A 72,089-nucleotide genomic window follows, 5' to 3' on the forward strand; every position below is an offset into this window, starting at 1 on the left:
GATCATTTGTGGAACACAGACTGTTTATCCCAAGTAGAACTTTAACAGTAGGTAGAAGTTGAGTCCCGAAAAGTCTGTCATTCAAGTTTGACCCTTTGCAGCAGTTCCACTGCCGGACTTCCTTACAAGTGCTTCTTTGAACAAAATGTCATAAGTGCTTATTTCACTAAGTCTGTGTTTCTCAAGCCTGTTCTTGAAGTTGCTCTGTTTGCATGCTTCTTCCTGTCCTAGTACACCAATTTGTTCATTAGCTGGTGAGTTAAGGCAGCTTTCAAAGAAACAGGAATAGCCCCAAAATGTAATGAAATGCAAGTCTAGTCCAGGAAAAGAACAGCAAGTGCTTTAAAGCAGCAGAACACTTAATATATATGGAAACATAAGAGAACAGTTGTATACAAAAAAATACATTTCTTTATTCGCACAGCTGCATTCTGATACGATTGTGCTATTTCAATCCTGAAACAATCACACTTTCCTTAATCATTTGATGCGTCTGTCACTTATAGACCTCTGAATTGTCTCAGTCATTATATATTCAAAGAAGGAGGACTAATTAATTAAGTAAACTGACTGAGCAACCCTTATTCAGTTATATTCAGCTGCAACACTACCTTACACACTTAATGACATTTAGAGATAGACAAATATGCTGAACAGCTGAAATCCTACAATGCAATGCATTACATCACATTTTACATATAAAATCAGTTCACACTACAATCCCCAGTGAATAACTGGAACCTTAGGAAGAAATCCTAAGAGATTTCAAAAATATTCAGCTTCATTATCAACTAATTTTCCATCATATTTTAAAGCCATTACTCAGACTGCACTCATAAAATAAGTTCAAAGTCTGTGGGACTTCTGAAGAAGTGAGCAGGAAGAGCAAGCATGAGTTTCTATGTGTGTGTGTGTATGTGTTTCAGTACAACCTAATGCGCAGTACTGCCACCCACAGGTGGGCAGATTAGCCTCAAGGGTGGTCCGAAGGGGGGGCGGCAGTAACTTGAAATCTGGGTAGATGCAGTCCAAATTTACTCTCGATGCCAGCGAACGTGGCCACGGCCAACCTGTAGCCACCAATGTGGTCGGGGTTGGGCGCCGGCAGGCTGATTCGAGACTTAGGAGGTGGCTCCGATCCAGATGGCTTGCTGTGGTATGGAGAGAAGGAGGAGAGGAGGCAAGGCAGAGAGGAGGAGGGGTGAGGGAGGAAGGAAGAGAGGTAGAGGAGAGATTTCATGTTCTACTGTGTCCCATCATGAAAAAAAAAGCTTAATCGAATATTAAAATCATGAAAGAGCAATATTTTCCCCTCAGCCAGTGGAACCCAAGACAGAATAGACTGCAATGGTTTCATGCTCGCCTCTCTGAAAAGTTTCCAATGCAAACACACACAGAGGCTATTTTAGCACATCACTGTTCTATTTTAGCTAAAGCTAGAGCGTGGAACCCAGAATACAGAGGCAAAGCATGAAGTCATGATCTGTAAGTCAAGCGCTGTTTGATGTAAGCACAATGCTACAGTCTAAAAATGTGTAAATTAACAACACACCTCACACATCATGGAAAATAGAATTTCTCTCATTTTTTAAATAAAAGAGCTGTTCATTGTTTTTGTGATGCCACAAAAAACAGCACATTTACATATATCTGATTATTCTACAGTAGTTTAGCTCTGCCTGTTCATGCTGAGGTTATAAGTAGTGTTTTAAGTACTGAGCTGCTTTTAGAATGAGGCACAATACAAGGCAGCCAATCACAACACAGGTCATTTACGTGCAGTATATTAGTCTTAATGAACTGAGAGTAGATACGTGAAACCAAGTGACTCATTAACATAAATTTAATTAAGTGCTTAACAAATAATGTATTTATACCATGTGAATCAGTAATATGAAAATAATCCATAAACACTGTAAAGAATATAAATATATATTTATATATAATATATATATAAAAAAAAATTATTGGGACACCTACACATTACACCTGCAGGACCTTTTATGACATATCCCAGTCTATATCCATAAGCATTAATATGGAGTTGGTCCCCCCATTTGCAGCCATAAGAGCTTCCAGTTCTAGTTCATTCTAGTTCATCCTAAAGGTGTTTGATGGGGTTGAGGTCAGGGGTCTGTGTGGGCCAGTCAAGTTCTTCCACACAAAACTCATCCCAACCATGCCTTTATGGGCCTTGTTTGTGCACTGGGGCTCAGTCATTTGGAATAGAAAAGGGCCTTCCCTAACCTAATCCACCACACTTCTCCATCTGGTAGTCTAGTGGACGAGTCTGGATTTGGCGAATGCCAGGAGAACATTACCTGCCTGACTGCACTGTGCCAACTGTAAAGTTTGGTGGAGGAGGGATAATGCTATGGGGCAGTTTTTCAGGGATTGGCGTAGGCCCCTTAGTTCCAGTGAAGGGAAATCTTAATGCTTCAGCAGACCAAGACATTTTGGAAAATTGTATGCTTCCAACTTTGTGGGAACAGTTTGGGGAAGGCCCTTTTCTGCTCCAGCATGATCGTGCCACAGCAAGGTCCATAAAGGCATGATTGGGTAAGTTTGGTGTGGAAGAACTTTACTGGCCCGCACAGAGCCCTGACCTCAACCCCATCAAACACCTTTGAGATGAACTAGAATGGAGATTGTGAGCCAGGCCTTCTCGTCTAACATCAGTGTCTGACCTCACAAATGCTCTTCAGGATTAATGGGCAAAAATTCCCACAGACACACTCCAAAATCTTGTAGAAGGCTTCCCAAAAGACTGGAAGCTGTTGTAGCTGCAAAGGGGGGGCCAACACCATGTTAATGCCTGTGGATTTAAAAAATATATACACATATGTGTGTGTATATATAGATATTTTATATATATATATATATATATATATATATATATATATATATATATATATATACATACACACACACACACACACACACACATACACATACACATACATATATATATATATATATATATATATATATATATATATGTATGTACAAAAGTATTGGGACACCTACACGTGCATATATACATACACACACAGACTTTTATCTCTGTCTTGAAGCCCATGGAAAGCATGGAGGCATATGCCTGCATAAGACCGGTAGAAAATGTCACCTACAGCCCTTCAATGACGCTGCTGACCACTGCTAAAATCGTACAGTCAAAGTCCTTTACAGTCCAGAGAAAAAATGGCCACCACAGAGAGCTTTCAGTCAAAGCTTGTGCTTTAAAAAAGGAAACACGCTCTTCTAGGAACGAGCCTCTTCCAGCATTATAAGCCATAATGAAGCGCCTGTGAAAATGAAAGTCTTTTATGTGAGGCTGGCCTTTTCTAAAGAGCTATCAATCAGCCTGAGCCTTCCTGACATTTCATTTCTCTATGCGGCCATACGACGTGTCCTATTACTTTTGGCCTATTTGCTCTTTTTTCTGTCTCAGATTAAAAGCCTGTGGTGTCTGGAACCAGCCTATTAAGAGGCTATCATAAAGCCATGTGTTCAGGTGAGAGAGAACAGGGGGGTGAAGGAGGGAGAAAGAAAAGGAGAGAGAGACTCTTACTGTCCACCGAAGTCGATGTAGAACCACCTCTGCAGCAGCTCGTAGGTCACCAGTGTAACACCAAACTGAGGCGAAGAGCGGAACACTCGCGCTGAGAAGAGAAAAATCAATTACCTTTAATTAAAGGGTCACTCCACGGCACACCTCAATCAGCCAGGCCACTTTTAGCCTGGCCTTATTCAGAGCACCCTCAAAAAGTCAGAAAAGGTCCTTATAAAGGGGTCAAGGAAGCCTCACCACTGATAAAGCTCCATCACATGCAATCAGGTCATTTATAAAGGCACTATGAATCGTAAGGCATTATTTTCATGGTTGGCATCATTAGGTGCAGGTGTCCATCAGCAGGTACCTCCAGCTCCTTTCCAGAAAGCACGAGGACCCTCCTCCCGCAGGATCTTCCAGAAACAGTCAATGAGTCCATTGTACGTAGTCTGGCCTGCACGGGCTGCCACTTGTAACCTGGTCTTGATAACATCAGCAGGGGTCACCAGGGATGCTGCAGGCATGCCTAAACAAAGAAGCAGAATGCACCCCTTTTAGACATTTTATTAAATATGGTTATGAAGATCAGGTTGGAAATATATCAGATGTTAATGAGAAGGGACAAATACAGTTAAACTTGCAGTATTAGTCAAAAGTTTAGATACACTTGACTGAATCTATGGCCTTTGTAGGTCTACAAAGCATTTTGATCACAAGTCTTATGCTTAAATGCTTGACATTTGTTTCTATTCTGTCTATATTGTGCCCAGCATATGTGGAGCTTTTTCAAGCCTGTTGGAAAAGCATCCCAGGTGGCTCTTCATGCAGCTGCCAGAGAGAAAATGGAGTGTGCTAAGCTGCATCAAGGCAGATGGGAGGCTGAAATATAAGATAGCTTTGCTACATTCACTTTGGTCACTGCATAATTCCATACACATTATATGTCCAAAGGTATTCAGACACTTCTTATAATTAGTAAATTCAGCCACTTTAAGCTGCATTCATTGCTAACACAGGTGTTCAACTGCACATGCACAATATGTATAATCTCCTTAGAAAAACATGGCCAATAGCATGGGATGGTCTGGAGCAGCCACATAAGAGCTAAGATCACCATGCCTGATGCCAAACATCAGCTACAAGGGTAAAAAGCTCACCAGCATTGAGCTGTGGGGCTTTGAGTTCTCTGCAGTGGTGAAGCTCTATCCAATTTATCTGGGATGAGTTAGAGTGATGTTTGTAATCCAACATCAGTATCTGACCTCACTAATGCTCTTGTAATCAAATGCAATAAATGCAATCAAATCCTCACAGCAATGTTCTGACATCTAGCGTAAAGCCTCTCCGGAAGAGTAGAGGTCGTTACTGCAGCTAAAGCGGGACAAACTCTCTATTAATACCTTTGATTTCAGAAAAAAACTGAATGTGCATGTGTCTATAAACTTGTGAAAACATAGGGCCATCACATACTTACATCTTGCCCCATGAGTTTAAACAGTGTTATTCTGATGGTGTATGTGATCCCATAGTTTTGACGTCTTCCCTATTATTCTAAAATGTGAAAACATTACAAATAAGGAAAACTCTTCTATGAGTAGATGTGTCCAAACATTGGCAATGGCCAACAACCAATATAAAAATTTCATCCATGATCCAGTACCTTTGATCAAATCTCTGCTTCAATACTTTGCCATTGTATCAGCAATACTAATAACAATCTCTAAGCCTGACAAGAAATATTGCAGAGAAAACATTACAGAAAGATTTCCCTTTTATATTCAGACCCTGACTGGGCACTAAAGCATGAGCCACTGATTGACCCTCATACTGTCCTGCTAGAGGGGGCACACAATACACAGTAATGAGAGTGACACAAAGCTGCCCCTGGCCGCCCCCTACAGAGGCCCCCGTGCCTGCGGACCACTGCTTCCACTTCAGCTCTGAATGGTCTCAATCATCAATGGCTGTTTGAACAAGCAGCGTCATTACCGGCACCGAGCTCGCTCACATTCACTAGGATTTTCTTTTAATACTCAAGTAAGCCATTCTGCTCTGATTGACCAAACTGTCTCTCTTTTCAAGGGCTGACCCAGAGAGCCCACCTGCACAGCGGCATTACAGTAACCTTGTAGGGAAGAGCAGAGAAACCTCCATGCAGAATAAGTATGGGGGCCAGGGGGTATATAAGGGTCTACTTCACTGGGGTCAGATCTTATCAGTAATTTACACAACGTAGAGAACAGGCTGAAAGTGAGTCTGTCTGGGCTTAATTAGGGTCCAATGAATATTTTTTATTACTATTATTTTAAGGAGCAAAAATGTCTGCTAACCAGTAACACAAGCCAATTATTTGTGGTCAAAAATTTAAATTTCCAATTGTGTTACTAAAACAGCATCACGTCCCTGTGGTTTTCTTACAGAACATTTACATTTATCATAGATTTTTTTCTTCACTTTTTAAATAAAAGTGCATAAAATTTCAAAATGTTCATATATGGAAACTAAGCAGCAAAAACAGCCCATTTTGAATTTATTGTGTCTGTGATGTCACAAAAAACAAAATTAACAAAGCAGTTTAGCTCCGGCTATTCACACTTTGGTCATAAAGAGTGTTGTGTTTCAACCCAGATGTCTTTCTGAGGAACCCACAACGCAGGGCAGCCAATCAGGACAACTGTCATATACATATATCAGTCTTAAAGGTGCAGCAATAAAACAGTCAACAACCTAAGAGCTAAATAGAGCTTGGAAATGGTCAAGTAAAATGCATTATGACTGTTTTTGCTACATAAAAGCACACAAATATTATAAGCAAAAAAAAGCAACAAAAATGTAGGTTATGGGCCCTTTAAAGAGACATTATTGGTACTTTATCAGTGATATTTACAGTAATGTCAATAAATTTGTGACATATATCAGCAGATTTTATCAGCAAAACAACATATTGGTCAGACTCTAGCCTGAATGCGCCCCAATTCAGCTCTGCCTATAGAAGCCGGAACGTTTAGCTGTATGCTTATGAGGATCCAGAAGTCTGCCGCACAAATAATGGCCAGCAAACTGAGCGTGTAATTCAATTTCCTGAGCCGACTGTAAATCACTAATTGCCTGCGAGCTCTAGCTGCTGATAAATGGTGAAATGAGTGATACACCCTGAAAGGGCATACCTAATCATAAAGCGTGCTTTACCCAGCCAACAGCACTGACAGAAATAAAATGCTGGTTGAAGGCAGGAATGCTGTGCTCGCTTTGACCATACATGGCTTTTCCATTTCGCACCACGCTCGGGACCAACTTGTACAGCAGTAAATCGGACATATCCATCAGGCAAAAGGGATTAGAAATAAATATTAATTCTCCTTTACTGCTGCTCCAAACCATGCTGGCTTGGCGGTCTCTGTCGCCTTTTAAACTGTGTTTTCTTTAAGATGAACCACAAAAATAAAATATTTAAAAAAAAAAACCCACCAGATCTAGATCATATTTTATATACGATGAGGAAAGAGAGGGATCTTGGATGTTTTGGCCTGATGCTGCCAACATCGTAAGATCCGTTTATTGCCCTTGCAGCACTGCTACTTGGGGATCTGGAGATTTTTTTTTTCATTTAACACTCACAGACTAAGAAGCCCAGGCTGCCAGTTCCTATATATTAACAGTGGAAAATATCCCGACCCTTGGCAGGCATGCCGCACTTCAAAACGCAGCCTAAATCACTGAGCACTCTAATTAGGGCCAACCACAGCGGAGCCAGTGGTGGCAGGCGGCTAGCGGAGAGCACGCGGCGGCTTACCCGCCACCGCCCCGGCCAGCAGCAGCCTGCCAGGCCCCACCCGGCCCTCCTCGTCAGCCAGGCCCGCTTTGACGTGCGCGTAGCACGGGAAGTAGATGGCTGAGAAGGGGATGTCTCTCAGGAAGCAGGCCTTTGCGCCCTGGGGGAGAGAGAGAGGGGAGGAGACAGAGAGACACTTGTAAACTTTAACTGGCAGAATTACAACCGGTTTTTACTGTTTTCCATGTCGTTTAATACTAGATGTACAGCTACTTGCTCTCAGCAACCAACGTAATGTAACATTTTTTGATGAATGGCCTTTTTTCCTCCAGTAACCACAGGGGCATTGTAGTTTTGTGAGGTATTCTGGGATTTTGGTTTATGGTGTGTTAAAGTCAGACCTTGGGAATGATGGTGTGTGTGTGTGTGTGTGTGTGTGTAACCGTCCATCTTTCTTTAAAACCCAGTGTATTGCCTTTTTTCAAATTTTAGATTTTTTTTTTAAAGGGCAGTGAGAAACATATGATATAATCTGACATTTTTTCTCGTTCATTTTAAAGGAGTAATTCTGTGGACAGTAAACTTTCAGTTAATAACATATTTGTGTAGATGATCTGTATTTGATGAACTTATTGTTGAGTTCAGTCTTGTTTTGTGGACAGAAAAATAATCATTTATTTTGCCACATGTCGTCACTTTTGACACCAGACCTAATGAACTAATAAAAGTCAGAATCGCAGACTCAAACCCGTAAAATGTAATCTAATAGGGTGGACAATATGATGATATGACAGTAAATATCATGAAATCTCTGAAATTACTTCACATTTTGTTCTACTATCCACGATATGCTCCGAAAAGTGTATCATCAGTTTTTAAAGAATTAAAGAGAAAGAAAAAATTCAATATAGCGGCGCATATCTTGTATCATGATGCCGTATCACCCACCCTTACCACATAAGGAATTATGTAATTACATAACAACATATGCACAGTATTGCAAAACAATAATAATTGTAGACTTCTAAGGGTCATCCAGTACCTTTTTTGGATGCATGTGAGAGTCAAACTAAGTTTGACTCTCTAAGTTTCGGGTTCCTCATCTCTACTGGCTTGGCAGACGTCCAAGAGAGGAGGCCAAGGAGCTGGACAGTCACAGCACTCGGCCCAGGGGTTTTACTCTGGCCCTGAGTGCTCTTTAGACAGGCTCCATTTAACTCCAGCTTAATCTGCCCCTCCTACACAGGTAGCACAGATAGCTGAGTTATCTCTTTCTGCAAGTCAGTCTCTCTCTCTCTCTTTGCTCAGGGCAGCGTGCCTGCTGAAAAGCAGGAGTAAAAAAGAAAAAAAAGTAATTGGTGCTGTTTCTGAGGGCTGGGCCTGGCTCATCTGCTCTGGCAGGCTTCAGCAAACTTGTAGAGGAGTGCAGCGCTAACACAGCCCAGCCTTCACCAGAGACTGAACAACATCTGGATCCACTGGCCCTCTGTATGTGCGATAACTTGACAACACCACATGCAAGCCTCACAGCTGGGGAGATGGTGAATGTGAAGGTGTGCAGATCTGCACGATAAGGACATATCTCCAGTATACTGCTGCATATAGCGATGGAGATTTAACTTGCAAAATGTGTCTTGATTCATTGAAACACCCACAGAAACCCATCTGAAACATCTGCTATTCCACAGCACACAATTACTCTTTTGGGGGGAATTATTAAAAGGCTTATTTGCTATGTGCCATTTATGAACATAGCAGACAATTGTTTACAGTGATGGTGGCAGGAACCAGACATAATGCCTCTTAAGCCACCTCACAGAAAAATATTACTTAAAATGGTTATGAATACATGTCTGAAAAATTGTTTTAGGATGGCTCTGAGAGACATTTTGGCCTAAAACATAATTTTAAATTCTCTTCATGGCAGAGAGATACATGCAAGGTGTTGTAAGGTAAAATAGTCCCTAAAGAAACATTTACCACTATTTTACCACTATCAATGCTGCACATAAAAACTCAGAAGACGGTTGTGGTTTTGGATAGTAAATAAAATGGCTATTTTTGTGTTGTAGACATCGTGACCCCTGGTTCCTGTCACCACCACTGTAAAGAAATCCAAATAAGTTTCTCTATAATGCACCACTTCACATCAAACCACTCTGTGTTTACATTTCAAACAAGAATTATGAAGACATTTTGAAAAATCACAGGAATTCCCCATTAAGCTTGGTAGAGTGGGTAGGATTCTCTTTCTTTAATGCCTTCAAACCAGGGATAGGGTAGAGGTCAAAAGTGTCATAATAGCATTTATGATTATACTGTTTTGTGTTGTTACAAAAGGCATTATTTAAAAATCACCAAATAAGTGAAGTCAGGGCATGATTTTCAAGGCATCATTTGATAAATGTCAAGCTATCAATCTAACAGTTGATATATGTTAAACAGTGCTGAAAACTAGGAGAGAGGAACATTAGCTTAGCTAGCATGATAACAGCTCTGCTCACCACAGAATCTGTTAGATTCTGGGTAACTAAAGCACTGATACAAGTTTAAATGATAATTAATAATATATAAGGGAGTGAAGTGGAGAAACGGGTGTTGATAAGACAAAGATTAAATTAAACCTGTTCCTTGGTGTTTGGATTTGTAGCTTGATAGGCTGACTTAACATTAGCTTAGCATATAGGCAATAAACCCAAACAGTGCCACATACCACAGTATATGTCTGATTCTGACCAAGTGGTGCACTGCTGGCAAGTGTAGATAATAAAAGCTATTGTCTAAAGGAGCAAAAGTAGAATGACTGGTGCTGGAGTGAAAAAGCCAAAATCAAACCTGTTGTGTGGTGTTTGTGACTGTAGCGTTTTGGCTATGCTAACAAGAGCTTAGTTTGCAGGCCAAATGTGTCACACTGCACAAGCTTGGCTAAGTTTACATGAGCTTACTTAGCACTAGCAGGCCGAACAAGTCACACAGCACAGGCTTGGTTCCAGCTAACTAACGCTAAAATGACACCCACTTGGTTGAACTCTGAAAGCGCAAAGTCGAGTGACTTGTGTTACAGAGAAAGCTGAAGTTGAACCTGCTCTGTGGGGTGTGTAGCTCTTAGCCATCGCTCACATATCAGTGAGCACACAACACTACCTATCAGTGAACCTCTAAAATATAAATGGGTGGAATCTGTTCATTCAGCTGTTCAGACATTAAACAGAAATTTGATATGTCAAAAATTTAAAATTCCGTCATCATTTTTAAATATTGCATTTTTTTTTTTACATGTCACAACTGTTACACCACCGAACCCTATTTTTTCCAAGGCTATTTTACGCCATTGTGCTTCACAATATTGTCGTAGAACTAACATAGGGGACATTTTCCACAACTTATAGCAGTGACATATTTCTGTAGTGTGGAACTATTTCAAGATGGAAAACAAAACAGGCCAACAGCCACTTGCTGCACAGCTATAACAAATCTATCGGTAACAGTGCGTTCAAAGTGAGTAAGCAGTAGCCTACTTCATGCATGTTAGAGCAACTTGAAATCCGTGGATTCAAGACACCATAAAATGATTGTTACAACAAAGCATTTCAAATGTCTAAACGTATCAGTTTGGAGCGTGCCACCTTATGCACTTACTACACACACAAATTAAGTGATTTTATTGCAGCATGAAGTAATTGGCAGCCTAGCTAACCTAAACTGTACTGGTTTTACTAACTGTCTAACCTATCTCTAAAAAAAAATAATAATAATGGTTTGGAGTTGGGATCAGCCAATACTCGATATCAAAAAACTCGGACCAGGGTCATACCTACTAAAGAGCATGCGCAGCTATTCATGTGGAGAGGTAGGGAGTGATGGTGTTGGAGGTTCCAGCAGCAGCAGCAGGGGAGAGGCGGGGTAATTAGACTGACAAAGGCGGCTCTGTGCCTGGGCCGGGCCCTGAGGAGCCAGGCCGTCTGGGACAAGCAGGCTGCAGCGCGTCTCTGTACTCAATGCACATTGTCCACAGAGCTGGAGAGAGGCGGACAGAGCGCAGGGGCCGGATCCAACATTCTTACACACACAGACACACACACAGGCTGTTATACACTCCATTCTCTCCCCGTACTCTGAAATAAAAGCTCCTTTCCCACGACAGGCTGACAGGTGAGCCCTGGAGACAGCTACCTGACCAGTGGGACACATCTCCATCTGTATCACACATACACCACACACACTACCTGCACTGAGATCTCCCTGAGACAGGCTCTTTGATGCACTGATATCTTCTGTACTGTCCTTATTAATCTAGGACACTACATACATCCAATGCAAATGAGAAAATCTTCTTTGATTTGAAATAAAATAATACAAAAAATTAATACTCACTCTTGCACAGAGTCAGCGGTACAAAGTACCCCACTTTAGAATTGTTAGAGTGTCTAACTCTTTTATTCCGGGCGCTACTGCTGCTATCAAAAATAAATTGAAAAAAGGCAGTGCAAAATTTGTGAATGCTCAAAAAATATATTATGTATAGTATTGTGTAAAAGCCATTTATTTTACTTCTAGTCAAAACAGCCATTAAGTGCAAGTAATTAATTGTCAGTAGAAATTTTGATAAGATTAAATATAATACAATCCACTTATATTTAAGGAACATTTAAGAAAGAAGAAAGACAAAGGAAGTAAGTGAAAAAACAGAAACTTCCAAAACTGAAGTTCAAAAAATTATTTAAAAAATATAGAGAAACTGAGGCTCCTAACCATCATGTAAACCTGGTAGACCACCAAAACTGTCATCATACATCTTTCAATTTTGAGAGGAAATTAAGCTCCACTTAATTTCACTTCAGATCTGACAAAATCCACAGGTGTTTCTGTCTGTCCTTCCACTGTGAGAAGTCAATACAACGCTATAGGTCTGAAAGGATTTGTAGCTGTCAAGAAGCTGTTACTGAGAAAAAGAGCCAAAAAGCAACAACAAAAAAGTTGTCCAGACCTCAACATCACTGAATGTGTTTGAGATTACTTGGATTGTGTCAAGCAGAAAATGAAATCAACTTCTAGGACTGAGAAACATGAAAAAATATCCTTGCAGATTTCTTTGAAAAACTAAAAGCAAGCCTCCTGAAAAAACTGAAGCTGTAATTAAAGCAAAAGGTGGAAACATTAAATAGTGAAAAATGTACATTATGTTCAGTTGTTGAGGCTTGTGTGTAATTTTCTGTTAAATATGTTTTCTCAAAAAGGAATATCTTGTACTTTTTTATTGGAAATTTTATATGAAGGATGGTCTCTGACATTTGCAAAGCACCTTGTTTTTATGTTATGTATAATATGTATTATGTCATGTCCATTTCAATCATCCTGTAACCAAATTGCCCTAGGAAGGGACAATAAAGATTTAGTACTACTACTACTACTTTGCCTGTATGTGGGGCATGAACGAGTCAAGAAAATGTTTTAGTGTTGACAGAATTCACGCTGGGTTGATTTGAAATTATTATGATAAAATCATATAATATCTATTTAATAGATTAAAACAACTGGACTTGTGTACATCGAAAAGCCATTATCAATGCCATTCTATAATTTTTGTAGCATCACCAGCAGAGCGATACCGCTGACACTGACTTGCCACTTGGTCACAGTCTAGTAGGCTATAAAATGTCATAAAATAAGTCTGGTGGATGAGATATGACCGAAAGCCATCACGGCAGTTAAACCACGTTGTTTACACCAAAACACACGCTCTCCACAGCCGCTTTCTCTCCAAGCCTCAGGAATGCAACGGGTCTGTGCCGGCTCGGCTCAACCCAGAACCACTCTTGCAGCACTGCTGTACTCATACATATACGTTCCATACAACAACAGCACTCAGGCAGAAAAGGAATATTAGAATCCTCATTCATGGGCTGAGTGGCTGGAACTGCCTGGGCTAACTTACGCAGCAGTCCGCAGGGAGTCGATTGAGCCCTGATGGTGTGTGGGTGTGTGTGTGTGTGTGTGTGTGTGTGTCTGTGTAGATCCCTGCTGGTGCTCAGAGAGAGCCTCAAGAGGAACCATCGAGTTAGTGTGGGAGAGAAAGTAGAGACTGCAAGCAGCAGGTGGGAGGCGCTAGAGAGCTGAAGATGTTCTCTTGGGGCCTCCAATGTTGAAGATCAAAAAAACTATCAGAGCAGAGCTGCTTTTATGTAAATTTTCCATTCCAAATTTTTACACTGGATTGTTTGTGCTTTAAGTTCTGGGTATGTCAGCACAAGTTCTAGAAGGAAAACAGAGACAGGGCGTGTGGAAGCTTACCTTATAAAGGCCAAAGAAGCCCAGGTCACGGATGACTGAGAGAGCGCTGACGCGTGGCCCTGTGGTGATCTCTCCTGCCACCTGCAGCCGGATCTTCACGATCTCCAGCGGGTTGGTAAAGATCACCTGCGAGCCACCAGCCTAGGGAACATGTACATATATACACTGCTATAGATAAACTCAGCCTTATTGATTTGATCAAGAAAATATAAATTTGCATTAAGTTGAACAGAAAAGTGTAACACTGCCAGATCAGAAAATCTGACCCTGCAGAAAACTTGGATGCTTAAATTAGAAACAAACCAAAGGTCTGATTTCGATTCACTTCCAAAAATATTGGGCATGTGGGATTGGATGAGCTGTGTTTAAGCTATGTCATATTTTAAAAACACTTACTTTACTTGTAGTAGTCATGTCGACAAGTCGTGTCTATCCACTGCTGTGTTTTTTGCCAGACCTTGCCTTTTCCAATTTACCACAACTATAAGCAGTGTTCCAACCTTAACACACAGGATTAGGCCCACTGTGAGCATGTAAGACAAGTCAGAAATTCAGATTTTTTTCTAATGTGCAGCTGCGGAATTAATAACAGGATTAATTGTGATTTCACTTTGCTTGCAAATTTTCCTTGGTACAATTTTTAGCACCATTAGAGATTTTTTTTTAGTTCTGATTGGACAATAGAGTAAACAATAAAGTTTTCAAAACTTTTATTTTGTCACTATTATACTTTCAAAATAACTTTGCAGGGTTACTTAGGCATGGATATTGACAAGTTTCAAACAATTTGCCTGTACTTTTAACAAGTAGGGGAATACGGGATTTTGCAATGATGTGGCTGTATGACCTTGAAAAATAGATCTAAAAATAGACTTTTAAATGACATGACCGACGACTTTACACTTGAATCTAAACACCTAAAAAGTTGCACTTTTTCTGACAAAAGTTGGGTTGAGTTCAGTTAGGTTTTCCTATAAACAACTAATTAATAAGAAAGAAAAAACTTAGCCTTAGCCTTAATCTATAAACCCAATCTAGAGTTTCACACACAACAAAGCTTGTTTTAAGCCTCCTCAACAACAGAGGTTTGTGTGAGAGATGGGAAAAGAAAAAATCAGACCAAAAACAAAAACAGAACATGCACTGGACAGCTGGACAAGCTAGTTGAGGTCTGAGGTCTAACCATGTGTTAAGAAATTCCCTGCCTATGTTCCTGTCAAAGAGAGAACATGAGACAATGCCTTCAACAGCTCTTGCTAAGATCATACATTAGATTGTGCTCTTACACAGGACCATATTGTCCATGCAACAGACAGACAGACAGACCATGCCTGAGACATCAGACAGAATGCAGGCCCTGAGGGGCCTCCAGGAGACAACCTCGACCTTGCGGCTCCAACCTTGCATTTGTGCGGCAGATAAAACAGCCAGCACAAGCTGGAACAGGTTCCTTCCAGCTCTTTGAAAACACTTCTGCTTCTGACACACACATATCTGGGCTGGCTACGGCCGCATTTCAACACGTCTCGCCTGAGAGGCTGGCAGCCTGCCGCCTCTGTGCCCTATCTTCCCCGTTGCTCCTAGTTACTGAGGTTGCACGGAGGAAAGCATAGCCGCAATTAGATGGAAATCTGTTTCCATGGATTTCTTCTCCTTCCTTCAGCCTCCCTTTTCAAAAATAAGGCCCTCACTGTTTGTTTGTTGTTAGTCTTCTCTCCTCCCTGTTCCTTGGAGATATGAATGTGGAATTGTGCGCACGGCTCTGTCTTACGGGAATGTAGCAAATGAGTCTCAATCTTGCGAGTGAGCACTTTTAAAAAAGCCATTTAGTAAGCATTACCATATTCGGAGGGAAAGATCATAATCATCTCATTGAAGGTGCACTTTAAATAGAATTGAGCAGAATGACCCACACTTCCCTTCCAGAGGACATTAGAGCGCAGACTGGCAGAGCAGGCTCGCCTGCCTCTCCCAGCTCCCAGCAAAAAACCTAATAGCTATTTATGTGGAAAACGATCTTTTATAGTTAATTAGAGCATCAGCCCCGAGAGCGATCTCTTTAAAGTTGTTTTGGCAAGAAATGGCACGCTAAAATTGAAGAGGGGAGTGCGGGCCAGGTCGTTCACTCATATCAATTGGGTACTAATTGGAAATTTAAAGAGTTACAAAAAAGAAAACAAACAATAAACAACCAAGGCACTGGTTAGTGGGAGACAATAGCTCAATCAGCTGTGAAAGAGAGGCATTTAGAGCCGTCCACGGAGCCATATGTCAGTGTGAGAAATGGGATTTGGGTGCAGAGTGACAGAGGCGGTGGCAGTCCAATAATTCAGTCATAATTACAAGGCAAGGTGAGGCCCACAGGCGGGCAGGGCTGCTGGGTGTGGTGGAGGTGTACCTGAGACACACTCTACTGGCAACAGCAAAAATCTTGGGACACACACACACACACACACACACACAAACAAGCACTGCTACTTACACACGGTTACACTTCACTCCTCTTAGACAAACAATAGCTTAGCGCCAGACACAAACATTAGCTTCCCTCCATTAAAATTCACTCAGACGTTCATGGGTGTCAAATTATCACTTCAGCGAGTATCGCACGAGCGTGTTTGCACACAGAAGTGGGGAGAAAGGTGATAAAAGAAAACACCTATTTGGTGATATCACAAGATGATAACACTTTCACAACAGACTAACAAAGCATTACAATAGCAAAATAACATTAAGCAGGCTAAATTACATCGTTTTACAATCCACACTGCAAACGAACAAAGCGTCACTGTATGCCTGCCATGTTTCCCCCCTCTCTCTACTGCTCTTAACATTGGCTGTGCAAGTATTTTGAGTAACCCGGCCCTCAAATGAGGGCTAGCAAGCACGAGATAAGCATCCAGCCAACTTCTCGGTCAGCGAAGCATGCTGTTCTTACCAAATAATTATTAAGTCTTGGCAACTGTCAAGAGTCTAATTCAGAGGCTGCAATGTGAGAGGAGAGGAGAGAAGTGGAGAGAAGAGGAGAGCACTTAACAGTTTAAAAGCCTCACAAAAATGCATTAACCAAGCTTTTCCATAAGGCTGGTCATCTGTCTCTCTTTCTCTCTCTCTTATTGTAACTCTACTATGACAGGAGTGCTCACCATGCTCAAATCAGCAGTTTAGTCTCCCCCCTAAAACCAAATAAATCCATCTGATTTGCCATGACTGCAGTGTCAATAAACAGGGCTGAGAGCGTGCGGCACGCGGAGAGGCGTGAGAAAAGCGGCACGGCCTGCCAGCCCCAACGCCGAGGGCTCGGCCTGGATGAAAGAAGCTGTCAAGAAAATCACACGAGGGAAAACATGTCCACTCAGCCCGGCACAAGCCATTGCTCTATATGCCTTTCAGAGGAACATTTCTCTTCATGATGTGCAGTCTAAATATCAACGTGAACAATTCTGTGGGTCAGCTGCACTCCTGAAGGTTTAATCAAGACATGCAATTATGTAAGTGTTTGTGACATTTAAAGGGCCCCTTTTGTGGAAAAACTAATTTTCCTTGTGTTTGAAGTAAACTAGTCTGAAGTACATAAACATTCTTACAGTTTTAATATACCATACTATACACCATAACCATGAACATGAAAATTTGATGCCAGCAACACGTTTCAAAAAAGTTGGGATAGGGCAACAAACGACTGGTAAAGTTGTGTAATACTAAATAATAATAATAATAATAATAATAATAATAATAATAACAATAATAAAAAAAACACCTGGTGGTTACTTGGCAACAGGTCAGTATCATGACTGGGTATAAAAAGAGCATCCCAAGGAGTCTTTCAGAAGTAAAAATGTTGAGGGGTGTACCACTCTGTGAAAGACCGCACAGGCAAATAGTGAAACAATTTAAGAATAACGTTTCTTAACGTAAAACGGCAAAGAACTTTTCATGATTTCAGCTAAAGACCACCCGGCTTGTTATGAGCGCACAGTTCAAAAGCCAGCATCCCTGATGGGAAGGGTTTCTGCATTAGTGCAACATGGGATTGGTGACTTGCACATCTGTGAAGGCACCATTAACGCTAAACAATATATTCAGGTTTTTGAGCAACTTATGCTGTCATCCAGATGACGTCTTTTTCCGGGAAGGCCTTGTCTTGTTGTTTATTGCAGCAAGACAATGTAAAATTACATACTGTATGTATTACAACAGCATGTCTCTGTAGCATCAAGGTGCTAAAGTAGCCCGCCTGCAGTCCAGACCTGTTACCCAATGAAAACATTTGCCGCATTATGAAATGAAAAATATGACAAAGTAGACCCTGAACTGTTGAGAAGCTGAAATCCTATACTAAGCAAAAATGGAAAAATATTTCACTTTAAAAACTACAGCAGTCTGTCTCCTCCCAATGTTCCCAAATGTTTATAGAGTGTTGTTGAAAGAAGCCCCTGTCCCAACTTTTTTGGAACGTGTTGCTGGCATCAAATTCAAAACGGGCTTTTTTTTTTTTTTCAAAAAACAATAAAATTTCTCAGTTTCAACATTTAATATGTTGTCTTTTAAATCAAATATAGGGTTTACATTATATGCATATAACTGCATTTTATTTATTTACATTTTGTACAGTATCCCAACTCCATGGCTGCTTGGCAGTAATAACATACTATAAAACTAAATTTCCTGTCAGAAGAATTGTTTATCTCAATCATAATTAATAATAAATAATTTTTTGAAAAACTATTTTACATCATCTGCCATTGTATACAAGCAATATTCTACTTGATGCCATGCATTACAGTGATTTTATTCCAGGTAAGGTGGTTTCAGACATTTTGCTTTGCATATTGCATAATAGCGACCTCACTCATCAGAAAATCATTGTAACACATAGCCTCTTGTGGTTCATTGTTTCATTATAGGCAGGCAGAATTGATGGATGCTTTTTAGGTAGTTTAAAGATAGTTTGACAAAGTTGGTTAGGTTTGATCATAACAAAATGGAATAAAGGTGGATTATCGTACTCACCCAGACAGTTCTTGCTAATCTAGGAATTAGCTAAGGTTTATTGTGAACATATTTTGCAGTTCAATACATGAAAGAGAGCAACCAACAGTACAGTAAATAGAAAGGTATCTCGTTAGCTAGCGCAGTCAATCCCCTATTCAGTCCTCAAAATAGCAGCGATTATACAATGTTACCTGACATCATATCAGTCTCCAAAGCAAAGTAACAAAAACAGTATGTCTAATTCTAACGGATAAATAAAGGTTTGAAAATTCCCATGTAAAAATGAAATATGACATTTTAAGTGCCTAAAACTACACAGATATTGCAAATTGACTTCAGAGGAAAAAAAGAAACACAAAAAAAATACAAGCATCCTGCCCCTTAATGCTAAACTCACATGCATAGAAATGAAGAATGCATTGCTGAATATTATGCTTTGGTGAAGGCCATCAAACGTGGTCTAATGAAAGCGGCTCTTTGAGGAAGCGGCGCTGATGGCACAGGGTCGGAGCAGACCTGGGGGAGGGGGGAGCAGTCTGACAGCTCACTGATCAAACATACTAGCCTCTCAGGTAGCAGGCCTGTCTGCCTCTCTCACAGGCATCATCTGATCCTAGGTCAGGTCACACACGCACACACACACAGTGCACAGCCAAAGGGCACAAATGGCCGAGCTACTCTCAGCTCAAAGAAACATGGGCTCTGATGTCCAAATGGATGTCTTACTTGAAAAACAGCTCAAAAACAAAAAAATTAGCAGAAGCTACTCAGCTCCTCTGCCTCCACACTGAGTAGAGGGAAGCAGAGCGTATGAAATTAAGGCTTTTGTGCGACACTCCCAGGTCTACTGTTGACTCATTGATAATGCACAGGGTCAGTGACCCTGTGAAAAGGCTTGGAAGGCGTAACATGATAAGTAGCTGCACTAACGCTGTTGCGTGTGATCTCTAGGTGAGGGAACACTGAGACGGCGGTTTAAAATGCGGTTTAGGCACTGATGGGATGGATTTGCCTTTCCAATCCCACAACAAAAGAAGAAAAGTGCCTGCCCCAGGGCTTCGAACTCAAATCTTATCCACATTTTTAGCTAAATGCCATTAATTATCCGTTTTACTAAAGGACAAAAGGATGCTGTGACAGTACATGGATGCATGGATTGTGTTGTAATGCACATTAAAAATAAAAGTGGACAGTTACTCACACATCCACCAGCCAGGATTTCCAAGTGCAGTGGGATTGTCCCATCTTTCTGCATAGCTTTCCCTCTCACAAAATCATTTACCTGGTAGAGAAAAGACATAAGCAAAGGCATAACAGCTCTCTTACAAACAGTACACAACAGCACAGCCAGAGCAACGTAATTCAGGTCAATAAAACAGATGATAATATCTCTTTACAGCTAATCAGAATCCTTTTTGGCTGCTGATTTTCCATGTTTTTCATGCTGTAAATTAATAGAAGCTCTTGAGGAAAGGGTAGAATCTTTGGTTTGTTCTTTTCAAGTTCAACAGGCTGACAGATATGTAGATATCAGAAATGTGATATCATCACCAAATGAAGCAAAGTTTACAGAGATTTGTTCTCTGCATTCTTTTAATTCTTTCAGCATGGTGACTCAGGTAGCTTGTAGGTTGGTAAGGGGAATGCGTGCAACGAAGTGGGTAGAGGAGGGCAACAGTGTATGTCTTCGGGGAGTGGAATGGTTTGATGGTGAACAGGCCCAGGCTAATGTGGTGAGGGCTGAGCACTTACTGTAAGCTTTATGGCTTTCTCGGGGGCCACGCCCAGAAGCTGCGGTACCAGGCCTATAATTAGGAAACAAGATGATTAAAAAAGAGAGGAGCTTAAGGAAGCAAGACTCGCGGCCAGGAGAAATCTCCTCAATTTAAAGGAGACTCCATGCATCCGAATCTCCCATCATCCCCACAGTAATGAACGTTATTGATGTGGAGTGTTCAGACAACGGGACGGTCGCAGTGAAACACACAGAAAGAAAAATCTATTTCCTCCCTTTAAAAACAAGCTCAACCAAAGTTTACACAGGCCTCAATTAAAATGCAAAGACTTCTAGTCTGAATACACACAGAAAAAAATTCGGAATTGAAAGTCATGAGGATAAACCTCAACCTGTACGTGTACATAAACACAAACTCGCACAACCCCAAGAGTAACAAACAACTTTAATAGTGTGGGTGAGTAAGGGTCCAAATTGGCCACACAGCAACATGAGGCCAAACGTATCATTAGGCAAGGCTGAAGGAGCTGGTTTGTGTGGTCTGTATGTAAGCTTAAGGGGGAGAACAGCACTAATCATTTTTTTAAAGGTAATCATCCATTTCAGCTCTGCTAAGTACCTACCGCTCTCTTGATGCATGTTTACTTGAGGTTTTCAAAGAAAGTGAAGTCATAGCCTCTTGTGTTCACAAAGTCCCTGGGTCCTCACTCTTCAATAAATCCTCCATGCTGAGTTTTTTTTAATTGGTTTTGAGTATTTTTCCACTGAATTGCCCCCACCTCAACTGTAGGATGCATCTCTGCATTTTAGTGTTCTTACCAGAGGCCCACTTTGAAGCCCCTGCTCCATGCGGAACAGGGATTAGCAACAGTTCACAGTGAACAAAAACTGATAACAATCAGTATTTTTCATAAAACAAACAAACAGAGTTCTGGTCAAATTTTGACTGATTAAATGCAGCCTTGTTATTGTTATTTTAAGAGCACATGCCTAATATTCAAATAGTATGCTTTACCTGCAGAATGCCATTAATAGTGTTTTTATGTACTGGTTACCAATTAGAGAAGGAAAATAGAATGCTGGACAAAGAATGAAAATACACAAAGTAGCCAGCAAATTGGATCCGCAATCAACCAAGAAAAAGCCAAATAACGGCTGTGCTGCTGGACTTAAAAACTTCTTAACTCATTAAAAAAAATCATAGTGTAACTCAAATTTTCAAAAAATAAAGTGCATTTAGACATATAGTCAGGGCGGCACGGTGGTGCAGTGGACAGCACTGTCGCCTCACAGCAAGATCGGCCTGGGTTTGATTCCTGGCTGGGCGACCGGGGTCATTTCTGTGTGGAGTTTGCCTGTTCTCCCCGTGTCTGCGTGGGTTTCCTCCGGGTACTCCGGTTTCCTCCCACAGTCCAAAGACATGCAGTCAGGCTGATTGGACGTGCTAAATTGCCCCTAGGTGTGAGTGAGTGTGTGATTGTGTATGTCTGTCTGTCTGCCCTGCGATGGACTGGTGACCTGTCCAGGGTGTATCCTGCCTTCCGCCCAATGACAGCTGGGATAGGCTCCAGCACCCCACCGCGACCCAGAAGGATAAGCGGTTTAGATGATGTATGTATGTATGTATGTAGACATATAGTTCATGCTTTATGTTATACTGATCTGAGTACTCCCCTTCATCTACTGTGGTGTTTTTTATGAGTTAATGAAAAAAAAAGACTGTTTCTGTGTAGAATGAATTTAAAAAAAGAATAAAAAAAATTTAGCATCTAATCTCTAAATCTTTTAAAATTAACCAGAACAAAATACAGTTATTAACTGGTTAACTAAATTTGAACTGAGCCAAAATTTGCACATGATTTTGTTCCTGCTTTTGATTATATTGTGTGAAAAACGTTTTTGTTCCCTGGGCCGCTTATAATTAAAGAGACTCTGTGAAGTAAGCAAACACATTATTAGCAACCAATATTTCAATCATGAATTTGATGCAGTGAGTGCTTTAATATTCCAGCTTCTTATACAGGTGACAGTCTTAGATGTTCTTTTGTCAGACTTTTGACAGACAAAAGCCAGGCTTTTAGTGTCCTTAATGGATGTCATGTGGCAATCATTCTTGTCCATTACTATTTCAATCCTAACAGCAGTATTATTTGGAATGACCCCACAGACGGCTGTGAAGAGCTGCATCACTAAAAGCTGCTCATGTGATTCCTATCTTAGCCCCACAGACAGCTGTATGGAGCACTGCCTGGATTTATACTCCTCGTTCTTAAAGCAAAAGATTGGCGAAAAGGCATGTTCAGTGTCTGAAGTACGCTGCATACCTAAAACAACAGTAGCGTCCATAAATATTGTGTACACTTAAGGCCATTTTTCTACAATGATAAATTATATCTACGCAAGTAAAATCATCTTGAATATATATCTTATATTTCTCATTATAAGATTCTTGTGAGAATACTGTAAAATTCAACTTATTTCTGGAGGTTTTTACTTGTTTTAAAGTGTCCATTTCATACCCTTGCTTATTGCGGAATAATAGAGTTTGCTGTAGTATGTAAACAATGTTAAACCCTTAAAATCCCAGGCTTATTACATACTAAGGCTTATTATTCAGTAACTACAGAGACTTCAATGCAAACTGGCTGACAAACTGGCTGCTATTCTTAGATTATAGAAGTGTGTATTGAGACTGGTTATTTGAAGGGTCGAAGATCCCAGTTCATACAGTCCACATATGGAAATTAAACTGCAAAAACAGCCCATTTTGAATTCACTGTTTTTGTGATGTCAAAAAAAAACCCTATCATTTACATACATCCACCTATTAAAGCTTCATCAGTTTAGCCCCACCCATTTGGGCTGAAAGGAGTGTTTCAGCTGGGACTACTTTTTGAATGATGCACAATACAGAGCAGCCAGGAGAGAGGTCATCTACAAAAATTTGTAACAGAGCCAATTTAATTCTAAGAGATAATGAGAGGTCAAAAATGGATTATGTTTCTGTTACATAATAGCACACAAATGTCATAACTGGACCTTGAGGAAAGAATTGAAAAGCAAGAAAAATTTTGCTTGTTGTAAGAAATAATGCCAGAAACAAGCAAAGTTAAGCAAAGTCAATACAATGTCACTATACAAAATGACTTAAAATGACTAGTAAAATATGTCATATATGTGTATATACATGAGAAATATTAGAGATATCAACTAGATATAGCAACTGAGCTAACTTCACTTGTCATAATGTCACTGCTTGCAGTGTATCTTACACTATGTATATACTATAAGCTACACTGCAACCACATGAGCAAATCACCACACACTTGCTTCAAATTGAGGTGTGAAATAAGTGTGTGATGATTTGGGCTTACAGTTTGGAGGGATATATGCCTCCATTTATTGTTAGCGACATTATACTCACAGCAAAAGTAAGGAAGAAAACTTTATACACCAAACATGTCTTGGCTATCTGCACAAGTAGCTTTAAGTAAGCCAGGCTAACGGTGAGAGTGACTCGTCCCTGCCTTGCTGTAGGACCTCTCTGGGGTCTTGGGCACTGACCTCTGTAGAGACCAAAGAAGCCCTCGTAGCGCACCACCTTCTTGAAGCAGTCGAAGCTGTTCTTATACATCAGCTCTCCCACAAAGGAACCAGAGGAGCGCTGGTTTTGCATGCGAGTCTTTACCAGGTCAATGGGATACACTGCTGTAGCCCCTACGGCTGCAAAATGAGAGCGAAAGGGATTTGTAAACAAATTTTGAAACATGTAGATATACAGAAAAGGCAAAAGGTAAAGTAAAGGAAGAGAAGCAGGTCAGGAAGTGTGAGGGGGTTGTTGGGAAGTGCACGTTAAACTGAAAATGAGCGAGACAAAAAGCTAAAAGAGCTGTCAGGATATTTTGAGCTCATCAGTCAAGCCTTATCTGACAAGTTTGCACTGGACACAAAGGGGACACAGCTCCGAAAGGCTTAATTAAAGAGAGACCTGGTCGGGCGCTACCTCCTTATTAACCTGTCTCCTCCGAGAGAGCCAGTCTGGAGCCAAACACTGAGCCAAGCACCACCTACTCACTCACACACACACTAGTACCCATACACGTCCCTCTGATCGCTCACAGGTACAAAAGAATCCACACAGGAGGTTCCCATGCATACCCTCCTCTTCTTCTTAAGCAGGTTAGATCAGCCCCCTCAGAAGGAAATAGGGCAGCCTTTGTTTTGTATTTTTTTTCCTCTCTCTTGCAGTGTGTGGTGAGGATGAGGGGATGGGAGAGAGCAGTTAAAGGGGTGGTGCACACTGATGCATGACTGACTCACCTCCAGCCACTGAGCCCAGTGTGAACCTGTAGGCCGACTCAGCTATCTGGATCAAAACAGAGCGAGACAGGTCGCCACCAGACTGCTGCTCAGGGAGAAAGACGCAGAGACAGAGAGGATGCAAGTTAGGATCAACATTTTGTTAATGAGATTTACAGCAATCATTTCTTAAATAGCTCACCAAACCCCATTCCCTATTAAGAGTGCATTCCTCCCTGAAAGAATCCTAACAATGTCAAGCACCAACAAAATTTCCCTTGTGCGTGTTTGGTCAGTTACAGCACATGCCCTCCAGTTTATCAGTTGATGGTGACCACAGCTTATATTGATACAGTTCATACTGATCAAGGCAGCCACAAAATGACAGGTTAAAGCAACAGTTTAGCATATGTACATTTAGCACTGTACACAATTTTATCCTTATCCAACACGTATTCAATCAGCCAAGACATGTTCAGAGTCCTAAGTCTGCTTCTTTGTTTTGTACAAAAGTATGTACATAAGTAAAAACAGTTAGCTTAAAACATGAATTTTGTACGTTTGTCACTTTTTATAGATAAGAGTATTTCATATGTCATACGTATGTGCTAATTGGCAAGAAATAAACTTACATTACTTGTTAGTATGGCTGAAAGATTATGGGAAAATATCTAATTGCTACTTTTCTGACTCGTATTACTACTGTTTTAAATTGCAATTACTGTCTATGAATTAAGGTCTAGGCCTATTTGTTCTTTTGGCCAAGAAGACCAGAATATCCACTTTTTCTGGCTTGAGGCTTTAAAGCTGAATGTATTGTGCCAGACTGCCAGTTAGTTGCGGCTGTGTTGTCACATACACAGCACAAGGATGTTTTGTTGCTTCTCATTGGTCTGACTCATCTACAAGCAGATCACAAGCTCCATGTTATTAGGTTACATTTCCCCACTTAAAACCTGGTAAGACAGTGTTGTTGTACATTAAAATTAAAATTGCATCTCTTGTAATGTAGAAACTGCACTCCTTCAAATTAAGATTTCAATATAAACACAAATAAATCTTACAGCCATATTGTTAACTACATTATTTTTGTAGCTCAGTACTAAAGAAGCAAACTTTGGACACCAAACGTTTTTTGGCCGACTGACAACAATCAGGTTAAGGGGAAAATTAAGTATATTAAATTCTTTTGTTCCCTGGAACTCAGTTAGATAATGAATGAAAAACATCTACTTTTCCTAACATATAACATAGACGTTTTATTTATAGTTTTTGCAAGAATACAAGAAAGCTCTTTGTGAGACAGAACAGAAACATAGCTTCTATACTGAGAGAAAACATCAGTTAGAATTTTGCACTGTATTTTTATCTTATGTCATTCCATTCCCGGGTGAGTGCTGTAAAATTAGAAAGACTGTTAGTCAAGCAAGCATCCAAGTGCCTGAGCCCAGCACCACAGTGAAGAGCGTAAGAGCAAGGAGAGTTAGCTGGCTAGAACCATCCAAGCATTCCGCTCCACATTCCCCGCCAGAGATACCTGTCGCCCTGCCCCGTCTCTCTCTGCCCCCTTTACTGGAACAGGACCACCTGTCAGGAGCCCCCAGGAACCCCAGCGCAGACTCCTGGCCTCTCTTAGGGGTGTCAGGGGGTGTTGGGTGAAGGGAACGAGGAGGGGGGTGTGGTGGGGGAGAGCTGGCCAGCAGCCCGGAGGGCCCAAACCACAACCCAAAGCTGCTCATTGTGGTGGGACTGGCGTCTCTGCTCGGGGCCCCTGCCCTGGACGGCCCGCCGTGGAGGAATAACTCAGCCCTCAGTGCGTCTGGAAGCACAGCTTCTGACAAAATAAAAAGGCACATCTAGCATCCCTTCTCTTTCTCTCTCTCTCTCTCTCTCTCTCTCTGACTCCAATCTCCCCGCAGAGTCTTCAACCCTCCTTGTCTGTTTTCATTTCCCCCCAGCTGCCCACGGAGAGTGATAACTTTCCTCCACTGCTGGGCTTGCATTTCATTTACAACTTTTTATATGTGCGTTCGGCACATTGATGACAGCTTCAGATATTCTCTTTTTTCATTGCTTTGGCCCAAGCAAAAGGCAACAGTACCATAACCGTTGCTGGGAAAAATACCACAGGGCCAGAGGCTGCGTTTGTTCTTTCAGTAGCAAGTTAAATTAAAATCACTTACAATGCACATCACAGCTTTCACTGCAAAAACAGCTAAACTGAAGGAGCACTCAGACCTTATAAACCCAACCTCTTTATGACAGGGTGGTGGAGGAAGAAAACAATATCATGAGCCATCAGTGTTTCAAGGACAGCAATTAAAACTATGCCACACAGCCCATATGAATTATAATGAGACATTTTGTACATATTAAAACAGCCTCAACAGCACCCAAGCTGGACTGCTGTTTCTTACCTGTCTCTGGACCTCAGCAAGGTTGTAAGGCAGGGCTCCCTCCTCCAGAGGCGCAATCTTGTCGATGTCAACTAAACCAACACGGCTATGGAGGGCAAAGAAAAAAAGAAAACAATTCAAAACTCATTTATTATCAGCTTGTTCAACAGTGCTTTAACTGTTCAACATCATGACATACTACCTTCAAAACAGAAGCTGTGACTTCCAAACATTCCATGTGCCTTTCCCATACCTTTCATTCCCTTTTCAAAGCATAACATCTATGCGAAGCACTTATCTCAAGCATCTCCAATTACAGCGAGTAGGGCCTATTACCATATCACATGGCAAAGAAATAATATTGTCTAGAAAGCAATTACCACCCACTGAATGTTGTACAGCTACTGGGGACGCCAGTCATGTACGGTCAAATGGTCTTTCCTATGCCACGGCCTCCTGCCCTTTAGAAATGCTGAGCTGATGCTTTGCCTCAGAAAGCAGATATTTTTATACCATGGGCAGAGAATTAAGTCACCTCTATGTAAACATAATTATTGTGAAAACAATGTGTAAACTAGTGATGAGCAGACCATGGATTAACCAGTTGAAAAGTTTGGGTACTAAATGACTGTATTAGGCTATGCTTAAAGTGTGTATGTATGCATGTCTACTGCAGTGACACTGTATGCTTGAGTTGCACAATATGGACAAAAAAATGTGCTTTGCGATATAGTCTTCCTATAACAATGTGAGTTGTGTGCTGAATGTTGCTGTGACGATGTGATTCGTTACAATTAAAGTACCCTATAAAATTTCAACATTTGGGGGACGAAATATTTTCCAATAGTTTTTGTCTACCTTTAGTTTCTGCTCATTCCTATGATGTCTGACTCACTTCAGTGCAGTAAGCAGTTCTTGAATTAACAACGTGCAGTTGTTTGATTATTCACAAGTGTTTTCTTTGCATGTCTTTGCCTCTCTATGGTTCTACTCTAATCATGTCACCTATGCACAAAAGTCTACGGCATAAAATATTTCACTATGGCGCTGTGTGTGTAGGTAGTCTAATTTGAGCAATGTGATTATTTAAAAGGGCCCATATTGTGGAAAATCGAATAATTGAAAATTGAACATTTTTTAAATAAAACAGTTTGATGTAGTATGTAAACACACAGCATACTATTCACTCCCCAGTTCATACATGGAAAGTAATCTGCAAAAATATTTTGAATTCACTCTTTTTGTGATGTCACAAAATCAATACAGTTACAAATATCCACCTATTCAGCCTACAGCAGTTAATCCCACCCTTTCAGAAGTGTTTCAGAGATCACTTTTTAAATGAGGTTTTGATGAACTTTCAGGCTTTTACTGCAGCCCTTTTCGATGTGTTTATCATGTATTGGCAATAAAAAAATATGATTCATCATGCAACCCTACTGTAGGCTGATATTTTATCCCAATAGCCCACAGAAGAATGAGGGTGATGTGTCTCCTTGAAGTATGCAAATGCAAGAGAAAGAAACTCAGCTACAAACCAAACTGTTTCCCATATAATTACAGCAGAGTCAAGCGACCCAATTTTTAGAAAGCGACAGTGACAAGTGGGCCCTGCGAGGGCACTGAGGCTCAGAGGCGGAACTGAAGCGTGCTTGAGCTAGGTCTCAAACCCTCATCTCTGAGTGTTGCAGAGAAGCTGGCAGTAACGGAGCATGTGCTCAGACGATGACTCAGTAGGCAAGGCCCAGTCGCGGCACTGACTCACCCGCGTGGCTCAGCGAGGTCAGCCAGCTGGAACAGGATGTCCACCTCCATGGGGGTCACCTGACCGAACCTCTGAGCAGCAATGATAAACTCCTCTGAAAGAGTGGAAAAGGAAAAGTTGAGTGACAGAGACAGCAAAACAGGGAGACATAATTAGACTACAGAAAACTGAATGCTACACTGGAACTTCCTTACAGCATTCCACTGTAAGCTTTTAAGCATACCACTGACCATAGGCCTTCCTTGTCCATCCCTGTTTATTTGTTACGCTGCAAACAGGGAGGCTGGATTTTGTGTTGAATGAGTGAATGGGGTGAGGTATTGAATATCGGTGCAGTGTGAAGGTTAAGTGCTGGGTGGTAATGAGCAGGATGAGGCAGGCTGCTTTACAGTGGGATTCCCACTACACTGGTATAGAGTGACTACTCTTAAAAGGGCAGCATGTGTTCTTACACAGAGCCCTATTCAATAAAGCCGAGCTCAGCTTACCCCCGTCTTTAAACATGCTCTAGAGTGTGAAGAGGGCCACAATCACAGATTGCACGGGCACCTGACTCTTAACATCTCTAGCATACACACACAATCCACTAATGTGAGCCACAATGATGTTACACAGAAATTAATCTGGTTTCATATTAACTTACTGTTATAAACTCATACAATCCAAAATAATAGGACACTGCGACTACAATTTGTTTTTACTTTTATTTCTGACATTTTTGCTCAGATAGTGCCCATAAAGACATAAAGTACACTGAATTCATTTGTGTAAGGTACATTTCCAAGCACTGCGCAAATCATCGTTTTACCTTTGAAGGTACATTTTTACAGTTTGTACCTTGACGAATGAAAAATGTACATTTCTGACAGTGAACATGTGCGTATAGAAGACTTGGGCAATGAATGACAGACGTTAAATAGCAATATTTAACAGTTTTCAATATCGATAATGCATTTGAGGCATTTTCAATAAAACTACCATGTTGCACACAAGGTGGAAATATGGGCATTTCATACACTAGACAGGGAGGGAAAAGAAGTGTAGTCCTTCACTTGCAACAGCACAAACAAACATGACAGATAGGAGTTAGATAGTTCATTACAAATAGAAGAGTTAGACAGATAACTCATGGAGGTATGGACAGTAAACTACTATATTTAATTTATTTTATGTTCTATTTTGATCATTTTGTGTATTACAAAGAGGGTTTCAGAGTCTTGAAATACTATTCAGTATTCTCAAAACACTATATACTTTTAATAGGACACTCCAGCCAGAATGAAAAATTCCATCACTACATTAGTTGCAACCATGCCTTCTTTCCTCCTATAGTAATGCTGCAGTAATTTTTAGAAGGTGATTTTCAGGTATAAAGACATAAAGAAAACCTGTTTGGTGACATCTTGAAAGTGGGAGAGGTGGATTTTTTGGGAGCAGTTTATGTTACTGTAGTAACTGTCTTCAAATCATCATTACAATAGAGAAAATGGATTACTTGATTGACAGAAATGATCAGAGTTATGAAGGACAACAAGCTGAAAGGTAAAATCAGCAATGTAACTATCTGAGCTATCTATATCCTTACCTCTGTTGGGCTCCTTTTCTCTGTCTTAAAGGTTAAAAAACTGTCTCTGCTGTCCCTTTTCTCCTGAATAAAGATAAAATTGTTTTCTTTACAATTTGCTTTGATGGATATGCCAGTGAAATAGCTTTTAAATCCCTCTAGTAGTCCCCTGATTTGAAATGCTGCCAAATCTACTGCTATATAATATTTCTGTGGTATATTAACATCCTTAAAAATGAACTAGTTTTTGCAAAGTTAAACATTTTATGATGAAATAGATCACCTTTGCAGACACTCTTTTTCAGAAAGATAAGAATGGTAGTCATTTTGCTCACAGACTCAGTCTGGACAAACAATCTAACTTTGGTGCCCCGTGTGCAGTGCCAGGGTGATCTCAAGCACACTAACCAATCATTTGCCTCTTTATATTTTCCACAAGTATATCCTGTTTGGCAATTGATTATACTCCCGAGTCACACTAACGCTAGCTTGTTTTTATTCATTAGCCTTCAGATAAGTAGCCAGGCAAGCAGAGGGGATTGGTTGAGCACCAAAGCCATTCCCAATGGCTGTATGACATCTTTGCATAATGCATGCTGGGTACTGTAGTGAGAGAACAAAATTTGAAAACAATTTAAAATCATGAATTCTGTCAAATTGGTGAGACTAGGGGGTATAATGCTGTGCTCCAGAATACCATATAACATGACAAGTGACATATTTATTGCTAATTTTAGGGCGGAATACCCCTTGAACATTAAGAATTAGGAAATGTATCTAATCAACACTTATCAATATCGAATGATAGGAAAAAATGCATTGTGCGGAGTGGATTTATGGCCATACAGCATGAGCCCTGTGCATGCTGCTGTGGTGGATGGAGATGCTTTGATGCTGCAGCAGGTTTAAACTCTGCCACTCACCACATACGGAACCAATCAGTTGAGGGTCAGCTAGAAATGTGGAGCCGCGCACGCACAGGTTTCAGTACGGCCTAATGCCGGCCAGCGGCCCCTGTGGGAATGGCACGGTAGTGTGCTGCAAAGTGTCCAAAAAAGAGAGCTGCACAGCGGCCAGACTACGAGGGCAGTTCTGCAGGTCAACAGTTCATAAGCTCTCTCTCTTATACTTTCTCTCTCTCTCTCTCTCATGACTCCTAGCAGAGGATTGAAAGGCTTTGAGAGGTGAAAATGTCAGATCTGACTGATCTATTTTGGAAAAAGTTCATGAACAGTGATGCAAAATTCTTAATTTAAAATGAATGCATGAGCAGGAACTGAATTAAAGAACTGAGACATGATTCCATAAGCACTGGTTTACAATCCTGTTGCTTCTCATACAGTTTTAAAATAACAGGAGAGAACGTAATGCTTTGGCCACGCTTAGTAAGAATTGAAGAGTTTCTTGAGGTGTGTGTTGTCGATTGAGTGCAGCTCTTATAATGCATGAAAGAGATGTGCTGGGCTGTTCCCTAACATAACCAGAAGTGTTTAACCTCTTTTTGCTGACCTCCTAGTGACCAGTCCAACAGTGGAAAAAAAATAGTCTGTTAATATAATATAATCAAATAAAACTATTTCCCCTGTAATTCTGTTAACAGATTAACCAGACACTGTTGGCTCTCTGTATGTAAAAGGTTGAGAATCTGTGTTGAGATGCTAGTGAGCATTGAGGCTTTAAAGGGGAGGGGTGAGAACCCTCTGCTTTGAAAACAACTTACACCACAAAAAGATAGACAGCACAACAGCTTTCTTTATATTAAAAATGATCATGTACAACTATCACAACAAAAAATAGCATTTAAATTCAATCAAAAACTGAAACGTTGACTTGCTCACCTATGAAGACAAAAATCCAGATTGGTTCCCATTTTGTAAATCATGCACATTTTCAATGAAATATAAGGATATAGCATTACTGAAGACGCCTAGTACATAATCTGGGGGGCCTCTGAAAAAAGGTAGAAATAGCATTTTCTGGCTACTGTGAAAAGGGTTTAAACCTACACATTGCTACAAATTTCAGTGGAGAAGACAAGCCAAGAAAAAAAGAAAACAGCGTTCGCTGTACTAATACATGTGGAGTGAATCCAATGCGGTAAAAAGAAATATGGCTCTGATTTATTACATTTGTGGTGCTGCTTTTTTCCTATAACCTGAACATGCACGTGACTCTGCCACTTTTAAAGTTCTGTTGTCCTTGCACTTAAACACGTGATTACAGAGCGAGAGAGGCTGTTGCTGGTCATCACAGACAGACAGAAGGAGAACAAAGACAGAAGCCGGGCCTTACGAGAAGCCAAGGCTGTGCTTTTTTTTCACCACCAACCTTTAGTGACTTCAACATCTCTGCGATGTCCTGCCATGGTGGTGTAGATCTTCCTAATGAGCTCCATGTTGTTGAGCAGAGAGTTGAAGCCGTTGAAGTAGGAGAAGCTGACCTGGTGTGACGTGCTGCCACCGGCTGCCTACACAAAGAAAACACAGACACACATACACAATTACATTCTTTTATAAAGAAAAAGTGCAGAATTCCGAACAAACTAAAGGAGTGACAACCATGAGTCAAACTCCACATGTATTTATTTAGCACTCGGTGGGGTGAGCTAGTTAAAGGTGTAGCTACACTGCAACAGAGTTCCATGAAGAGAACTGGTTGTAATTTCATAAGGATTCAAGCTCGAGGGGCACTTTAATTAAGTTGTTTTATGAGAAGAGGGACGTATAAAGTGGAAAAAATAGCATGAGGTAAGTCTTTTAATAGCTTCCGTGAAAATAGGCTATATTCCTGCTGCCCAAAAACATTCATGTTCACAGTACGCTACAGATAAAAGCAGCCAAATGCACATATTTTTTTTCTGTTTTATATTTAAATAAAAAGAACTGAAATGTTCTAGACTTTGCTGGGTGGCTTTGGGTAGGAATGTGACTGAACTTTTTCTTTAGTGAAAGAACATACATATTCCCTCTCTGTGGCTGGCGGGGGGTTGGGAGAACGTGCTAAAGCAGTCCTCTCTCTCACTAGATGGCGCTGTGTGCTTTACAGAAGTAGTGATGTGGATCCCCAGCCACAAAAACAAACAGTCAAGCCAAGGCTCTCTCTTTGCCAAGAAGACATTTGTAAAATCCTCACATGGACTGTTCTGAAACAGTTAATACTAGTCAGGACAACTCTGAGTGCAGACATAAGAGGAACAAACTAAATAATGTAAGGAAAATATTTAGGCTACAATTTACATTCCTCTTTCACAGCATCTGAATTAAAGGAGTGCGTATGCGGAGACTGGGTTTGATGAGCACATTGTCTTTAATTTATTTCTAATGGCTTTGTAAGTGTGTGTTTACAAACATATGGCAGAACCCCGAGGTTTATAAGGCACATACTGTGGAGAAAATGACAGACTCCACGGCATGTTTACGAAACAGGCCACTACACAGACACGAACACGCACACAAGCTCAAACAGAAACATACATCTGTGCATGGTACATGTCTTCAGCCACACATGTTTAAATGCACTCTCTGAAGCAGCGCTTTATCCTTAAATGGCCTGTCTGCCTGGTTAACTCTGTGTAAACGCCTGGTTTCTGCTAACAAGGAAATTATCAAAGGGAGCTGACTTACTGCCACCAAGCACTCTTCCACAAATGGCGTGAGCATGTGAGGTCTGATGGTGACCATGATGTCCCTGAAGTCCAGAGCGGTGATGGTTCCAGTCCTGGCTTTGTCCCTCTGTGCAAACGCCTGTCTGGCATGCTCCAGCTGCATCTCCTGTGGAAGTGCCAGCACACAGACAGTTACAGTAACTTGCTGACTGTAGATGAGACATGGCTTTGCTTTAGTACGGTGAGAAAAATTCATTCTTTCTCAGATTTTGGCTGTTTAGTGATACAGATTAGGGCCTAACCAACGACATTGTTATGGTCGATTTCAATATTAATTTTAAGGAGCTAAAACTTCAGGTAAATGATAATATCAGCTGATATAATTTAATATGGTCAAACATTAAACAGAATATGGTTATGCCATATTTTATACTTTATTTTTTGCATTATGTTAAACTCAAGTTATAAACGCAAACTATAAATAAATAGAAACTGTGCATTAAAAATGCTGAAAATGCAGAAAAAATATATTTTTATCTTTCATATTTAAGTTTGTTCCCTGTATAGAATGTAATAAAAAACATATAATTTGAACAGGGCCATAAGACAGATATCTAGATTTGACTGATAATTCAAACTGATATTTGATGATGTATTTATTGTACTCCAGGAGAGCAGAATGTTTAGGTGACGCTGGGCTACTGTGCTAAAATGTCTGCATTTTATTCATTTTACTGCATTTGTAATCCTATACACATGATTGTTAACCTTCTTTAGCAATCCAGGTGGATCTAGTGCTAAATTCTACATTTTATAAATGTTTATGTATCTGCATCAGCAGATTTGTTCAAGAGAAATACTGGATATTGGCATTAACCCTCATCTTTCATTTCGGTGAATCTTTATGTTTTACTGACATCCATGGTTGTCACTTGTAAACTGTGAGCTGCCAAATATAGTCAACCAACAAAAACTCGTGTTATTAATATCAATATTGTAGTGTGGGGCGAAACTTTATAGCATTCTTCACGGTTGTTGGTTAATGTTAATTTTTGTTTATGTAACATATCCTCACGCCGAGGTTAGGCTTTGTTGCGTTTTGTATGCTGTTGTTGCATGTTTAACCATGATGGTGTTTTGTATTCAAATTTACTAGTTCAGCTTGTATTGCTGTAATAGAAGTGAGAAAGTCATCATGAAACTGTAAAAATATGATCGTTTTCCCTATAAAAAATGTATTCTCATTAAAGCAAACCACTAAATATTGGCGCTTTAAAGTCAGGATTTTTGCTTTTTTTGAAAACTTCAGGCTCAATACCAACCAATATTACTGGTCAGCAGACATACTGGTCAAGACCTAATACAAATATGATGTGGACAGACTAAATGGTGACAGCAACATCACTATTACCTCTGTGTCGTTATCCCAGTGCATTACAAGGGAATGACAGAAAAATTACCCCAGCTTTGTCACTGGCTAATCCTGAGTGTAAAGTCATATGGCCCCACTGCCATCAGGTAATCCTGATATTATGTTCTCCCTGCAGAACCAACACAGCTCTGTTTGACTGGACATACAGAATTTACTATGACATGTTAGTTACATATTTTATACATTATTTGTATCTTGGAGTATTTTTTTGCCCTCATAAACCACCACACCAATAACAGTAAACTTGTAAAATAGAAAACAATGGCAAGACTTTTCATTTCAAAACATGAGGCATGCACTAATTTGAAATATTATTTGAGTTAGTTTACTTTGCCATAGCAGTGTAGCAATTTAAGAGGTTTCTCAATTGTGCAGCAGTAACTTTCACATGTTTTACAATAATGGCCATAGGTAAACATGTCTTCAGTCTCTCAAGAGATTTCACAAATGCTGGGCCTGTTCAAGTACTTTTTACTACATAGAGATGAGCAACCTATTGGGCCAGAGTAAAACTGGTTAAACTAACCACTTCATCAACTATGGAGCAATAATAATAATAATAATAATAATAATAATAATAATAATATACTATGTTGCAACAAGGTCCAGTCAATCTCTCAATCCAGAGAACAAACAGTATAATAATTCAAATAAACCAGGCTGCAGAGTGAGAGGAGTCACTGGATTGATTGAAGTTGTACTTATTCTAATGCTTAACAACACGCTGCCTGTAAAAGTGAATAATGTAACCAAGCTAATACATACTAATAGGAGTGGGCAATATGAAAAAAGTATATCACAATACTTACATAATTTTTCACAATACACAATATTTTGACACACAAAACACAAATGTAGTGTCACATTTAAAAACTGTCAAAAACTATGAACACAATGATTATTATTCAACATTCCTACTATACTAAATCCAGTTAAACAGGACTAATTATCCTCTCTAACGACGATATGCAAAACATGCTCAGAAATGCATACTGTGTATCATAATAACAAAACTTTTCATGATAACGACAAATATTATCAAATCGTCCACCCCTACATACAAGCATGTAAGTAGTTATGGAATTAAAAAAGAACCATATTAAACCTATGTCTACATACATACAGAGCGTTTAGCAAAAGCAAAAATGAGTGGTGAGAAAGGGGGGGAAAAAAAAGTGTTGAAAAGTCGAGGAAAAAAATGCCAGAACGGGAGCTGGACTGTGTTTTGCAGAGTTGGTACAGCCACCACCACATGGGACTGCACAACAGCCATGACTCAGGGCCTCACTGTTTACAGTTTTAGCCTCTTAAAACCTTAACTTATTGCAACTGTGAGTGTTTTAGAAACATGGTTTTTATTTCGCGGGGGAGAGTCGAAGCCTCTGAAAGCCAATGCTGAAACCGCCTCAGCATTTATTGTTACTTTAATTGTCCTTGGATTCAAATAAAACCTTTTGACGAGCCACCTCTGTTTGGATTATTTCAATTCAAGCGCTTGCTTTTAATTCACATTTAAACAATAAAACGCCTGCTTAGAAAAAAAAGCCCTCCAAGGTCTTCTGGATTTCATCAACACCGGTCAGGTTAAAAACATTGCTGGATGTTGGAGAAAGTCTGATTTCTGGTACTATTTCTGGTGAAGGAGCCAGAACTCTGACATGGTGTCATGTGCCACGTCTGTTTATGCCAATATCATGACATGAGCATGATATCACACTTGAAAGAATGGAGTCAGCCTTGAAATGCAACCAACCATTATGGGGGAAAAAATGTCATTTCAAGAATTTCTGGGTTTCATTGTGAGTAAATTGGTATGAAAACCATAGTGAAAAATTTCCAGTGCACTCATTCTCCAGATAATTTCATCATACACATCTCCATCTGGTTCCTTGTTGCTAGTGTATAGGAGGGTGGGCTTAATAAAGGCAAAGCTTGAACCGAAGCTGCTTTATTAGCACCCAATTCAAAACACATGGTTTATTCATTCAGTACAAATATACCTCTCATGAGGACAGTGGGATTAGATCAGGACATGAGGACAGCAGTACCACATGCCTTTATAACACTGTATATAGTATTGCACTTTTATTGTAATGGATATTAATAGCACTCAGTAACACATACGAGGTAACAGATTTTTAAATGGTTTATAGTAATACTATATCTGATTTTAAATATTTCTAACATTTGATATACAATTTCAATTGTTAACAGCATTTTTTTAAAAAGTGTGTTTTCCTAAGTTAAAACACTCCATAACAGTGGAATATATAAACATAAGCATTTATAATATAAGAATTTCTTGTCTTTTAAGTGTTAATGTCTTAAAAAGAAGAATAGAGTTAGAAGAACAGCAGTTTGGTTCCTGACTTCTATGTGAACTTCAGCCATTGCATAGGTTTGTTAAATTGCACCAGCCACACACTTGATTTAATTTAATGAAGGACTGATTCTCTGAAGCAAGAATTGGATGGTAACTGTAAATACTGGGCTTCCTCAAGGAGAGGTCTGGAAATGGTTAAGCTAACACACACACACACACATCAAATCATAATGCATCGTTAATTAGTTTATTTCTATTGCCCAGATAAATGGCTTTACATATCATTTTCCTCGGTTGCCTAAGACTTTTACAGAGTACTGTATCACATAGATGATCATAAACTACAATGACAGTTTGCTATGGTAATTTTAACATGGATAGCAGTGAAACTGGAAAATGACAAAACACAATCTGTAACTGAATTTTCTGGATAAATTTTAATTAAGAGAACAAATAACCATGAAATTACATCAACTCACTGGCTTAAATTAGTTTAATAAAACTTGTAGTTTTCATAGCTAAACTAAACTTATTACTGTAACAGTCCTGAAATACTGGAAAAAACTGCAGTCAGACAGAGCAAGTCCTGAAGACAAAATTCATTCTGTCTTGGCTACAAACACAATATCAGTGTGTTTCTCACAGTATGTTTCCCCAGAACCATCTGGACCAAGTTAGGTGCAATATAAAAAGCTCATTCAGATATAGCGAGTGTAGATGCAAACTTGGCACAGTTGAGCCTTACTCTCCCTCTGCCACTTTCAGGTCTAGACATTATATTGGAAAATGGCTCGCATGCAGCAAATACAAAAGACTGCAGGAGCACCAGTGATACTATCATTTATGGAGGAGAATGTCTACCTGTTTAGAGGAATCGCTGGACTGTATTTGGGTTACGTCACCTAATGAGAAACAAATGCTGGCATTGGAATATAACTCCAGCGTTTCATTATTGACTAACTAGGTCAATATGGCTCATTGTGCAAAGGGAAATTGTGCCCAGAACACTCCACTCTCTGTCAATCCCAACAAGGCTATGCCAAGCAACAAATACATGTATCACTGCCTTCTAGGTAAAGGCAATGGCTCTCTGTGCAATGATAAGTGTGAAAGTGAATGGACTTAATCTCTAAACCAGTTACATTTTGTGTGAGAGAGAGCAAAAAACAAAGATAATAAGGCGACAGAGATGATGTCTGTGTGAGAAAGAGAGATAGAAAGTAATGAAGCAAGAGAGAACAATGACAGTACCCACCAGCAGGAACTGGGTGAACTCCCCATAGTTCAGGTGTTTCTTCCTTTCTTTGCCAAAATGAAGTTGAACAAACTCCGAGTTCCAGTTGAAGGGGATGTGCTGATGGATAGTAGTCTGTCCAAACACTTGTTTTACATCCTCTGAAATATACATCAGTGGTCAAACATTGCATATTCAGTCTATTTCAAAATGTTTTGATAAAATATGTTTTGCTATAGAAAGTACATTAATTATAGTAATACTATAGCAAAACTATATTATACTGTTGTATAGACCATCACCAGATTTAACATAGGTTTCGAAATCTGCTCGCTATAATTTACAATACAGTGTTACCTGCTATGAAAGCAGTCTATAAAATTAGACTGCATGACAAGCTCATAGCTTGTAGCAGCAAAAGTTAATGTTTAATTATCCTCCAAGACAGCTACTAATGGCATGCTTACTCATGAGATAAATAACTACAATGAAACAAGAAAGAAAATGAGAAAATTCACAGTACGCTGGGTCCAGACAGTGAATTTTTTACTTAGCAATGGAGATTATGAGGGGGTAAAAAGAAAGAAATTACTAGGGTGCACATATTACTTAGGACCATTCTCCTTGGAGCACGACAGCTCCAACAGGTTTTCTTTTTAATGAGGCAATAAATATATTACATTGCTACAGAGTTTGACTGTAGTGCTGTTCCAGGCTTGCGTTTATGGAGCTGTCAACACTCAAGCTTTTCTTCCTTTTTATCTCTTTGGCAGGAGTACAGTCGAGTAGCTGGCACACATATTTCAGACTGCATGTTTATTAACTGTATTTCACCTAATTATGAATTGTGGGAATGGAGGGGGGGTTGGTTTCTGGGGTTGACTCAAATCATTCCGTAATTGAACTCATTTCGAAAATGAAAAGCTCAATGTGATATTAAAATGGCAGTTTATTGAAGGGAAAAATAAACTGCCTTAAAATAACAAGTCACCTTTAAAGCCTTTTAATGGCATTAAGAGAATTATAAACATGAGGGTCCTGAAGCCTTTGACATTTCAAAGGCATTGCATGTAGCCATACCCTGTAACGCATCACAAGAAAATGACTTTGACAAGACCACAATCTCAGTCAGAAGCTATTTGTTATCTAGGTAAAAGTATCTTGAAACAGCATAAAACAAGAATACAAGACATTATATGTCAAAGCAGTTGTGAACTCTTCTTAGTTTCCCCTCCCCCAGAAGAACTGTAACACAAGCTGTAGTATTAATTAACCTTTACAGTCACAGTAAAACATCAGACCTTTTAATTACGACACCGAAGCATCACGTCTAAATACCTAATTGATCAATTTAGATAGGAGAATTTACATATATGCATAATATTATCAAGCTAAATGATCATACTCCCTACTGACTACAACAATTAGAACAAAAGTTTCTTTCTCTCTGGGCATAAGCAGCATGTGTTGTGCATCCGAAATCAAGTCGAGCTGATGCGTCTCAACTACACAACAGCAAACACTGGGCTGTTTAAATCAATTAGGGAAATGTGAAACATGCACATGTGGCTGTGGATGTGCGCCACGGCGCCCTGGAGCATTTAGATAATAGTGACAGTAACATCTCCAACCCGTGGTGAAGGTGTCATCCCCATCGCTCTGTCCTAGTTCTCTATGCCATCTTGTCAGCTTAATGGGTGCTGAACTTGAAAACCCATGTCAACTGAGCACCAAATGAAAGTGAACTGCATTTTAAAGAGCAAGCGTTGTCCCTCAGCCCGCAGATCAATGAAGTGCTAGTGTTTCTCTTGATGGAAAACACTGTCTAACAGCTCGATCAGACTATAATTAACAGTTGTTTGAATAAATAAAGTGTGATGAGCGTAACATTTCTGTCGAGAACAGGCTTGCTAAAAATAAAAGAATATGACACATAAAAAGGCACTCACCGAAGGTGGCCACGCCGTTGCCAGTTTTGTCAAAGAGCTGGAAGGCGACCATGAAGAGGGCATCTGGAGCGCACAGCACGGACTCAAAGGCCACAAACTCCTGAAAGGAGATAAGCCTGGAGGAGGGAGACAAACAGCCTTACAGGCTAGAAGCAGCTCCAGCACACCCCAGCACTGCATTATTGTATGATGAGTGGGTATCAGTCACTGATTACTGCTTCTCGCAGTGAAACAAAAAAGGTAGCACATATTTTCATTGTGAACACTTGACACTTGAGTGATTTGTTCAGCTGTAATTATCAGCCTAAAATTATGATGTACAAAACATCTAAATACACAGTCCAGTCTCAATTCTAGGCACAGGGCTTAAGTGAATGACAAAACAAATTGACATAACAGGCTATTCATCTATAGCAATCTTGATTGAAGTGCTTCCAATTTGACTGTCAAATGTCATTACCTCAGGCACTGAAAATGGCAACAGTTAAAGCTCTCAGTCCAATTCAAAATAACTGGAAATACAGTACGTAGAATGATTACATGGAGCAATAAAACTTTCAGTAAAATTGCATATTCGCATGTCGCAATCGTAATGCATCTATCTGCTACGTAGGTGCACAAGCACGCTACAAGATTTGCGCCTAACCCATAAGATCAAGCTTTAGCTATTATTACACTAATGCTGATACTTCAAACTTGGTGATATCTCCCAACACTCTCTCACTTTTCCTCTTCTCTCTCTCCCTCTCTCGCTCTGTCACACACAGACACACACGCAAACACACATACACACAATCACACACACACACCCCTCATCAAACAAGCCATTTGAACATTCACAGGAAACCCTGGGGACTGTGCAATCTAGTCTTTATTTAAGCTAAGTTCAAAGTTGCCTCAACTCCATTATGAATTTCACAAATGGATACAGTAATTACGCGAGGTCAGTACTAATGAGCAGTCCCCAATGCGTGCATCTCTAATTTATTTCAATTTCCAGGGAGCAATGATTACATTTTCGTGGCCACTCTAATTAATTTCGTTACTGATGAAATTCAAAGGAACTGAGAATTTACACGCCTCCAGCATGCAAAATCAGGCATATTGCAGAGTCAAGAGCAGTTGTTTTATTAACTAAGCTGGCAGTTTGAGAACAGCAGCCTGCTGCTTTAGAGTGGGCGGCGGGCCACAAAGCCACTCCGCTGAGCCCATGCATCAGTGATTAAAACCAAAGGCAAACATGCTATGGCTGCTGTTTTCACAAGAAGAATGCAGCCGATTTAAACTTTGCTACGGAACAAATGTGCCTTAATTCCAGAAATATCTGCCATATTTCACAGCAGCGCTGGTCTCGTACCGATCAGACCATATTGGTTGCACTGTAATTGGCGCTTCTATTTGAGAACTAACACACCTGAAATGAGACTTGAGAGAAGATCTAGGTTACATAGGCTCTCAAAGAAGCAAGGCACTGTCAGAGGATGAGGCCCATGATGGTTGATTAGCAATGCCCTGACTACTGGAAAACGACTTAAAAAAAAAGGAAATCATGTGGTGCATCCATATCAAGTTTTAAATAATCAAATCAATGCAGAACATCTTCCAACCATCAACTAATATGGCACAGGACCAGAAAAAACTTTACTCTATGTAAAAACATGCATTCTTGCCATGCCCCTCATTTGTCTATGACCCTCCTATACCAACAAATCGTCTGTTTAATGATGTACAAGGTGGAATTCAGGAGGCAGACATTTCCTTTCTGAAGCACAGCAGTGCACAAAATTTCTTTGTTTTTTCTTTTACACTTATTTGCACCACTTGTTTACAGGATTGTGCTTCATCAGGTCATGGAACATCTTACAAGGGAATCAACCTTCAAGCCCCCCCTTCAGAATCCCAATTGCATTGGTGTATGCAAGAGCTCCACTATCATGTATTCTAACCACAAAAACCTCAGAGCTGTAGATGGAAAATGAGCACGTTTCATTTTGTGGTCATTTGATATGCCTTTTTTCCATTTCTGTGTACTATAGCTACTCTGGCCTTTGTATGGCCATTATTGAACATGAATTTTGTCAGTCAAGAAAAAAAGCTTTATAATTGCAGCCTCACAGTCTGAGTTTAACATATATGACTCGATCCCCAGATTATAATCTATTGTTATATCATGTAGAGGTGCATTTATGCCTGAGAGAGCTGCATCCTTTTAAACCGCATGGCTTCTAGCACAGAAAGGAGGCTTTTATCCTGTGCTGGTAAACACTGTCGCTAAAAGATAGCAGAAACACTATTTACAGACTTATTATTGCAGTAGCTTAGCGTAGTGGCTTTTATCCATGACAGGTGAGGAGAGAGCACCTTCAATAAGCTCCGGGCCTGTCATTGTCACTGACAACCCTGCAGAGGGGACACTGGCTGTTTTAGCTTTCCCTGAGTGCACACCTCAGACCAGGCTGAATGCACACGGGCGCGGCCTGCTATTTTCCCAGCATGTCCTCTTTACAAAGTTTTAACCCCCAAGAGACTATGGAGTTTCACACTTCAAGAATTTTTTCATCAAAAATGGAGAGGGAGGAGGAAAAATAAAGATTCAAAATGTGTCTGACAGATCTTTGAGTCAGCAGGGATGTCTACATGTGCGGAATGACTGATTTCGAAAACGCTGGCGCGATGCCTCCCAAACAGGGCCGAGTGTATGAAAGAGAAGTGATTCAGTGCCTGACAGATGTCACTATATCACCTGATTTCCTCATACGCAGGAGGAGGCCGAAGATGCTGCGCGCTGTTTGCGTCCACCTCATGAAAGTTATTCATCCAAATCAGATGGAAATCTACATCACTTTTGAAACAGTTTTACTTCTGAAACATTCAACAAACACCAAACAAGCACAGAATTACCAGCAGATGGCCATTTTCAAAATGTGCACTGCAGTACAGGTAAAGATTTCTTTCCTCAGTAAAATATATACTACTCCTTACATAAATAAAACTGGCTTTTTGTTTGTATGCATATTTAACCAGTTAAAGATCTAAGCAGTTAGTCAGCAGATCATTTTATTTACTGATGCAACTATTTTATTTCTAGATTCACCTACAGTACTGTGCAAAAGTCAGAGAACACTCTTCATTTATTTAATGTTTCAGTCAAAACAGCCATTACGTTTTTCAATTTTCAGCCTCAGGGACAAAAAAGCAGAAAACATATATTAAACAAAATTATACAGAGGCCTCAACAATTAGATGCCACATCACATTCGTCAATATTTAGTGTGTCCACTCTTTGTCTTTACTTCAGCTTCCATCCTATAAAGGAGACATTTTTTCAGTTTTTCAAAGAAATCTGCAGGGATATTTTTCCACACATCTTTTACACAAGTTCAGTCTCAGACGTTGGTTGCATTTTCTGCTCCTCGCAATCCAAGTATTCCCAAACACATTCAATCATGTAGATGTCTGGAGTCTGAGGTGGTCAGTGCACTGTACTGAGAGCACCAGCAGCTTTTTTGGTTGATGTGCAAATGCCCTTCTTTTTTATATTCTTTTCTCAGAAACAGCTTGTTGACAGCTACACATCTTTTCAGACTCATAGAGTTGAATTGTCTTCCCACAGTGGAAGGATGGACTGAAACACCTGTGATTTGTTTTCAGTTATGAAACAATAATGGAGCTTGATTTTCTAATACATTTTAAATAAAGAGGTTGAGCGATGCCATAGAGGAACCTTTTTGCTTCCCTAAAGAGCTATGTTTGATAAAGAGATTTGTTCATGTGAAGAACCTTTTAAACCTTCACAAAATGTAAAGGTTCTTTACTAATTTCACTGTCCTTTCTAGAGCTTTTACATTTTGTGAAGATTCTTTATAATGACACATCTCATTTGCAAAAAAATGGTTCTCCAAAGAACGATTCACTGAAAGGTTCTTTAGGGAACCAAAAATGGTTCTATGGCATCACACAATGATGGTGACAGTTTTGGTGGTCTACTAGGTCCTACATGATAGTTAATAGTCCCTAGAGTCTCTATATCTTTTAATCATTTGTTGAATACAGACTCTGGAAACTCCTGTTTTTTCTTACTTTGCTTTGCCTTTCTCCTTCCTTGTGCAAATGAATTATCTTTTATTTTATCTCTTCAGATATATGCACAGTACTGTATTATTCAAGTGATACTAGATATCACTGCTAAATAAACATATAAGGCTGTAGGCCTTTTTCACAGTAAGTTAATGATGTGGTTGTAATGTCTACATTGTGCACATTTATTGGGCTCTGCTGGGTTTCTTTTAAAATACTAATAATGGCATACATGCCAAAATCAGTATGACAGAATTATTATAAATAAACTCTTTTCATGGCATGTATTAAACACCATTAAGAAGCTATTATACTCAGTTTGCCTCTACCAAATGCAACATTCAATAACACTAAATGTACAACATAAGGCAATATAAAATGTAAATTGTTGCCAGTGGAATCTGTGTAAACATGAAACATTTCTTCTTTTGTTTGACTTAATCCAACAATCTTCCCATTATTATTCGAACCCCTACAAATAACCAAATGAGGTTCAGATACAGAGCTCAAGCCATGATTCTCTAATAGTTATCCCTTAATAGCTGCGATGCAGCCATTTATCCAGCCCCAAAGTCACACAATGCACGGCAGCTGAATGGCACAGGCAATTACAGAGCATGTGTGCCTCTCCCTGTTTAAAGCAGCCTCAATAATGTGTGCAGCATGACCACATGCACTCTGCACACCACAGCCCAGGTGGTTGCCGTGGCAACGCACAATCTTTTTGACTTACCCTAACATTTCATTGGCCATCATTATGTATCATTAAAAACATACATATTAATGTAAAAGGGGTGGAATCAGCCTACTGAATGGATCTGCACCTGAGTGCAGTGTTGTGCATTAAGATTTCTGACCCTTTATTCTAGCACAGGATTAAAAAAAAGGAAGATACTGCTGCATTATGCCAAACCATCAGACAACAAAAGCTTTGTTTATAACTGCTGGGTATAGTGCACTGTTATAAAACAAGAGGTCATGAATTATACTGAGAAAACATTAAAAACCTCCGAATTTGAATCCTTTGTCCATTCATTTAAAATAGCATTTAAACTGGTGGGTCAAATATCAGAAAATATATGTGTAGTGGGAGCAATTTTGTCTTTTGAGTGATTAAGAGAACAAAAAGACACTGCAAACACAAGACTGCGGCCACGTTCACATTTAGTTTTGGATTTCTAGCACTTTCAGTGTTATATAAATAAATGCTTATTTCATAGTCCTTTGTTACCCAAGACAATTAATCTATAAGTAGACTATGATCTACTCAGATTGAAATAAAACAAAGAAAGAAACACCCACCCATTTTTGGTCTGGTTCACAACACCTGCCAGCAGAGCTGTGGCCTCTTCAGACAGTTTTATGTCTGTGTGAGCATGGAGAAACTTGGACACAAAGTCCTCTGGAGACATGTAGTGTTCACCATTTTTCTCAACACTGGCATACTGTGAAGGCAAAAAAATGTGATGCTTCAACAGTCCTTCAACAACAGTGCTGGTTGCATTTTAAAATTAATCCTCAGGTTTTCTTTCTGTAATGAGAAATTCATTACATGGTTACATCAAAAAGAGGAATACGCTCATTGAACACCATTAAAGCTCTGTCTCTGGACTATGAGCCAAAGGTAATGCAATATTGGCAGCTGCATCATGTTTGGGCCACACCATTCAGTGCTCTGATCTGTAGCCCCCTGAAAGAGATGCGTCCTGACTTACCTTCAGGAAAATGGATCTGAGCTCGGCAGGGTCAGCCCTCTTTACAACTACCTGTCAAAATAAGTGAACACTCAATCACTGATATTCAAAAATGTTATTCTGCTCAGCTGTTTCTATGAATACCTTTCAGCACACTTGACACTGTTACCCTCTGTGGTCCACTGCTTCTATGTAATACATGCTGGGACATGACAGTTTAAAGTAACAGTGATTACCTATGAGAGAGAGGTAATAAACAGCACGTTATTGTGCCATTGGTGTTTTATCACAACCTAAATGTAAAGGTATATACAATATGTCCAAAATTTGGTAGACACCTGTTTATTCAAAGGTATAAATAGGGACTTTGTCCCCACTTTGCTGAGGGAACAGCCTCTTCTCTTGTGGGGAGGTTTTACACTTGATGAAACACTGCTGTGAGGAATGGATGAAATTGATTGAATGTAGCCACAACTGATGCTGAATGACTCGTTTTGGATCACATATGGCGTTCCAAGTCATCCCAAAGGTTTTCAATGGTCCTTCATCACTCCAGAGAATGCACTTCCACTCTTAAGTGCCGGGGAGATTTATTCTCTACCTGACAATTGATAGAACTGGTGTCTGGCTACCTTTGGACATAGACACTCTGATGGGTGCTTTGGTTGATGGTTAGCTGTAACAATGATTACGTATCACATAATTCGCTCATATGGTTCACTGGTTTGGCGCAGTCATTTAATTGTAGGAGGGATTAAAACACATCACTTAAAGCAGAGAGCAACCTCAGATTCCACCGACAAAAACATCGATAATAGTCCTGATACAGGTTATAAACGACACCTTTTCCCCGGCTCGGCCTGATGCATTCTGAAACTGCAGAATGTTGGGTACCCTACAAAATAAGTAACCTATGATGCTAACCTCAGTCAAGTCTACTGCCTTGCTAACTTCAGGACTTGCCCAAGACAGCGAACACAGACAGATTTGTTTAGTGAATACGGACAGCGTTTGGCGGTTTGCCGCTTTTGGTGGCTTATAAACTGACAGCCAATGTCCGAAACGTCATTGAGAAAGGCTAAGTTAGCTTTCACCTCGGACTTTAGCTGGTAGGCTAACAAGCAAGCCATTTTGCCGGCTTCTGCTTGGTGAAGGTTACCGGCTAATCGCAGTGTCTCCGCGGGGCCACAGCTCTTGCGTGAGTGTGTGTTTGATAACTCCTGCTTCACGGAGCTGGACAGGTATGAGCCACACTCTATGACAGGAAAGTAAGGTTTGTTCTTGGTGAGAATAGTGCTTACCTTCGCTGCCATGCTCAGCTAGCGCGCAGCTATAGCAACAGGATGACTTCCTATACGCGTGATGACGTTTCCATGGAGATCACGTGCGGGATGCGGCTGTGAGGCTGGAGAGGCGCGAGGCGGCGGATGATTCCCGCCACTTTGGACAGAAAGTCTGTGAGTGTGGAGCTTTTCGGATTCCTCACTGTACTTTAATGGACAGAGAGAGCTGCTGCAAACAGGTGACGACGGGAACTTGAACGAATAACTGCGCTAAAGCTGGAATAAAACGGTGTAGTCCTAAGAAAAAAGTGGGTAAACTATAATTCTGGTCTAAATTAGTTCAAAGAAAAAAGTGGGTATGGGGTTATTCTGCACCATTCTTTGTTCTTATTTTAAGAAATAGTATATAGCATTACAACAATAGATGCTAAGCTGCTAGTAAATAGCCTGCTTAACTGCTAAAACATTTCTAGTTTCACAGAACTGACATTTGCAAACCGTACCCAAGGCCTGTTATGGTGTGGTGTTAGTAGGCTAACACTAATAGAAAATTCTTGGTTGACATTAATGTTTCTCACTCAGTAGCATGTCAGTAGCAATTTATGTAGTGATCAGAACTGACATTCATAGTAGTTTTCACTCACAGTAAGTCTATTTATACCTGAAATTATTTATTATGTCTGTGACTGACTGCTGGTTGAAGACTCAAACACGGTGTTCAAGTTATATATTATACATTAATATTATATCAAATTATTATTATTATTATCATTATTATTATTAGCATTATTATAGTTGTTGTTGGTGATGGTGGTGGTGGTGCATATTATATTTTTAATATAATATTATTAATAACCCCATATTAGAACTGAGTATATGGAAACTAGACACCCAACTACACCATTAAAGTTAAGTGACCTTGTACAGTGCCTTCAGATAGCGTAGACAGATAAACAGACACAGTGATTACCTGATTAACTGAATACAGGCCACAAACATTCTATAGCCTCCATATCAAATACACATACAAAAGGCAATACAGAAGTCTCAGTTTATTCCACAGTAACAGTTATGGGCAAGAAACATATAGCATATAGATGCAGATGAAATTCATAAATCTCCTACAGTAAGCACTCAGTATATCAACACATCAGTTCAAAGAGTTTACTTTTAGGTACCTCATTGCCTGTTATTCAAATTGCATTGAAATAATACTCATAAATGTGTTAGATTCTGTGCTCATTTTGTATTTTTAACTGAGCTATTTGTTAATTAAAATGTTTAGCCTAATGTGTGTACACACTGTACATGGTGGGCTAGAAGCACAGATGATAAAGCTCTTTATGAACATGCCACTTAAAGACTCTAACACAAACAGAGCAAAAGATACGAGTTGAATAAAATCTGAAGTCACAAACTCGGGTGTGAGAGCTATTGTTTCAGTAGGCTATATTCTGAATAAGCAAGCCAATTGATAACACAGACTACCTATGCTCCCTTACAACAAATCTCAAATACAAAGCCATATACACATGTACTGATTTTCCCAATGTACTGAATTTATAGAATTATCTATAACACTGCCATCCTAAAAACACAATAGGATGAAAAAACATGAGGAAGAATGGATTTCTAGCAGTGTCCTATGGCTGTATCTAATGCAAAATCCTTGATTCTAGTCTTTCTTTCCCATCACTTCCTTTCTTCTAAAAAGGTTCCTCTACTTTATTTTGAGCCATTCCCTCTGCTATTTGCTTTCTGATGGAAAAAAAGTGAATTCCATGACTACAAAAGCAAAGGTTAACATTACCCACAGCATAAAAACAATTTTGAAGGGAGCAAAAGGTCTCTAATGGTAGATGGTCTTCAAAGAAAATGCATTTGTGCGCTCAAAATAATTCATAGCTTTTTGCTGGTGGCTTCTTGGGTTCCTGGAGCAGCAGCATGAACCACAGTATTTTTCACAGCAGGTTTCCTCTGCCTCTAAAAATGGGCTTTGCTGGGGCTTCCTCTTCCCCCCAAAATATTGATGGCACCTGCTTGATCCTTTATTGGGTAATATACCTTGAAGTAATGTTTATGAACTAATGAATTCCATAAACCTGCATTTAAGGTCTTTCATAATTCATATTTTGACTTGGAGTACACCAAACAGAATCTGACATTTTCAAGACTTCCCAGTATATGGGTTATTTTGTTGTGGCATTTATGTGTCATTGACAGTTATTGTTGCTATTTTTTCCTGTATGTGCCGTTAAAAAATGAATATATGCAGTAGGCACAAGGAAAGGCTTGTTCTGAAGCTGCAAAAGACAAACTGAATTTGCTTTTTCTCTTAGGCGTGATCAGAGTAATATGAGAAGTCTGACTGCAGGGACCTGGCTCCACTGTGGTCCAGCTTTTCTGAGTGGCTGGGTAATGTTGGTAGACCTGGAGACCCCTGACATGTCTTTGCCTGAGGGTCACCCTTTCCTCCATAAGGAACATATGCATCTTGTGAAAAGGTGATGTCCCTATTTTTAGTTGTTTAAAATCTATGCTACGAAAATAGAACCTCTTGAAAACAAATGATTGGTCTACTTTGTTGCTCTTAGCCAATGCCACTATTAATAGTCCGCAACAAGGGACCTCAGAGGTCTCGGGGGTTAAATACCTTCTATTTAAAGTAACAGAGCTGTGGATATGTGGCTCAGAGAAGTTGTGTCTCATTGACATGTTGACAGCTTAATAGTTGGTTTTCAAGTGGGCTACTGATGAAAATGACTGGCATGATTTAACTTTATGTTGTCCTTTGCAATCTTTGCATGTCTTACCATGTCCTTCTTAAATGAATGACACCACGAAGATTTAAGAGATTCTTTTTAATTTCATATGTGAACGTGTTTCTTAAATGTTTTACATGGAGACAGATTGGAAGTCACATAAAATTTCCTTAGTATAAAACATATATGTAATGACCATACTATTGTCATGATCTTTGCTAAAGTAATACATATAACTTGTTTCATTATTATGCTTTGTTATCAACATGTATGAAGTCAGCCTTTTGGTAGACATGTTAAGTATATAGCACATGCAGTAAGTCATAAAGAAAGATGTAAAGAAAAGATTCTGGCTTCGTAGTAATGGTTAAGGCCATTTGTCAAAACAGTAAGATGTTGGGTGAAACATCTATATTTATTATAATTAGGGGTGCAGGAAAAAAATCGATTCTTAGATGCAACGCGATGCGGACGTGAACGATTCTGAATCGATTCACAAATGTCAAAAATCGATTTTCTAAATATTTAATTTATACCGTAATGTGGACGGAACGCAAAAGGCGGGAATTGGAAGTGGGTCAGTGCAGCGCCCGGACAGTCTGCGGCAGCACATAACAAAAACACACATAGATGAGTGAGAAATCCGACCGACTCCCTCTGCATTAAAGCCAGGTTAGGTCAGGAGTCACAACACAAATGATAAGAAGAGCCATTTTGACCTTTCAACAAAAATCAAACCACCTTGGGAGCCGCAACATTTAATGTCCATTATGTCTCAGTATGTGATAATGTCCTAGTATAGACTAAACAATATGAACGAAAACGCAGATTTACTTCGCTCTGCTTTAAGCTTCGCCTACAGCCGCTTTCCTCCCATCTCCACCAGAAAACTTTTCCTCAGAAGTAGATCAGTTAAATGTCTCTCAACGTTCGACTGTTTTACGAGGCTGAAGTCGCTTCTTATTCTCCAGCTTCTTGTTCGAATTTACCCGTTCCACCTTAAATTCTAAGTGAGGCGCCGAATGTAAATGCGGCACCATTTAAGGTGGAACAGGAGAATTCGAAAGAGAAGCGACTTCAGCTTCGCCACTTTTTAGTGTGTGACAGTCTCTCGTTGCAGATTTGACGTACCAGGAAACCAACTGCAGTACTTATAAATGCGAATAACGCATCGCTGCTATGTGACCTGCAGTCTGCACCCCGGTTCTCAGTCGTTGCGAAACAGGGCTTTCGCGCTATGTTTCACACGACCCGTCTCAAAGACATTTTACTGACACAGCGATCCCCCCCGTCTCTACAACAAGACCAAAACTGAAGTCATAAAATCACTAAAGAAAACGGGTAGAATAGCTGTAACGTGCTGTGTGCTTTGCTTTAAAATTACCAAGTCACTTTAAATAACAATATCACCGAGTTACTTAGTCACTTTAAAATGTATATTGTCTCTATATTCTGTGTATATTTTGTGTAGATTTAATATATTTCAGTTGGTTTTTCTTGTATTTTTATTTTTACTTATTTACTTTCTGTAGAGTGATTAGCTGAGCCTCACCACAAGCATTTCAATGCATAAATGTCCTGACATGTTGTGCAAGTGACAAACAAACTTGAAACCTGAACTCACACAGTGAGAAAATATAAAAGCTATATAGAAAAAAAAGATGCATCAAGATGCATCGATAATCGTTTTATAATCGCATCGCAGCCCTCTGAATCATAATCCAATCGAATCGTGAGGTGCCTAGAGATTCTCACCCCTAATTATAATAATAATAATCTTAATAATAATAATCGTCATTATCTTTATTTATAGAGCACTTTTCATACCGGTGGCAGCTCAGAGTGCTTTATAGACAGCTAATAATGTTTTTCAGTAATAAACAAGACAATGAGAGATCAAGTTAAAAAGACGTACCAAAGAGACGTAGGATTTTAGTTCAACGCTAAGTTAAAGAGATACATTTTCAAATGTTTCTGAAACGTGCAAACTGAGCTTGACTGTCTAATAAAAGGTGGAATTGAGTTCCACAGTTTAGAAGCATAATGACTGAATGAGGCCTCTCCATGTTTTCTGTATTTTATGGAAGGTATTTGCAGAAGGCCAGTATCTGCAGCTCTTAAGATCACATGTTGGAACATAAACAGACAGACATTCTGTGAGGTACACAGGTGCTATGTTATTTAGAGCCTTAAAAACTTGGAGTAGAATTTTAAAATCTGTCCTTATAGATACAGGTAACTAGTGCAGTGCAGTTTTTGTTTTTGTTAGGATCAGTGCTGCTGCATTTTGTACAAGTTGTAGAGAATGTATTGTTTTCAATATAAGAGAGCAATAAGAAGAGCATGACAACAATCAATTCTGCTTGTAACAAATGCATTAGGTTTCTCTGCATCGGTCTGAGGTAGAAAAGGCCAAACTTTAGCAATACTTCTCAAATGATAAAAGGATACCATCATGACTGTTTTTACATGCGAGTTAAACAGAGCCTTTAGAATCTAAGATTTCGTACTTCTACCAGGTTTCGTACTTCAAGTTTGGTATACAAAGCTAAAGAACCGAGCTTCTCAAAAAGCATTTTAGTACCAACTATCAGTATTTCAGTTTTTTCATTATTAAGTTGTAAGAAATTTTGCGACATCCATTGAGAAATACCTGACACACAGCTGGTAAGCCTGTGTACAGAGTCTTGATCATCAGGAGGAATCGAAGTGCATAATTAAGTGTCAACAGCATAGCTATATACATTTTATATTATGTTTTCTAATGACGTCACCTCGAGGTAACCTAGAGGTAAATAGCAAGGGCCCTAATACTGAATCCTGTAGGTCACCACAAAAAATGTTAAATCTCTTCAATGAATGATTTCCCAGTGAAACCAAGAATTGTCTATGCATTAAATATAATTTAAACATGGTGTAAAGTGATCATAGAGGCTTTGTGTAATTAATCTGGTTAAGTAGGGAAACAACTGTGTGTTATACCATGTAATATTTCATTGCACACATCAATTCAATCTATTTATGCTGTGTTGATAAAATATACAATGTAATCTCTTGTTTCATAAGCTTTAGGATAGCTTCATATACAAAGCATTTCTTTCTATTTTATTCTTCTCAAAATGTAACCAAATGTGATCAAATGCACTACGTTCACAAATATAGTGCTGAGTTATATCATCTCCTTTCATTAAGATTGTTTCGTATTCATTGACACAGAAAGATGTCAGACAGAATTAAAAAAAGATTCAAATGCATTGTTGAGAATGGATGTGGCACTGACATAAACCGAATGAGTAAAATAGGCCTTGACAGATTATTTTTGTTTACATGAAAATAGATCTCTGTTTAAATAACATCCTGCTGACTTACTTAACAAGTCAAACTTACTCTGGTTTTCCTTTGGCTTGCACAACAATAAACGGCTTTGACAGTAGTCAATGATTAAATATAAATCAATCCAGTGAGCAGTGCTTCTGCTTAGATAGATCATTTGCTAAAACCTGACCTGGGAGCAGATTGACAGAGGCCTTACAGAGCCACAGGGGTAGGGTGATGAGGAGGACTGCCTAGTATCATGACTGCGTCACCACACTGATGCTATTCACTCTGCATATTCGGTCGTCATCGTCTGCCCATATGCATGCTCGCATTCAACTACATGCGCACACACGCTTGTACCCCTGCTCTCTGACGCCCACCCACTCCTCTCTTCAAAAAGCTTAAGGAGACTGGCTTCTGAATGAATCTGTTCAACGTCTTTCAGTTCAAATGAGGAGCTACACTAAACATGCTGAGGGGCATCTGGGATGGGCCGAAATTGCCCCTCTGGAGGGATGGGCGGATGCACTGGGGGCACTTTGAGAAGGTCCAGACCAGCAGGCTTTAGCCCTTTCCGAAAAAACAAGAGCCCACACTGAAAACCTGCAACCCGAGAGGACGCGGGGTACCCCCTTTCCACAGACTCCGCTAAATGGAGCCAGATGCTACCCACAGACACTGAGCCCAGGCATGCTGACCAGAGAGCGAGAAAGGCTCTTGGCTATTCTGTTCCCTCTGCCGGCACGCTTGGCCCTCAAATTCCTGCTCATTCTCATAATTGCTGATCACAGGGGCCGCTCAACAGCACTGTGGGAAATTATCAGGCTTGCTCGTCTTTGAACAAAACGAGTACACCGGCAAATCTTTAAGTCTTTTCCTTTTCCCCTTCCTGAAAACATACCACCATGGTCACAGATCTGCAGATCCCACAGTCAAATAGAAGCAGTCGAATTAATTCAGAAATCATTACAAGTAATGGATACAGATGAAGACTTTTGTTTTTTAAATGCATTATAGACAATATCTTTTTATTTTAATTATATACATTGTTAGGAGTGAATTTTATACATACACATATCAGTGTGACATTAGGATTAATACCACCTTTATTAGAGAAATAAAAATGTGTTTTCCATTATATGTCAGCTGTTATTCTTTTCTCATTATATCCATGATTATACAGCATTTTGGAAAGAAAGTCATCAGTTATTTATTTCCATTTGTTGAGTGAGTGTCGAAGAATCTGATTTTTCCAAATCATAGAAAATAATGAATATGCATCAACCTATGTATTCTATTTTTAGTTGCACTTTTCGTTTGCATCAAATTCTTTTTATTCCTTCATTTCACTTTCCCACACTGATAAACTTGTATAATCTTGCATCTCAGAATGCACTCTCATCAACCTCAGGTCAATAGCCTCTGTTTTTATTTGTTTTTTTTACCTCTATTGTTGCATTCAGATCTTTTTTGTCTTTATTTCACTTTAAAATACTTTTAAAATGTTATGACTTTTTAATTTCTTAAAGAAAAATACATTGACTGTTATGTTTCTCGTAGTTACGGAACAGGCAAACAGAAAACAAATATCACTAAGAAGGCATCATGTTGCTTACCACTGCAAATTCTCTGCAAATAGCTATAAAAGGAGTACACTCTTCAGACAAAATTGCATGTTGTTAAAACTGATCCAAAAGGTGCAGTGTTGCATATGTTAGTGGGATGAAGCAGTAGGTTATAAACTATCAAACTGCGTTTCTCTGTGCCTTATATTTGGCGACATGGAAGCATCAGGATTATGACGTATTATAAATATAGGCAGTCTGGTTTACTGAATAAAGTAATATCAGAGAAGATTTATGGACAACAGTGACACTTTGATGAAGTGGTACTGTATGGAATCATCTGAGCCATATATCAGAGAGGAGAAAAAAAAGTGAGATAACACATATTGCTTCCCTTATCCAAAGAACGTGTTAGCACGGCGCAGTGGTTCTGTGATTCAAAGCAGTTTTTCTGCCACCAAGCAGGAACAGTATTCCGCAGCAGGGAGCCCTCCAGTAACCTGTGTCACTTCTTATTCTGACAGCCTGGGTGATGCCGGCCAGGCGGCCCATCCTGAAACACACACCAGCTCTTTGTTTGCTTATGTATTTCTTTAATTCCCCACTCCCTAGACCAGCGGTACGAAAGAAAATGCACATTTTCCATCCCATTTCAGTAGGTGTCGCCTGCTTTGACTCAATTCGAGGAGGCTTGCCACTCAGAGGACACATGCTTAAATTAAGGATGAAATTTCCCCAAAACAGAAAGAGAAAGGCTCATCAATCCATACTTTGCTTCCAGAATGAAGTTGATTAACGTGAGATTTTAGTTTTCCCATGTTGGCATTGCGACTGAGAAAGTGCAGCATGAATGGGCCATTTATCTTTTATGGAACGTTTACAGCATGACGACTGAGCAATGTGTGATGTGAAAAGAAATCACAAACCAGAATAGAGTACTCCACTTCAAAGATTCCAATATGATGCACTTTATCACAGTCTCTTACAGTGTTAAGCACCTGCATGTGTGTGTGTGTGTGTGTGTGTGTGTGTGTGTGTGTGCATATGTTCATGTGTTTAGGGGTGCGTGTGTGTGAGGGGGCCGCGTGCCTGAACAGTTTTCTGGATTTGAATCCTGCCTCAGGGAGAGATTTGGAACATTGTTGTTGTCTTGTTAGCAGACAGCCACTCACACATGATTAATTGTTTCCTTGTTGAGTTCGTACCATTCTCTGTGCCTGCGCCAAGGCCTCCCAGGCGCACACAGCCCAATGCCACATTGTTCCACAGGATCCTCCTGCTCCACAGTTGGGATGCACATTTCGTTTGCTCATGCATCACACACTGTGTCCGTGCAGGAGCCAGATATACATTTAACCTTATGCTTTTAAAAATAATGTGTTCCTAAATGGTTCTTGCTGTGATCATACAGTTCTACACTGAAGAAAAATGGAGTTTTTAATTTATGTGATTCATATGTGTCAATCGGCTGTACAAGATTATTGCATCACCACAGTTCTTGCCAAAAGTAGTCAACTGAAAGACAGCAGCTGTGCTGATGTAACATAGCTTATGCACAACCAATTGACCTGTTTGAATCATGTACTTAATGTAGTTAATTTCCAGTCAAAAACTGATATGTTTTGTTGTTATTCTAACTGAAAATAAGTATCCTCTACAGAGAAAATACATATTTTAGTGCACCTGTTTATTTGCTGAATTTAACATATTGGGAAAAATAAAACAAAAAATGTGGCCAATGCAAAACTTTTGTCACGTTTTAAAATTTATGTATTTTTCCGATATGCAAAACTGGAATTCTTAAAAAATAAATTAAAAATTGCAGAATAAATTCTATTTAAATTTATTCCCCGTGTTAACTTATTTTTACTTAGAAAATCAACAAAACTTGTAATTTGTCTGAGTTGTTCAAACCTTTTTTATACAACTGTACATTTTTCAGATCTTTCTAAGGATATTAGATATCATATAATCCACTTGCATAAGGAAGGAAAACGTTCAAGGAAAATAAGTGGAAAAAACTGGTGTTTCTAAAACTGGCATTCAAAAACTGATCAAAATATAAAAAGAAAATGAGACTATAAAACAACCGCGTAAGACCTGGTAGACCACCAAAACTGTCCCCATCAGATAAACAGTACTTAGAATATTCATCTTTGAGAGAGAGGAGAAAATCCAGCTTCACTCTTGCTTCAGGTCTGAAAAATCCATCCAATTCTGTCCATCCTATAAGAAGACAACCTCATAACGCTGTTACGGAGAAAATGAAAATAGAGGAAAAAGATTAAAATTTGCATATCAAACACAGAAGGTTTTGGTGTTCTCATAACAACACCCCAGAGGCCAGACCTCAGCATCATTGAATGTGTTTGGGATTACTTTTATCTTGACAAAAAATGACAGAATCTCGACAGAAAATGCAACCAAAGTCTAAGATTAAACTTTGGAGAAAATATCCCTGCTGATTTCTTCGAAAATCTAAAAGCACGTCTCCTGAAAAGAATGAAAGCTATATTGGACAATCGGTGGACACAGTAAATGCTGAAAAATCTTTGATTATTTTTAGTGGTTTTATTAATTGTCAGTTTAATATATGTTTTCAGCTTTTTCTCCTTAAGCTGAAAGGTGAATAACTTATACTTAATGGCAGGTTTACTGGAAATTAATGAAGGGTGGTCTTTGACTTCTAGATCAGCACTTCAAATTCAAAAGCACCATTTTATCAGTGGAGAAAAAACCTTCATTTGGCATACATTATTTACATTTTGTGGATATTCTTCAAAATTTAAAAAGGTTCTTCAGACTGGCACATATCATTTACAAAATAGCAATGTATAGAACCATCCCTTGGAAAGTTCTTCAGGGAACCAAAAGATTTTCTTCTGTGTCATTACTCCAAAAAAATCCTTTTTGACACCTTTTTTTCACAGTGTATTTCACAGCTATGTTTAAGTGCTAACATTGGCAAATTCAGCTAATTAAATTAAAAGTACTGTGTGTATACATCCTTTAAAAACACACTGGTTCTATTTAGAACATAAATACAAATTGTTCTGGAAATAGAAAAGGAGTATATCACACCTGGAAGGTCATCCACATTCTACTTTACAGTTCTCGCATAAACGGTAGCGCATGAGCGAGTGAGATGATTAATTAATTACAATTATCAGAGCACTGGTAATTCACTAGCGAGGATAACATCAAGAGTGCTTAATTGCCCCACCAAGCCTTGATGTGCTTAAATTGTTCTGTTAATTTTTCTTCCCTGACTGTCCAAGGCTATTAAGTGCAGTGGGATGGCTCAATATGGAGGGCATGCTTAAAATATTGGGAGGAAAATGGGAGTAAGAAAAAAAAGGCACAAACTGTAATTGCTGGGTATCACTCTCTGGATGTGGACACAGTTGGGAGCTGGGGACGTCACATTTAAAAAAAACAAAAAAAAAACAACTTTGCCGTCCTACAAAATCCATTCAAGCCAATGACCATTCTTAGTATAATGACAGCATAAGCTCAGGTCTGTTGAGCCGGTGTGTTTGTAGCATCTAATTATATTGAAATAGCTAGGTGATATTACATGTCTTTAACAACGGCATTCACTGAAGTTGTAATTTAAACATTTTGTACTATAATAGTGTTAAGTGACCATTAGCCATCACGGCACATGCTGGTATAATGTCACTGTTTAATTTCTCTGGCTAATTATCAGCCCTAGGCAATTGCAGTAGCATTAACGTAACTGCTATTAAACACTATTAAATGGGCTGACATAAAATATAGTACAAAGGTTTAGTGTGATCTTTGTTGAAGATTGAACAGGTAGTAATCGTTAAATTATAACAATAGTGCTGTAACAAAGGGCCTATGGTTTAATGTTTGTTGTAAGAAGACTGTAAACAAATCAAAGCAGCCAAATGCAGCAATACCACTGGGCATATTTTTATTCGAGGAAATTGCTCAGTCAGTAGAATATTTCCAGCAGTAATATGAGCATGAGAAAAGTGGACCATAAAACATTCCTTCATATCAGCCTATATTTTGCCCTGGACAGCTTGGGCTGTATTGTCTTTCACGTAATCTTACTGAAGATTATTCCCCATGCTGTATATCAAAGTGGCAGTTTTGCTCAAATCATCCAGGCTTTATGCATTAGCCATGTTAGACATATTTTTCCAGTGCCACAGAAGAGAATTTCCTAACCTGCAGGCCAGAAAAACAGAGCCTTTAATACAAACTGACACCAAAGCAAAGACTTGGTTTTCATATGGACTCAACCTCTGCCGATGCTGTTACAAAGAAACAAACCCATCATGTTGTTTCTGTGTGAGAACATGTCAAGTCTCTATAAATGTCGATCACCTCTAAACGACAGCGAATAGCCATCGAGATCCAACAGTCATTTCATGATAGTGTTCCAGAGTACAGGGATGCTGTACTTTGTGCTTGGCGGAGGAAAACAAATGAAAGAGCTGAAGTCAGAGAGAGGGATTCTCCCTTGCTTGTATGCTCCATACACTGCTGTGGGCGCAAGGGATGAGGAAAGAGGTTAACACATGCATGCACTGCCATGGCCTTTTGGGGTCTCCTGATGGGGGGAACCCTCATCTGTGTCTTGAGAAGTTATTTTCATCCCTCAATAAACAGGCCATCTATTGTCACATGGAGGGCTCTCATTATTATTTTTAAAGTAATTACACCTTATTATCTGTGTTTACTTTGGCGAGGGCGAGTGCAGGTGTGGACAGGGAGCCGTGGGTGGTGGTGACAGGCCGCTGGTGAGCAGTTGCCCCCGTGAGTCTCTCTCTCTTTTTTTTTTACTCGAGGTTTGGGCATTGTAGCTGCGCTCTGCCACTAATTTCAGCCCCACAAAAGAAAATGTGCAATTAGGCCTATTATTGCAGCAGCTGCGTGCTCCCTGCTCGACAGCCCCCTGTCTTTTCTTGGCTCGCGGAGGGAAAGCTCTCGGAGGTCGTGTGCAACCCAGTACCTCAGCGTTCACTTGTGGCCGAAAGAAATGCCACAAAGTAAATAAATAAAATAATAAATAAATAAGTATAAAATGTGAAAAAATGAACTTTGAAAAGTAGAATGAATCATCAGGATGTAAAAATAAACTTGAATTCAGGGGTTTAAGTGATGACTAAGAAAATTAGCAAACAGACTCCTTAAACAAGGTCAAGGGAGAAACCTCTGTTTAATAATATCGAGTCCTTTTTTCACTTACATCTCTCAAAAAATGGGGACAGTGATGTTATAAACGTAGAAATGTGAAACAGTTATGTAAACAATGAAAATTTCACTATTGACCTTTTGATTTGCAGACTGACCCGTCAGCAGAATTTCTAAAGATCTGTGTACACAAGCAGTTGTGAAAAGGACAAAAGAAGCAATATATTGGAGAATACCACACAGTTTGAAGAGTAATGCTCTCATGCACTATGACATTGGATTTTGGGGAAGCCACAAAAGACCACCTTCATTCAAACACAAGTCCAATCTTACGCCTTTGGCACAAACAAAATGGCCTTAGATTCTCCACTGTTGCTCTCACTTAGTGATTTTCACACCTCGCCGACTTTCCAACAATTAATATAATGATCCAGCGCAGAGCACTTATTTTCAAGGGTATAGGTGGATTTGCATGTTATGACTGCGTCTGGCTGTGCATGTGCTTATGCCTCTGCTCCTCGATAATCCCTTGTTAAATTATAGGAAAAAGTGCAGGTGTTATTGATTTAATATCAGTTCATTTAATTCAAACCCTTTGGATTTCAATTGAACTATCCCATTAAGCATATTTGTGGAAGAAAAACTCATGTTTAAGGTATTATATATTTCAAGGGTAATAACAAAAAAACTTATGTAGTCAATTTGACATTTCTTAATTTAAAAAGAAATACATTTATTTACAAACAACAGTTTGTAAAAAAAATTTTAAATAATAATAAAAAAATTCCAAAACAATCGAGGTAAAAACCACAAAGCCTCATTCCACACGTGCTTACATGTACTATTCAGAATTTCAATGGAAAAAACGGTTCAACAAAGGAAGATAAAACAGAAAGAGGGGAGGCAGCAGTAGAATGAGGTGGGTGGAAGCTCTCCTGCTGTAGTAGATGCCTTACTGGCATCGATTTCAGCTCATTATGGCCCTGGGACTGAGAACCACAAATCCAGAGAAATCATTTTGCTGGAGGAGTGCGGCTGGGCAAATTGGCCTCCGGTTCTGTGTGGGAGCCCCCGCTGAGCGGAGCGGAAGAGCAGGGCCCGGCCGGGAGTGGGCAGGCCCAGGCAGGAGCGGCTGGGGCCACATGCTGCGGCCACCTCCCTGCCTCCGACAAACACTGCACTGGATAATCTCCCTGCAGAGACTGTGCCAAACCCCATGCGCTCAGAGGGAAGTGCCAGTGCACAACAGAGGAGCTGCTCCTGAGCGCTCTCTCTCTCTCTCTCTCCCCCTCTGACTCAACGTGGGTTTGAATCTCTGAATATCTCAAACACACAACACAGATTTTCATCTGTACAGACAACACCCAAACCTATTTTCAAACTGTTTTCACGAGCAGCATCATTAGTCCAACTTAGCTGTAGTCAATTTGATTTGTTACAAAAAGTTTTTGTTTAGATCACTGGCAGGGGACACATACACTTACATAAAGAGGACATAGGCCAGCCTGACTTCTAAACTAAAGGACGTTGGTTACAAATCTAAAAACTTAAGATAGATGTGGTGTTTGCTTATAATTTACATCATATTGGTTATATCTGCATATTGTACATGGACAGCAAATTTCATAGTTGGCAACAGATTTGCAGTGGGAATATGGGCATTATAATGTGCTTACCAACAAGTGTTTTTTTTTTATTTCAATGACACTTTGACCCTGTGTTCTTTGTCTGTCTGGCCAATTGATAATTGAGCATTCACATTTACTTCTTAACGGGGTAAAACAGGCATCCTGCTGCACCTGCCTGTATTCCATTCTCCTAGTTTGCATTTTTAATCCTGAAAGTTATCTCCAGTTTGAGGTTAGCCATTGCAAATACATGTCCTGTCTCTACTATGTTTACAGATTAAACTCATAATAGACATTATATTGTTTGGTTAACCTTTTAATTACAAAATATAACCTGACTAAAGATGGCACAAATACACCTTTTCCAAGACAAATCCAATATTGGTTTTCTTTTACAAACTACTTCATTTTAACATAAGCTATTTTTTAATAAGGCATTTACTTAAAATGGCCATCTAAACACAGTTTGTGTGTGTGTGTCAAAGACCTCACTCTACTACCCTACATCAAAGAATAACCAACAAGGTTTCTCCAAAACCACAGATATTGTTATTCAACTAAACTTCAAAAAAAGCATAAAAACATACCATTTACAATAAAGAAGCTGTACTTCTAGTTTAATACTTGGCTAATTACTCGTTATTCTTATGCTAATGTTTGGCTAATTGTGACTTGTTATCATGCGTATATATATATACACACATAAAATTCAGCATTGCTAGTATTGGTAGAGATTGGTAGGAGCTTGGTAATATTGACAAATGCTATTTGCCATATTCAGAAATTTTGTTTTCCTGGTCCAACACATCTGATTTATGATGTCATTATATTTACCCCAAAAATACACACAATGAACAAAGCATGGGATTCCCAGGATTAGACCTGAAAACCACTGCCATGAATCATTCTGATTAACATTAAGTGAACCTAACTTTAAGGACGTAACTATGGACTTTAACTTAACTTTTACTTTAACTTATGGAATTTATCTACTTGTAATAAATCACACTAAATGCAATTTTTAAGATGAAGATAAATTTTGCCATTTGTCAGCCTGACAGTTTTGAGTTTTGCCTGAAATTAGGCTCGAAAAAATTTGTTATGAAGCTGTAACATTAAAAATCCTTTTAAGCTTGCTAGTGGCTCTAAATGACATGCAGATCTTTGTTTTTTAAAAACATCTTCAACATATATTTTTTTTTAATCAAACAAAAACTTGACAGGTAGAGAATTGCTTTATTATCACAACTAACACAATACAAATGGTTTGTGGAGAACACAAGAAAGGACAAAACAAAACAACACGTAACACCCGCACACACTCTCGCTCTCTCACACATGCACACATGCAACTATTTCCATTCCATTCCTGGCAAATGTCAGAATTCCTGGCGTCTTGCTGAAGAAATAAGCAAATTCACATTTGTAAACGGGCAGTCGGATCTGACAGCATTCAAATGTGATAAAACAAACAATCCTCAGCTCAGGATGTTCAGTGTTACGAAGTCTCCATCTTGTATCCATGTTTTTCAAGCTCAGCTCTGCAAGAAAAACACAGAACAAAAAAACAAAAGTTAACAGAATATTTATAAAAATATACCAAGGTTTAATATGCTTTTCAAATTTTAAAGCTACAAAAAGAAACCTATTTAAGCATCTAAGCATCTTCATTATGTAGGACTGTTCTTACATTTACTTTTTAACCTTAAATAATGGGATAAACCGTCTGGTTTCTGGTTGGTCTATGCAAACAAAATGTAAGCAACCTGAAAAGCCATTTCAGTGGGAAAGTGTGTAGTGCACATAAAAAAACACCTGAAATACTAGACTGATTTGGCATTATTTTTAGCAGAATAACTGTGGTTCATGGGCACCTTGAGTGCCAGTTAATCACTTTATATATTTTCCTTTTCCTAGACACCTCAAACAAGCAGTGGCAAAACAGAAAAACAGTTACAGATCTGTCAAATATAATCAGACATTAATGTCACACCAATGTTTAAGATATAATAACAAAACACTCCACTTTCTTCTTCAAATGTCTATGCCTCATAGGGGTGGTTGGTGCATTGAGCACTTCTGAAAGGCTAACTTAAATGCACTCCAAAATCCTGACTATCCTACAACAAAACCTGCTTTAGGAATCAGCAAGATTTTTTACCCCACCAGTCGCAGCTTCTGATGAGGATTATTTAGACTACTAAAAGTAGTCTATAATCACAATAAAAATGCCCAAACTTTATAAACTGTAAACAGAGCCATGTAGAAATGTCTTTTATAGGCATTATAACAACCTCACTCAGTTACAATATCCAGAAGTCCAGCCTGTGTAAACTGACATGTTTAAGGATGTCTACACATTTCTAATTGTTTTATAAAATGAGAAATGTGCTTTTACAAACATTATTTTACTTTGTCCCAGTGATCCTAGAAACTGAATAAATATGTGCAGTCATGCACACAACTTCTTTGGTTAGAACTTAATTTTGTTTGATGAAATCTGATGAAGCATCAGGCTAAAGGAAGCTAAATACTTGATGTTAAAAAAGATGACTGCTAATTCTCTCGCTCTAATAAAAACCGGATCCCCAAATCATGGCTGGGCAAAGCAAATGAACCCAAAGGATGGATTTACTAGTAAAGCAGCTACCTCAGTTGATTGGAAAAGTCATCCTCTACGTTGTCATCATCCCAGTTATCTTCCCACACATGGGCATCTTCATCTTCATCCAGTCCTGTCCAATCTGAGAACCACACAAAACAAATATCTTACTTGCAAACTGTTACACTTTCTCTAACAGGTCTCAGAAAAAAAAATAATTTGATGTCAAATTAAAATGAACTGGAAGACGTCCAAGGTTCTCCGGAAGTTAGTTAATGTCTTGTCAATACTCACTATTGTACATTTTAGTCTCCTTTGTTGTAGTAAGTAACTAACTACGTACACATTCATAACCTCAAACAAGTACTTTTAAAGCGTTCAACAGCGTTTATTCTACAGCACTTGCTGACAAACCTCACGAGAATTTGGCGTTTCTAAGTTCAGACCTAAGATAACGACACCGTTTTTAGTATGAGACATGGGAAACCATAATGGATGGCACTTTCTCACTCGACTCAGAATCGCTTGTCAAAGAAGCGGAGTCATGAGCGGTCACTGCAAATTACGTTAGCTAGCTTAGCTAGTAACATACAGGCGAGAACAAATCAAGTTTTCATCATTAGTACGAAGAAACGAAAGTAATCGTTATATAGGCTTGACGTAAAGCTGGTAATAACCTAACCAAACTCAGCTGGTTTTCAATACAATCTCTGCTTCTTTGCTCGCTCTGCATCACAGAGAAGTTAGCTAGCTAGTTAGCTAACTCAGTTCTGTGATGTATTAGCTAGCTTAGCGTCTTTTTTAGCTTCTAAGTAAGCGAACTGTAGCTAACATTACTACCTTAGCCTATAGGCTGCATAAACTGAAAGCTGAAATTCAGACCATTGTGAAATCTACTTACAAAAACACTAACAGTACCATTGCTTTAGAAACTGTCTGAAAGTAGAGTTCTGAATTTAAGAACTTAGGTTAGCTAGCATATCAGCGCTAGCTAGGTAAACACAATACGGTGGCTGTTAGCTCCGGTAACGTTAGCTGAGTCACTGTGCGATCACACTGGAAAACTAGCGGGTCACAACACTAAAACGTTTACGAAGATCACTTACCTTCGGCTGGAAATTCCTCAAATTCATCATCCTCCTCTAACAAGCCCAAATCCACGGTCTGCTTCTTTTCCGACATGACGGATAGCTCGTTTCTTAGCTCTCAACTCTGAGCTTCTTCAGCAGGTTTCAGAGAGAATCATGGGATGGCTCTTGTTGTGCGCATGCTCAGAAGGAGCAGCCTGAGAACTAGACACAGCAACATGGACAGAATAAAACAGTACGGAGAGGAGTAACTGAAAGCATATTAGAGGTATATATGTGTATAAATATAATACATAATATATATATATATATATATATATATATATATATATATATATATATATATATATATAAACTTCCAAATATATGTGATTGTACTTCATATTACATATTCATGGTAATACATCATACATTTTTTAACAGTTCGTTCATTCATTTTTAACAGTTTATATTTATTAAATTAAATTATTATATATCATATATTATACATTACATTATTTTTGTAATACTATATTAGTATTAGTATAGTATTAGTATTTATTATTATGTATTACATTTGATGTTTTGTAGTTATTTAACTGAACTGAGCTTTTCCGTTTCATTTCCATCCTTTTCAGAATGTTTACATTTCCTGAAATAAAAGAAAGTAGTTGTTCTGTAATTAATGACGTTCTTACAAGATGCGCATGCGCCAAGTCTGTTGAGCAAGCCAATAAGACCTCATGGTTATTTTCCACACGTGTGGAAATACAAGCACGTCTGCTTCAGTTAAATTTGTCGGCCCTCTTTTCCTAGCCTACTACAACTTAATTGAGTACAGAGCTTGTTTCCAACCTGTGTAAATTTCCTACAGATGATTTCAGAATTATATAATAATAATAACATTTCAGAATTACATGAAAATAATATCACTTTGAATCAGTTTTTTTAGATGCGTGTGCTTAGTTGTATTTAGTACATGCCTGTTACTCAGGAACCTTTAGCAAGCTTGGAGCATAGCTGGCACTTAGCTTACTCTCTTGTAAATATTTGGTAGTAGTTTTCAGCAAAGCTGATCTCACACATGACTGATCTCGCCCAAGACGTATTTGGGAATGTATAAACCATACTAAAGCCATTGAGCAAAGCAGAACATGTATAGGGGAAAATGAGTCTTTTTGAGCCCTTCTGGTGGTAAAATTCTGCAAAAAACTATTTACACGAATAAAAAAACACCTCAATGAGGGTGCATATTTTTCAATAAATTACAAATTACATTGTGATCCATGTGGTGTGTTCAAGTAATGAACTGACAGCCACTGGTGGGCAGGCCTATGTACTGCAGTCTAGATAAATGACAGCACATACACCACAAAACCACATGCACCACAATGAAAATTGCCCTGTGGCTCCCATTTGCTGACAGACGGTGAAAACCTCAACTATGATCCTACGCACTTATTCTATTTTCAAATTATTTTGTAATCATCTTAAGTACTTACACGAAAAGATTCTGAGAGACTATGCACAAAAGAGACAACATTGAGGCCTTGGCTTAAACAGATGGATGTGGCTTACAGTGACCAATATGAAAGAGTTTGTTTACACAAGGATATGCATATATGTTTAAATAGGACATACATTGGATACATGGATATAAAGAGGCTTTATGTCCTTTTGTGTAAGCAAAGCCAAATTATTAATCAGATTAATTGCCTACAGTTGACAAGAGTTGAAGAATCCTTGCATGTTTTCTTAGGTATGGGCTTGGGAATCTCACCGAATGTCTGCAGAGCATACCTGAGACTGCAGTTACACCGTGGCGCCTGGTGTCTCCAGGGGTGGGGAGGGGGGCAGACAGCGGGGCTGCCCAGACAGACTCCCAGCCTTTCTTCACATGTGAGAATGCCTTTCATTGGCTCCTCCAGGACAGTATCGCACTGAGTCCTCACAGAGGCTCCGGCCTAGGCCGGCCTGGCCAGTCTGGCAGTCTCGCTTCCACCGACCTTTATCATTACAGAGATCACAATTTGGCCTGAGGGGTGCTAGGACGAGCGAGCGGGGTTTGGTTTGTGGGGGCCGGAGGGAAGGTAGGTGAGCAGAGCCATCATCACTCCCAGCTCCCATCTGGCTGATCCCTGCCTCAGATTAGTGACATGGCTCCTTCTCTGCCAGAGGAAAGTGACAACACACCAGAACATGGGCCTGTCTACCTGTCCAAAAGCCCTTGATCAGATAATCACTCCTCTCATTCAGCCTATATAGGAGAACGACAATCGAGCCAACTCTGGAAAGACGGCTTTTTGTTCCACAATGTCTTCATATCATGGCTGTGGAGGTATTAGCTGAGATTTTGCTACATTATTATTATAAAATATATAATTGTAGCGTATTAAGATCAAGCTTTTATAATTGCACAGCGACAGATGAACTCTATAAGCTTCTCTGTCCACATCCTGAGTCTTACTATTCACTACGTGGACAACAATACAAAATGATTGAGTTATTGTAAGTTGCAGGAATATTAAAGGCTGGACCTGTCAGTGAGTCTGTGAATATTAAGGGACTAATGTCATGATCAGAAATTGCTGATATCACATCACAGTCACTGCATGACTAGCTCGAAATTTACTGATAAACACCAGAGTGACGTATTTTACTTTCTGCAATTGCATAGTTGTTTAAACGCTTCTGTTGCTTTTTGTCACTCAAGCTTCTTGACTTTTGCAGGAATTCCTGATTGAATTAAAACATAAACATAAAACACTGGTTGGGCCCATCTGTCCAATTAATATGATTCATTTCAGAGAAACCTATCAGCTTTAGTCCTCAAAAATGGATACTGAGGCCTTTCCTGTATATGCTATGTATATATCAAGTTTCTGTATTAAATTTAATCCCACCTAGCCACTAAGTCTAGGGCCACCGTGTCTTATGTGATGGCCTTTTCCGTAGGTAATGAGGGTACAGATATTTGCTTTTAGAAAAGGCACGTTGTTGATCAAATGAGGTAAGAACACAATCAAAGCCACATGAACATATGGAAAAAATACATGCAACAAAGTTTCCTAATTTTTCCTCCCTCCAGCCCCTGCCTACAACCAACTAATTCAACTGTCTGTCATGAGGAATTTTAGTTTCATATTTTTCATCTGTCTGTCTTGAAAAGCCCTGTCATCTGGGGCTTGAGGTACAGTTTCCCAACAAGCTAATGGCCCTTCATAGCCATACAATCTAATGTCTGTCCTGGCTGGCCCCAGTAATCCTGTTCACCTCCGCGGCTTAGTTATGCTCAGGCTTAAGTTGCATTTTTTGTTTTTATCAAGATTTTGCTGATAAATGCTATCAGCGAGAGAGAAATGAAATATGGGGGGTCTATCTCAAGTTGCAGAAGCAGAGCATTATTTAGCAAGACGGTGGTTCTGTGACTGATGCGAACACCCAGCTGTTATTCAGTTATCCTCCATGCCATCCTGTTATTTAGCTTTGAAAACAATGATCGAGATGGCTTTTTGTTTTCACTTTGTGCGTTGTAATATTACGCCCAGCGTCATGAAACCCGTGGACATGTCCTTGTTAACTGGGAGTTTCTACTGTCTCAGTGTCTATCAGTAAGAGTTCCATATCCTTGGAATTATGGAGAGGCTTTTTTTCTATAACTTGCCAGAAATAAGTATATCCAGCCAGTAATAACACACCCATAACAAATAGCACAAAAGTCATTGGAGATAAGGTTAAAGTAACTAAACTGTTGGACCATATAAATACAACATTGTTTATAGTACATCAGTCACTGTTGCATAAACACCTCTCAGCTATGTTCTGTATGTAATTGTTCATTTTACCTTTGATTTATGTGAAACATTCATACCAAAGTAATTCACAACAGAATTAATGGTTTTTAAAGCACAGCATACAAACCTTAGAACATAAGGCCTTGACTTGCTTGGAAAATGGTATATTTTAACTTTTGACTGTTGCATTTGTTTTGTGATAAAATAATTATGTTTAGCATAACCATTTTTAACAGCTGTCATAGACAATAGTGCAAGCTGTGTACTTACATTTGCATTTGAGGTGTTTCATGATAATGATTTTAATGTTAATTTGCAGTATGATTGTAATGCAAAAGTCAGAATCACATGACAACAAAATTAGTTCATTAATCCTGCAGTACATTATTGCCATATTATGGCAAGACCTTACATTCAATAGAGGTGTAGTATGATGCTTTGCTATTACATGAATGACAAACAAATCAAGCAATCTTCAATGACTGAATATTAAACATTTTGTAGTGCTTCTCTCAGCTCACCACAATGACGCATTGTAAGACTTACACTGCAGGCCATTGAGTCAACCTCTTTATGGTCACTCTGTCTCTCTCTCTCTCTCCCACTCTCTCTCGCTCACTCTATGTTGGAATGACAATCTCAAGTGAATGTCCCTCATCAAGGGGCTTAGAGAGTAAGTGATAAAGTGTTCCACTCTAATACCTACCCGCTCCTCATCTGTCATCTATAAAGGGGATTGGAAATGAAACAACATTCTTCAGGATATAATGATCTCTACAGCACACAGAGGCATATTGTAGGAGATATAAAAGGAGGGGAAAATGACTATTGTGCTTGATCACATAAAACTCTGCGCTGCGAGTCTGCTTGTTATTATAGCATAAATTAAACCTTTGTATTTAGTTTTTGGTGCTCTTTATAGGAAGTCATGTCTACTCTGATCACTCGTTTAATGTGTTGGTATCTCATATGTTTGAGCACCACTGTTTCAGGTGTCTATAACTATGCAAAACTTAAATTTAGGAATACGCACCATGTGGCCGTAGGTCCGGAAATGCCTGTGATTGGGGAGATTGATAAATGAAGCTGTCCTCGTTTGGGCTTAGCTGCTTTGAGGCCCCTTCAGCTCTGGACTTTGTCCAGGAAAACCTCTAACAGCCACTTATTAAGTAGTTAGACCAACAAGGCTAGAGCACAACATAGGCAGTGGTCACCTGGGTATGTGTCTGCCGGACCAGAGAGGCCTGATTGGTCGCTTTGTGGATGCTGGGTTCATGGTATGAGAATCCACTGCTGGACACAATGCCCTCTCTTCTCCCCTGAGGTCTGAAGTGCCATGTTTGTACAGCTTGGTGGGTTGTTGAGAGATGTAATTATTAGTATTTTATGAAAACATACCCCAGTGCCACCAAGTGTCTTTGTCTTCTTGACCCACAAAAATTAGAACGGTGCTTTATTTGAAATCAGGTTGGCATAATTGTTCTTTGTGTACTGCTGTATCTATTGTTAACTTTAAAAAAAGGCAATTTGAATTTAGAAGCGCACTTCATCTCAACTTCTTAAAAAGCATTCAGATGCTTCTAGCGCTAGTAGCTCTAGGTGGCTAATGGTGGATAAGAATGAGCTTGAAACTTCCTCAAGCGTTAAATGCATTACTGTTCAATAATTGTTTTTCTACCTCATTGAATTCATCATGCTCTAACACACTGTGCATCTGTATACAATCTGATTAAAAATCTTCATGCTCAGGAACTCTGGTGCATTCAAGATATCCTAATTAACAAGGGATGGGGAGAAATAAATGGATTTTTGACTCATAATTATAACATTTTTTCTGTTAACCCTGTCAGTGCCTGTGTCATCTGAAATCATGTATCAGGGCCAACATGTTTTAAGGAGTCTGTGATTGCCAAGTGGAAGTGGCATAGTGTCACTAATGTAAGCATAAGAAATAAGCGTGCATTAGTGACACCATGCCAGTTCCTTCAACACCCTAGAGTGCTGCAGTACAGCTCAAATTTATTATAGGCTGAAGGAAAGAGGTTTGTCTGGGTTATTGAAATGAACACGGAAAGTTTTAAGCCCCTCTTGAGCACGGACATTAGCGTAAGAAACCAAGAATAATTTTCTAAGGTATAGCCAAAGGCTAAGGTTTGAGACACTTGGCCAATGACAAGCTTTTAAAGAGACCAGTGCACCATGGGGAGATTGCAGATGA

The 72,089-nt window shown here is 39.4% G+C and overlaps 1 protein-coding gene and 1 long non-coding RNA gene across 2 annotated transcripts; both read right to left on the reverse strand.

Annotated features, from left to right (window-relative positions):
* Positions 1-341: 341 nt before the first annotated feature.
* Positions 342-48,045, reverse strand: LOC118805575 (calcium-binding mitochondrial carrier protein Aralar2). The gene is made up of 18 exons (XM_036566463.1): positions 47,985-48,045; positions 46,705-46,755; positions 46,292-46,434; positions 40,913-41,028; positions 38,985-39,124; positions 33,994-34,140; positions 32,699-32,837; positions 28,807-28,900; positions 27,063-27,147; positions 24,667-24,751; positions 23,911-24,069; positions 20,364-20,416; positions 19,813-19,893; positions 13,617-13,757; positions 7,347-7,485; positions 3,921-4,079; positions 3,572-3,662; positions 342-1,151 (listed from the first exon to the last, which is right to left on the reverse strand). The coding sequence occupies exons 1-18, from the start codon at positions 47,994-47,996 to the stop codon at positions 974-976; spliced, it is 2,013 nt and encodes a 670-aa protein (XP_036422356.1). The 5' UTR covers positions 47,997-48,045; the 3' UTR covers positions 342-973.
* Positions 48,046-63,624: 15,579 nt separating this feature from the next.
* LOC118805057 lies at positions 63,625-66,294 on the reverse strand. The gene is made up of 3 exons (XR_005007027.1): positions 66,117-66,294; positions 65,059-65,152; positions 63,625-63,949 (listed from the first exon to the last, which is right to left on the reverse strand). It is a non-coding gene; the product is annotated as an uncharacterized LOC118805057 (long non-coding RNA).
* Between the last annotated feature and the right edge of the window lie 5,795 nt (positions 66,295-72,089).

The sequence above is a fragment of the Colossoma macropomum genome, unplaced genomic scaffold (genome assembly GCF_904425465.1).
Source record: "Colossoma macropomum unplaced genomic scaffold, Colossoma_macropomum, whole genome shotgun sequence".
NCBI lineage: Eukaryota > Metazoa > Chordata > Actinopteri > Characiformes > Serrasalmidae > Colossoma > Colossoma macropomum.

Bases quoted from the DNA above. Each gene is read 5' to 3' on its own strand.
- LOC118805575 (XM_036566463.1), bottom strand. The intron at 24,070-24,666 runs GTGAGTCAGTCA...CTCATTTTGCAG, and splicing joins ACTGGGCTCAGTGGCTGGAG to CCGTAGGGGCTACAGCAGTG. The intron at 20,417-23,910 runs GTCAGTGCCCAA...TCCTAATTATAG, and splicing joins CTTCTTTGGTCTCTACAGAG to GCCTGGTACCGCAGCTTCTG.